Genomic DNA, 63,940 nt, shown 5'->3' with positions numbered 1-63,940 from the left:
AGGGGAGGAAGGAAAGGAGGGAAGGAGGAAGGAAAGGAGGGAGAGGAAAGAAGAAAGGAGGGAGGAAAGAAAGAGAGAAGGAGGGAATTAAGGAAGGAAAGGAGGGAAGGACGAAGGAAAGAAGCAAGAAGGAGGGAGGAAGGAAGGAAGGAAGGAAAGGAGGAGGAAGGAAAGCAGGGAGGAAAGGAGGGAGGAAAGAAAGAGAGAGGAAGGAGGGAAGGAAAGGAGAGAGGAAAGAAGATAGGAAGGAGGACAGAAAGAGAAGGAGGAAAGAAAGAGAAGGAGGGAAGAAAGAAGAAGGAAGGAAAGGAGGGAAGGAAAGGAGGGAGGGTGGAAGGAAAGGAGAGAGGAAAGAAGAAAGGAGGGAGGAAAGAAAGAGAGAAGGAGGGAATTAAGGAAAGGAGGGAAGGAGGGAAGGAAAGGAGGGAGGAAGGAAGAACGAGGGAGGGAGGAAGGAAAGGAGAGAGGAAAGAAGAAAGGAGGGAGGAAAGAAGAAAGGAGGAGGGAGGAAGGAAAGGAGAGAGGAAAGAAGAAAGGAGGGAGGAAGGAAGGAGGGAAGGAGGAAGGAAAGGAGAGAGGAAAGAAGAAAGCAGGGAGGAAAGAAAGAGAGAAGGAGAGAATTAAGGAAGGAAAGGAGGAAGGACGAAGGAAAGAAGCAAGAAGGAGGGAGGAAGGAAGGAAGGAAGGAAAGGAGGGAGGAAGGAAAGCAGGGAGGAAGGAGGGAGGAAAGAAAGAGAGAAGGAGGGAAGGAAGGAAAGGAGGGAAGGACGAAGGAAAGAAGCAAGAAGGAGGGAGGAAGGAAAGGAGGGGGGAAAGAAGGAAGGAAAGGAGGGAGGGAGGGAGGAAGGAAGGAAAGGAAAGTTTGGCATGATCTTACATTATAGGGGGGGGGGGGGGGTTAAGGGAAGCAAACCGAGCCCCTTCAGAGACTCACACTTTAATTTCAAGACGACCAACTGGAATCAACATTTCTTACAGTGACTCTCCACCACCGAAACCCCCGGCAGCCGAAGCATTAGCAATGCTCCACTGAAATGTTTGTCTGGCTGAGGCCTTCATTTGGGGGCGGGGGGGGGGCGGGGGCGGGGGGGGGGGGTGTGCTGTTCCTCTTCTTCCAGCACAGATACCAGGTCGAGACGACACAATAGAGCAGAGAGCAGGAGGCACTTAAAACTCCACGACTGACTGACTGATTTTAAAATACAATAAATTAAAATAGATAATTAATTAGAAGTTTGCACTAATTCAATGGTTATCAGACTGGAACTGAATATTTTCATCGTTGGACTGATCAGAAAATGCTGTAAAGTGGACATTTGGTTCATTATTGCTGCATTATTTAAAGCAGGGGTGTCAAACATGAGGCCCGTGGGCCAGAACCGGCCGGCCAAGGCGTCCAATCCGGCCCACTTTCCTTCCTGTCTTTCTTACTTCTTTCCTTCTTTGTTTCCTTCCCTCTGTCCGTCCTTCCTTCCTTCCATCGTTCCCTAATTTTCTTTTCCTTTGGAGTTGTGTTAAGAATGAGAAAACTGTGTGGTCTCATTCTAGTATTTCCATAAAACACCCAATAAATAAACTGCTCTGTCAGAACATGAGCGTCTATGTCTCCTGTAGCATTAAACCAGTGTTACCAGTTAATCAGACTTCACCTGTATAGTCCAGCACAGGGATATCAAACATGTGACCCGTGGGCCAGAACTGGTTCGCCAAGGCGTCCAATCTGGCCCACTTTCCTTCCTGTCTTCTTTTCCTTCCTATACCCTCCTGTCATCTGTCCTTCTTTCCTTCCTCCCTTTCTTACTTCTTTCCTTCTTTGTTTCCTTCCCTCTGTCCGTCCTTCCTTCCTTCCTTCCTTCCTTCCTTCAATCGTTCCCTAATTTTCTTTTCCTTTGGAGTTGTGTTAAGAATGAGAAAACTGTGTGGTCTCATTCTAGTATTTCCATAAAACACCCAATAAATAAACTACTCTGTCAGAACATGAGCGTCTGTGTCTCCTGTAGCATTAAACCAGTGTTACCAGTAAATCAAACTTCACCTGTATAGTCCAGCACAGGGATATCAAACATGTGACCCGTGGGCCAGAACTGGTTCGCCAAGGCGTCCAATCTGGCCCACTTTCCTTCCTGTCTTCTTTTCCTTCCTATACCCTCCTGTCATCTGTCCTTCTTTCCTTCCTCCCTTTCTTACTTCTTTCCTTCTTTGTTTCCTTCCCTCTGTCCGTCCTTCCTTCCTTCCTTCAATCGTTCCCTAATTTTCTTTTCCTTTGGAGTTGTGTTAAGAATGAGAAAACTGTGTGGTCTCATTCTAGTATTTCCATAAAACACCCAAAAAATAAACTACTCTGTCAGAACATAAGTGTCTATGTCTCCTGTAGCATTAAACCAGTGTTACCAGTTAATCAGACTTCACCTGTATAGTCCAGCACAGGGATATCAAACATGTGACCCGTGGGCCAGAACTGGTTCGCCAAGGCGTCCAATCTGGCCCACTTTCCTTCCTGTCTTCTTTTCCTTCCTATACCCTCCTGTCATCTGTCCTTCTTTCCTTCCTCCCTTTCTTACTTCTTTCCTTCTTTGTTTCCTTCCCTCTGTCCGTCCTTCCTTCCTTCCTTCCTTCCTTCCTTCCTTCCTTCAATCGTTCCCTAATTTTCTTTTCCTTTGGAGTTGTGTTAAGAATGAGAAAACTGTGTGGTCTCATTCTAGTATTTCCATAAAACACCCAATAAATAAACTACTCTGTCAGAACATGAGCGTCTGTGTCTCCTGTAGCATTAAACCAGTGTTACCAGTAAATCAAACTTCACCTGTATAGTCCAGCACAGGGATATCAAACATGTGACCCGTGGGCCAGAACTGGTTCGCCAAGGCGTCCAATCCGGCCCACTTTCCTTCCTGTCTTCTTTTCCTTCCTAAACCCTCCTGTCATCTGTCCTTCTTTCCTTCCTCTCTTTCTTACTTCTTTCCTTCTTTGTTTCCTTCCCTCTGTCCGTCCTTCCTTCCTTCCTTCCTTCCATCGTTCCCTAATTTTCTTTTCCTTTGGAGTTGTGTTAAGATTGAGAAAACTGTGTGGTCTCATTCTAGTATTTCCATAAAACACCCAATAAATAAACTACTGTCAGAACATGAGCGTCTGTGTCTCCTGTAGCATTAAACCAGTGTTACCAGTAAATCAAACTTCACCTGTATAGTCCAGCACAGGGATATCAAACATGTGACCCGTGGGCCAGAACTGGTTCGCCAAGGCGTCCAATCCGACCCACTTTCCTTCCTGTCTTCTTTTCCTTCCTATACCCTCCTGTCATCTGTCCTTCTTTCCTTCCTCCCTTCCATACTTCTGTCCTTCCTTCCTTGACTCAAGGACTACAGGAGGGTTAAAACATTAAAAAAGAATTTTAAAGATGCAACATGTTAAAAAATGGTCATGTAAACGTATCATGTGGTCTACTTACAAGAAGGACTGTAGTTTGGAGCCAATACTAGTGTAATATTCAGCTTATACAGTGTGATGTGGGCTTTTTTAACATGATAATTGTGCATAGTTTTTTTTTTTTTGGTGGAAAAATCACATTAGACACACATTATTGTTCCAAATACCTGTTTTGGATGTTATCAGCTCATTAAATGGCTGTTATCAGTTGTTATCACTACCATTATAATGCTTCTGGCTGATAACATCTAAAGCAAATGTAGAAGAAGTTCTTGTACTAAAAGTTTCTCTGAAGAAAGGTACAGACGATGGAGTGATGAATCTTTCTCTTTCACTCAGTTACATGCCAGCATGGAGAAGGACACACAATCGTTCTCCCAAGCAACAACCAGTTTCAGCTTTTATCCAGTACAATACCTCCCAGTGGAAGTTGAATAAGACACGGTGATAAAGTAATAAAGTACAACAAATGAAGTCGTAAAGTAACAGATGACAGAAACTCTTCAAAGACTACTGATACCATGTCCTGACCCCCTACTAGGTCAAAAGATGGTCAGCTTGCTTTTGATGTCTTATCTAGTATAACAAAAGACTTAGATGTTAACAGTTTTTATGGCCCACCTGACACAATGAGTCCCTCATGACACAAAAATCCCTCACACAAGGTAGAGTATATTTTATATGAGTAGTCACTATTAAATTAAAAGCAATTATTGAAGCTTTATTCAGATGCGTACGGATGCGTATAAGATGAATACGGGATAATGGGACACTTGTGATTGAGTTTCCATGTTATGTAATTGCATGTTTAATTTATTCCTTCACTGGAAACTTCCCTCTCTCACGACAGCTGTGTATCGGTACTCAATGCCTTTTAAGTTATTGACCAAAATAAACCGTCAAACAATACCTGCAATAGATCCTTTTTGCAACCAGAGCTAGAAAATATGATGATTTGTATGGACTTCCTCAAAGTGTTTTTAATGAATAAATATTTATCATTTGAAAAACTTAGATATAAAGATATAGATTTAAAAACTATAGATTATATATACAGTAGTAGCCACTTCAAAGTTCCCCTCCAAGCTGAAAGCCAGCTGAATAGCAGCCGACTCCCAGCCAAGTTCCAGCAGCTGGAGCGACCCCCTCCCCCTCCTTCTCCTGGATGTCAATCAATCAATCAATCAATCTTTATTTGTATAGCGCCAAATCACAACAATGTTATCTCAAGGCACTTTACACATAGAGCAGGTTCTAAACCGAACTCCTCAGGATTTAACTTGAAAGAGACCCAACATTCCCACATGAGCAACAGTGGCGAGAAAAAACTCCCTTTTAACAGGAAGAAACCTCAGGCAGAACCAGACAGAAGTGGGCGGACATCTGCCTCGACCGGTTGGGTTGAGAGGAGAGAAAGGAAGGATAGAGGAACGAGAGAGAGGAAGGAGAGGAGAGAGAGAGGAAGAGGAGAGAGAGAGGAAGGATAGAGGAGAGAAGCACAATGAAAATCAACAATGAAGCTAGAAGGTCCGGGACTGGAATCTGTCATCCGGACGTCTACAGGCCCAGATTACCTGTGAGACCAGAACAAGTTTAACTTATTGAATGCATTAATAGTACATGAATGTTAATGGATATAGATGGATGGATAGAGAGAGAGAGGGAGGAGGAGAGAGGAGCTGAGTGCATCATAGGAGTCCCCCGGCAGTCTAAGCCTATAGCAGCATAAACTAAGAACTCAAAGAGCCCGAAGTATAAGCTTTACCAAAAAGGAAAGTTTGAAGCCTACTCTTAAATGTAGGGAGGGTGTCTGCCCCCCGGACCAAATCTGGAAGATGGTTCCACAGGAGAGGAGCCTGATAGCTGAAGGCTCTGCCTCCTGTTCTACTTTTAGAGATACTAGGAACCACAAGTAGTCCTGCGTGTCTATCTTTTCCTGTCAACTTACTTATTTATTGTAACCGGGTTTGACCAGGAAATGGCGCTTCTGTCACAAAGTAGCCCACATTCTGATGTTTTATGAATTTTTACTGAGGTCTTCCGAAATTCATCGAATCAATTCAAAAAATTAAATAACTTACTGACTACTGATTATTGTGTTATTTGTTTTGAATCTAACACAAAAAACGAAAATATTGTATTTTAATTTTAGGCTCAGATAAATAATACGAAATGGCAAAAACGGGACTGTATTTGATGATGTGCAATTATACAGCACATTTGTGCCAGCCAACCCTGGTCTATTCAGTGCTTTAAGCCAGGTAAGCCCAGCCACCTTATTAGCATTATCATTGCTCAACTTTTTGTTTGGGCTTAATGAGCCATTTGGTTCCATTGTCACACAAATCACGCACAGAGATTCACAACCAGAATAGTGTTCATGGACGTCGGAGCTATTTTCTGAGAGGGGTCACTGTGAGCTTTCATAATGGCCAAATATCTCCTGCGTCATGGTGCTGAGCAGCCAGGTTTTCAGCCTGTGCAAGGCTGAGAAAGAGCGCTCAGATGCCGCGACAGATATGGGCCAGAGTTGAATAAGCATTAATTATATGAAAAAGATAAATATAAGTCAGACAAATTTAGTTTAAATTCAGATTTGTTATTATTATTACTGTAACTAACTAGTTAATTAACTATTGGTGTAAAACTGAAAACTCAACCACACATACGTGCTGGACGGAGTGGGGGCACTACACACATCTACAACTACACACCTCACTCACTTAGAAAATATGTAAAACTGAAAACTCAACCACACATACAGTAGCATTTGTGCTGGATACAGTGGGAGCACAAACAGTGTCTTGATCTTGATTTTTGGTGGGGGAGGTGTCCAGCTCGAAGGTGATGGGTTGAGGGGGATGGTTACAGTGCTGTCCCATTGTCTTTCAAAGCAAATGTCCCCCCCGTCCCTACCGTCCCCCGCTGGCCCGCACTTACATTACCTCAAAACCCAAGTGTACTCAATCACAGTTGCCTCCGACACGTTGCGCAAAAACATAACGCGTGCTGCGCCGGTAACACACAACACAGCCGATCAATCAACACATCGCACTATGATTAAGAAGTACAAGCATATTCTTCTGAGTCTTGCCTGAGTCATGCAGTACTACAGATACTTGTGTAAAAAGACACACTCATTTGATTCACGCTCGCAGCCTTTCCAGCAGCAGCTGAACAGACTTAGTTTAACTGAATGAAGAAGTCGCCAAATGACTTGCTTGAATCAACGTTGAATCAACGCTTGATACTCCTCCCTCTTCTTCCTGCTCTCAAACACAACAAGCTCTGATTGGTCCACATATTTCCTTGTTCCCTCCCCTTCAGATCTACAGTTTGAAGATGGGTGTAACCAACATGTGGTGAGCTGCCAGCCTACATTTACTGAAGCAGCACATACTGTTTAGATCAGAGCTCAAACTAGTTTCACTTCTCAGAAAGTGAAACTCAGACAGTCATTGTTACTGAGAGGTGAAATGGCGCAGCAAGGAGCTCAGCTGGACGGAGATAAATTCTGCTGTTCCATCTGTTTGGATCTACTGAAGGATCCGGTGACTATTCCCTGTGGACACAGCTACTGCATGAGCTGTATTAACAACTTCTGGGATGGAGAGGGTAAGAAGAAAATCTACAGCTGTCCTCAGTGCAGGCAGACCTTCAAACCGAGGCCTGTCCTGGTAAAAAACACCATGTTAGCAGATTTAGTGGAGGAGCTGAAGAAGACTGGACTCCAAGCTGCTGCTGCTGATCTCTGCTATGCTGGACCTGAAGATGTGTCCTGTGATTTCTGCTCTGGGAGGACGCTGAAAGCCTTCAAGTCCTGTCTGGTGTGTCTGGCTTCTTACTGTGAGAATCACCTCCAGTCTCATTATGATGCACCTCCACTAAAGAAACACAAGCTGGTCAACCCCTCCAAGAATCTCCAGGAGAACATCTGCTCTCGTCATGATGAGGTGATGAAGATGTTCTGCCGTACAGATAAGAAGTGTATCTGTTATCTGTGCACTATGGATGAACATAAAGGCCACGACACAGTCCCAGCTGCAGCAGAAAGGACTGAGAGGCAGAGAGAGCTCGAGGTGAGTCGACTAAACATCCAGCAGAGAATCCAGGACAGAGAGAAAGATGTGAAGCTGCTTCAACAGGAGGTGGAGGCCATCAGTCTCTCTGCTGATAAAGAGGTGGAGGACAGTGAGAAGATCTTCACTCAGCTGATCCGTCTCCTCCAGAAAAGAAGCTCTGATGTGAAGCAGCAGATCAGATCCCAGCAGGAAACTGAAGTGAATCGAGTCAAAGAGCTTCAGGAGAAGCTGCAGCAGGAGATCACTGAGCTGAAGAGGAAAGACGCTGAACTGAAGCAGCTCTCACACACAGAGGATCACAACCAGTTTCTACACAACTACCCCTCAGTGTCACAACTCAGTGAACCTACAGACTCATCCAGCATCAATATCCGTCCTCTGGGATACTTTGAGGATGTGACAGCAGCTGTGTCAGAGCTCAGAGATAAACTACAGGACATCCTGAAGGAGAAATGGACATCAGAGCCCAAGACCAGAGCTGAATTCTTAAAATATTCACGTGAAATCACTCTGGATCCAAACACAGCATACACAAAGCTGTTATTATCTGATGGGAACAGAAAAGCAGAACTAACAAAACAACAACAGTCTTATTCTAGTCACCCAGACAGATTCACTTATTATGATCAGGTCCTGAGTAGAGAGAGTCTGACTGGACGTTGTTACTGGGAGGTGGAGTGGAGCGAAGGAGGAGTTTGTGTAGCAGTTGCATACAAGAATATCAGCAGAGCAGGAAGTTCAAATGAATGTAGATTTGGATTCAATGACAAATCTTGGGCTTTACATTGTTACAATAACAGTTATGAGTTCTGGTTCAACAGCATCTCAACTCCCGTCTCAGGTCCTGTTTCCTCCAGAGTCGGAGTGTACCTGGATCACAGAGCAGGTATTCTGTCCTTCTACAGCGTCTCTGAAACCATGACTCTCCTCCACAGAGTCCAGACCACATTCACTCAGCCTCTCTATGCTGGACTTTGGTTTGGTTATTATGGAGACACAGCTGAGTTGTGTAAAGTGAAATAGTCAGAAGTCATTTGAGGGACAGTCAGTTATTTAGTCTCTGTCATTGTTGCTGAGAGCTCTTTGCTGAGGTGTTTCTGTGCTGCACAGAGATCAGCTGTCAATCAAGTTTGATGGACAACTTTAACATCTTCTCATCTGTTGTTATGTTATGTAAATATTTGAGTTTCTTTATGTGATGCTCTTTCTTGCTTGTGTGTTTCAGCAGAGAGGCTATCACTGCTCATGATGATTTTCTTCATATATAGAAACACAAACTTGCTTTTCTCAACATGGAAACTGAAACTTTGTGCTCTTGTTTCTTTTCCATCTCATCGGTCTTAACAGAGAAAAATCAGACCTTCCTTTATCAAACATATTTTGCTCTCATGACTTTGTGAATGAAACAATAATAATCATGATAATAATCAATAAGTAGATCATTTATGAAGTTCTTGTACATAGCTGACATTCTGTGATTGATTGTGTGGTTGAAATGAATCTGAACATGAAATCATTGAACAAGAGTCATTTAACAGACTTTACTGATTGGATGTGTGAACAAACTGAAGCTTTACACAATAAATAAAGTTTAATAATTCAATATTTTCTTCTGTCTTCATTTCAGGATCTCATTCAGAGTGCAAAGTTCATATTTTTACATTAATTTTCAGTATTTATCTTCTTTTAACTCACATTTAAAACAGTTTTTAGTGTTTCTGACAGCTGTGATTGATTTATTGAACCATCACAGTTAAAGTTTCTCCACCTTTTCTAGTACAGATGTAATTTACTATCATTTTATCATAATGTGAACACACACATATGAAAAACTACATTCAGTCTAATCAGAATAAACATCAGAAGAAGTTGAAATGTTTATTCTAGTTTTAAACCATTAATAGTTTATAATAAATATTTGATAAAGATTCATGTTGCTTCTAAGTTTTCTTAGTTGTCACTCAAACTCAGTCTTAAAGAAAACTATAATATTTAACATTAACAACAGCAAATGAAACATATTTAAACTCTATCAGGCCCAGTCATGAAATTATTAAATTATAAACTGAATAAAATCCTTCTTTTCATCTGGTTTCAAGTAGAGAGGTTTACTATCTTATCACTATCTTTACTTTATGGCACCATTTCCAAAAACAAGCTAAGATAACCACCGTCTTCTGGAGTGAAGGAACATGTGACTTTAGACTTTAGACACACACACACACACACACACACACACACACACACACACACAGACACACACACATGATGATGAAAATTCTAGGGAAATTTTGAGTGCCACGGGGCTACTGCTGGGACGAGTACACCATTTATTTCCAGTGTTCAAAAGTCACCATGATCATATAACACTAAGTAACTGTTACTGTGGCATTATGTTGTTTGTACATAAGTATGTCTATCTATGTTTGTTTGTGTACATGTGTGGATGTGTATGTAAATATGGGGATGTGTATATATGTGTATGTTTGTGGCTATTTTTGGTGGAGGAGGTTGAGAAATGTGGCAATGATTTATGGTGTTGATAACAGTGGGTATGGATGTGAATGTTGACATTGCATATGGTGTTGGTGGGAAATTGTAGGATTTTGTGAATTGGTGATTGGATTGGGAGCTGGCAAGCACTGATTTGAGAGGTGGTGGTGGGATTCAATAAGTTTTGACTTCTTCCCACTCCCTTTCGAATGTGGTTGACAGTGCAGTATATTTTCTGTCGGGTGTAGGTTCGCTATTTTAGGTGAGAACACTGTGCTTTCATTTTTTATGTGCTGTTTTTGTTTTGTTTTTTGTTTCTTCTTCTGTGACGCATTCAAAATAAAAATAATCTAATCTAATCTAAAAAAGTATTAAGTATATCTTACTAGTCAGTATCAAGTGTAACAGTAGATGTAAGCAGAGAGTAGCACACAGAGCACAAGGCAGTAGCAACATGCGCTAACTCTAACCACTACACTACAGCACTTCACGCTTCACTTGTACCCTGTTAGCACACAACACAGTGTGTACAAACACTCTCACACACACACACACACACACACACACACACACACACACACACACACACACACACACCAGCCTGCATTTGAGCAGTTAGTGTCAATATAATTCATATGTATATATATAGATAAAGAGTATCAATACTAGCTCGGCCGCTACCTCGGTTAACTGGCAAAACAGACAGACAGGAAGAATTAGCCAATCATAAAAAGGTAGGTCGGTTTCTGCCCAGCGACAGGTTGCTAAGGGCAGCTAAGGCCCTACGGTTGCTAAGGGGCAGTTAAGGCCCTACGGTTGCTACGGCGATTTGAGAATCTGCTTGGAAAATATTCTCAACATTCTGAAGAATTTGGCTTCTGACAAGGTCCCGAACAATTTCAAACTGTGAGAAAACCGTAACTCCTGTCCAAAAACCGAAAACACCGTGAGAGACACAGAAGCTGGCAGATTCTGACAGTGTTTATTTTATTCAGATATTCCTTAAAATGAGCGAGTAAGCTCAGTGTGAACACAGAGTGAGATTCTTTTTTTTAAAAAAGACGATTACATTAGAGTCAATAGGGAGCGAGACAGGTATTGACACCGGTCTCAGCCCCCCCGTTTAAATTTAGTGTAGACCCCGCCTGTAAACGTCACATTTTATGATTCCCAACACCTATGTCTACATTTTGACAAAAAATTATTTGTCTCCTTTTCACGGTTTGGTCGTGAGCTCGAGTTAAAAATGAGTTATTTTTTACTACTTCTCACACTCAAGCTAACTGACGCTTCCACTCTAACTTTGTAGAAAAGTGATTTCCACTCCTCGTTTGACTGCTCATCGTTTGAAAAGTTTACATGTTATGTAAAAACAGTTTGGTATTTTTCGAGAGAGCACAAATTTTCCTCCGTTTTAAAGTTTGAATCACGTTTCTACCTGCAAGTATGAGAGAGCTAGGTGACTCTGAAAAAAGGTGTAAAAAGGTGAAAATTTGTACGTTTTTCAAAAAATTCCCATTCATTTCCAAATGGAGAAATCTCCCAGGTTTTTTGGGAATAACTTTGGGAAAAATTGGAATTTCAACACCAAAGGTCATAGCACCTCTTGCCCCGAGGCACTAATTCATGATTTATCCACACAACGGTAGAGCGCTTCATGACTTCAAAGTGCCATAAATGACACAAATCTGTTGTCCACAAATCAACAAAATGACGTCATTATCAAACTAATCATCTGCTCAATATATAAGATATTAACAAGTCATATCTATTGGGATTTATATGAGCTTGAGTGTTTACATCATTATCTAGTGATGTCATCTATGAGGGGGGAAAACCTCAGCTTTAGTTACAACGCCATTTTTTTTATGGGGTGCCACATTTGGTCCATGAACCACTGTTTGGCTACCGCTGCCTAAGACTGCATGTTGGGTTTGAGTCTCAACATGAACAGCTGATGAACTGTAATATATCCTAGAATTGCTGCTGTAAAAGATATTAATATAAGAAGAGAATAGTTTTATTTTCTGGTGTTTTATTCAGATTTTTAGTCCTGTTTCAACTTTGATTTGAATCTTATTTAGACTCTTTCCTTTACGTCTGCTGCATTGACCCGCTTTCTCTTCATGGATCAATAAAGTTCATTTTATGGTATCTTATGTTAGATCTGACTGAGTATCAGCCGTGCTGTGAGTGTTGTGTGTTTATGTTGGGCTACGTGTCGTCTGATCTGTGTTGTAAAGGCGTGTTGGGACGGATCAGATGAGCTGAACCTGTTTCCTCAGACCGCTCCTCTTCCTGGAATGAATCAACGCTTGATAACTCCTCCCTCTTCTTCCTGCTCTCAAACACAACGTGCTGTGATTGGTCCACATATTTCCTTGTTCCCTCCCCTTCAGATCTACAGTTTGAAGATGGGTGTAACCAACATGTGGTGAGCTGCCATCCTACATTTACTGAAGCAGCATATGCTGTTTAGATCAGAGCTCAAACTAGTATCACTTCTCAGAAGGTGAAACTCAGACAGTCATTGTTACTGAGAGGTGAAATGGCGCAGCAAGGAGCTCAGCTGGACGGAGATAAATTCTGCTGTTCCATCTGTTTGGATCTACTGAAGGATCCGGTGACTATTCCCTGTGGACACAGCTACTGCATGAGCTGTATCAACAACTTCTGGGATGAAGAGGATAAGAAGGAAATCTACAGCTGTCCTCAGTGCAGACAGACCTTCAAACCGAGACCTGTCCTGGTAAAAAACACCATGTTAGCAGATTTAGTGGAGGAGCTGAAGAAGACTGGACTCCAAGCTGCTGCTGCTGATCACTGCTATGCTGGACCTGAAGATGTGGCCTGTGATGTCTGCACTGGGAGGAAGCTGAAAGCCTTCAAGTCTTGTCTGGTATGTCTGGCTTGTTACTGTGAGAATCACCTCCAGTCTCATTATGAATCACCTACATTTAAGAAACATAAGTTGGTCGAGCCCTCGGAGACGCTCCAGGAGAACATCTGCTCTCGTCATGATGAAGTGATGAAGATATTCTGCCGTACTGATCAGCAGATTATCTGTTATCTCTGCTCTGTGGATGAACATAAAGGCCATGACACAGTCTCAGCTGCAGCAGAAAGGACTGAGAGGCGGAGAGAGCTCGAGGTGAGTCGACTAAACATCCAGCAGAGAATCCAGGACAGAGAGAAAGATGTGAAGCTGCTTCAACAGGAGGTGGAGGCCGTCAGTCGCTCTGCTGATAAAGCAGTGGAGGACAGTGAGAAGATCTTCACTCAGCTGATCCGTCTCCTCCAGAAAAGAAGCTCTGATGTGAAGCAGCAGATCAGATCCAAGCAGGAAACTGAAGTGAGTCAAGTCAAAGAGCTTCAGGAGAAGCTGCAGCAGGAGATCACTGAGCTGAAGAGGAAAGACGCTGAACTGAAGCAGCTCTCACACACAGAGGATCACAACCAGTTTCTACACAACTACCCCTCAGTGTCACAACTCAGTGAACCTACCGACTCATCCAGCATCGATATCCGTCCTCTCAGATACTTTGAGGATGTGACAGCAGCTGTGTCAGAGCTCAGAGACAAACTACAGGACATCATGAGGGAGGAATGGACAAACATCTCACTGATAGTGACTAATGTGGACGTTTTACTGTCAGAGCCCAAGACCAGAGCTGAGTTCTTAAGATATTCACATGAAATCACTCTGGATCCAAACACAGCATACAAAAAGCTGTTACTATCTGATGGGAACAGAAAAGCAACATACACGAGTCAACAACAGTCTTATTCTAGTCATCCAGACAGATTCACTAATCAGTGGCAGGTCCTGAGTAGAGAGAGTCTGACTGGACGTTGTTACTGGGAGGTGGAGTGGAACTGGCACGAAGTTCGTGTAGCAGTCGCATACAAGAATATCAGCAGAGCAGGAAGTTCAAATGAATGTGCATTTGGACTCAATGACAAATCTTGGGCTTTATATTATTACAATGGCCGTTATGTATTCCAGTTCAACAACATTAAAACTCGTGTCTCAGGTCCTTATTCCTCCAGAGTCGGAGTGTACCTGGATCACAGAGCAGGTATTCTGTCCTTCTACAGCGTCTCTGAAACCATGACTCTCCTCCACAGAGTCCAGACCACATTCACTCAGCCTCTCTATGCTGGAGTTAGACTTTATGCTTATGGAAACACAGTTGAGTTGTGTAAAGTGAAATAGTCAGAAGTCATTTGAGGGACAGTCAGTTATTTAGTCTCTGTCATTGTTGCTGAGAGCTCTTTGCTGAGGTGTTTCTGTGCTGCACAGAGATCAGCTGTCAATCAAGTTTGATGGACAACTTTAACATCTTCTCATCTGTTGTTATGTTATGTAAATATTTGAGTTTCTTTATGTGATGCTCTTTCTTGCTTGTGTGTTTCAGCAGAGAGGCTATCACTGCTCATGATGATTTTCTTCATATATAGAAACACAAACTTGCTTTTCTCAACATGGAAACTGAAACTTTGTGCTCTTGTTTCTTTTCCATCTCATCGGTCTTAACAGAGAAAAATCAGACCTTCCTTTATCAAACATATTTTGCTCTCATGACTTTGTGAATCAGTAAAGAAATGTATTGTTGCATTTACATTCATAGTTATGCATGTTGTCCAATGTCACATATAAATCAGGTGTTATTAAGTGTTATAAAACAATAATAATCATGATACTAATCAATAAGTAGATCATTTATTAAGTTGTTGTACATAGCTGACATTCTGTGATTGATTGTGTGGTTGAAATGAATCTGAACATGAAATCATTGAACAAGAGTCATTTAACAGACTTTACTGATTGGATGTGTGAACAAACTGAAGCTTTACACAATAAATAAAGTTTAATCATTCAAAATTTTCTTCTGTCTTCATTTCAGGATCTCATTCAAAGTGCAAAGTTCATGTTTGTCAGTCAGTCTCTGAACTTTCAGCTTTAATCATTAAAACAGCTTCATCACAGAGAAATGAGCAGAGCTTTCTATCACTTGTTGCTTTTAACTAACTCAGATTTTATTTGTACATTCAGTCAATAAAGAGGATTTCTAACACAGGCCTAAAAAAACTGGAAAAATAGTTTTAAACATTAAATTTGGTCAAGTTTGGATGTGAAGATGTTTTGTTCAGTCATGATGAAGGTAAAACAACAGCATGGTATTGTCAATTTCAGGTAATTCCTTTTATATTTACATTAATTTTCAGTATTTATCTTCTTTTAACTCACATTTAAAACAGTTTTTAGTGTTTCTGACAGCTGTGATTGATTTATTTGAACCATCACAGTTAGTTTCTCCACCTTTTCTAGTACAGATGTAATTTACTTTCATTTTATCATAATGTGAACACACACATATGAAAAACTACATTCAGTCTAATCAGAATAAACATCAGAAGAAGTTGACCAAGTTTTATTAGTTGTCACTCAAACTCAGTCTTAAAGAAAACTATAATATTTAACATTAACAACAGCAAATGAAACATATTTAAACTCTATCAGGCCCAGTCATGAAATTATTAAATTATAAACTGAATAAAATCCTTCTTTTCATCTGGTTTCAAGTAGAGCGGTTTACTATCTTATCACTATCTTTACTTTATGGCACCATTTCCAAAAACAAGCTAAGATAACCACCGTCTTCTGGAGTGAAGGAACATGTGACTTTAGACACCCACACACACACACACACACACACACACACACACACACACACACACACACACACACACACACACACACTCATACTCATACTCATACTCATACTCATACTCATACTCGCACACACACACACACACATACTCACTCACACACACACTCACACACACACACACATTCACAGACACACATACACACTCACAGACACACACACACAGACACACACACACACATTCACAGACACACATACACACTCACAGACACACACACACATTTGTTGGTTTTGGCTCCAAACATGATGTCATGACGATGAAAATTCTAGGGAAATGTTGAGTGCCACGGGGCTACTGCCGGGACGAATACACCATTTATTTCCAGTGTTCAAAAGTCACCATGATCATATAACACTAAGTAACTGTTACTGTGGCATTATGTTGTTTGTACATAAGTATGTCTATCTATGTTTGTTTGTGTACATGTGTGGATGTGTATGTATATATGGGGATGTGTATATATGTGTATATATGTATGTATGTATGTGGCTATTTTTGGTGGAGGAGGTTGAGAAATGTGGCAATGATTTATGGTGTTGATAACAGTGGGTATGGATGTGAATGTTGACATTGCCTATGGTGTTGGTAGGAAATTGTAGGATTTTGTGAATTGGTGATTGGATTGGGAGCTGGCAAGCACTGATTTGAGAGGTGGGGGTGGGATTCAATAAGTTTTGACTTCTTCCCACTCCCTTTCGAATGTGGTTGACAGTTCTGTCGGGTGTAGGTTGGTTATTTTCGGTGAGAACACTGTGCTTTCATTTTTTATGTGCTGTTTTTGTTTTGTTTTTTGTTTCTTCATCTGTCATGCATTCGAAATAAAAATAATCTAATCTAATCTAAAAAAGTATTAAGTATATTTTACTAGTCAATATCAAGTGTAACAGTAGATATAAGCAGAGAGTAGCACACAGAGCACAAGGCAGTAGCAACATGCACTAACTCTAAGACTACACTACAACACTTTACACTTCACATGTACCCTGTTAGCACACAACACAGTGTGTACAAACACACACACACACACACACACACACACACACACACACACCAGCCTGCATTTGAGCAGTTAGAGTGTCAATATAATTCATATGTGTATATATATAGAGAGAGTATCAATACTAGCTCGGCCGCTAGCTCAGTTAACTGGCAAAACAGACAGACAGATAGAATTAGCCAATCACAAAAAGTTAGCTCAGTTTCTGCCCAGCGACAGGTTGCTAAGGGAAGTTAAGGCCCTACGGTTGCTACGGCGATTTGCGAATCTGCTTGGAAAATATTCTCAACATTCTGAAGAATTTGGCTTCTGACAAGGTCCCGAACAATTGCAAACTGTGAGAAAACCGTAACTCCTGTCCAAAAACCGAAAACACCGTGAGAGACACAGAAGCCGGCAGATTCTGACAGTGTTTATTTTATTCAGATATTCCTTAAAATGAGTGAGTAAGCTCAGTGTGAACACAGAGTGAGATTCTTTTTTTTTTTAAAAGACGATTACATTAGAGTCAGTGAGGAGTGAGACATGTATTGCCACCGGTCTCGGGCCCCCGTTTAAATTTAGTGTAGACCCCGCCTGTAAACGTCACATTTTATGATTCCCAACACCTATGTCTACAATTTGACAAAAAATTATTTGTCTCCTTTTCACGGTTTGGCCTTGAGCTCGAGTTAAAAATGAAAATGAAGGTTATTTTTTACTACTTCTCACACTCAAGCTAACTGACGCTTCCACTCTAACTTTGTAGAAAAGTGATTTCCACTCCTCGTTTGACTGCTCATCGTTTGAAAAGTTTACATGTTATGTAAAAACAGTTTGGTATTTTTCCAGAGCACAAGTTTTCCTCCGTCTTAAAGTTTGAATCACGTTTCTACCTGCAAGTATGAGAGAGCGAGGTGACTCTGAAAAATGGTGTAAAAAGGTGAAAATTTGTACGTTTTTCAAAAAATTCCCATTCATTTCCAAATGGAGAAATCTCCCGGTTTTTTTGGGAATAACTTTGGGAAAAATTGGAATTTCAACACCAAAAGTCATAGCACGTCTTGCCCCGAGGCACTAATTCATGATTTATCCACACAACGGTAGAGCGCTTCATGACTTCAAAGTGCCATAAATGACACAAATCTGTTGTCCACAAATCAGCAAAATGACGTCATTATCAAACTAATCATCTGCTCAATATATAAGATATTAACAAGTCATATCTATTGGGATTCATATGAGCCTGAGTGATTACATCATTATCTAGTGATGTCATCTATGAGGGGGGGGAAAACTCAGCTTTAGTTACAATGCCAAATATCTTTATTGGGCGGCCACATTTGGCCCATGAACCACTGTTTGGCTACTACTGCCTAAGACTGCATGTTGGGTTTGAGTCTCAACATGAACAACTGATGAACTGTAATATATCCTAGAATTGCTGCTGTAAAAGATATTAATATAAGAAGAGAATAGTTTTATTTTCTGGTGTTTTATTCAGATTTTTAGTCCTGTTTCAACTTTGATTTGAATCTTATTTAGACTCTTTCCTTCACGTCTGCTGCATTGACCCTCTTTCTCTTCATGGATCAATAAAGTTCATTTTATGGTATCTTATGGTAGATCTGACTGAGTATCAGCCGTGCTGTGAGTGCTGTGTGTTTATGTCGGGCTAAGTGTCGTCTGATCTGTGTTGTAAAGGCGTGTTGGGACGGATCAGACGAGCTGAACCTGTTTCCTCAGATGCCGGACTGTCAGGAGGTTCAGGGCTTGGATGGCTGCCTTTTAATGAAAGCTGACTAAAGTAGTTTTCTGACTGTGTTTTTATCTGTGAACCTGAATCTGTTACAGCTACAGGAAGTTTCTGTGAAGCTTTATGTGAATGACAAGATGAACAAATGTCTTTAAACCAAAATCAACCAGCTCTGCAGCAACAGACTGTTTTATAGGCTGATATTTATTCTGATGTCACTGTGATTAATGGAATAAATACTTCTGTCATCCTGCAATGATCATGAACAATGGAGAAGTGCTGAGTTGGAAATATATTCCACTGTTCACCATTAAAATAAATTAATAAATATAAAAATTTGTATATCACCATTCACAACAAATGTTACAAAAAGTTTCACGTAGCATATAAATACAAGAAAATAAAAGTCAAAAAGAGAAGCAACAAGAAATAACATCACTCAGAGACCAAGTACACAGTTATAAAATGACTAAATGAAACAAATATATAATTGCAGGCAAATATATAAAAATATAATGTCTCATTTACAGCAACACTGTAGAAAGATGCTGTAGAAACAATAATTAAACCATCATCCAGTAATCAAAGTTTCTGCTTAACTGCTTTATGGGGACAAAACAATAAATGTAGTGGTGACACATAAAATATACAGTAACATTTCTAATAAGGGTTCATAACACATATTTAAGTAAATCACAGTTAATGCATGATGATTTAATGCAGGATGTTCCATGAATTCCTGTTGTTCACCATTAACAAATGATCAAGTAACTATAGATTATATATACATATCACTGCAGACAATAGATTCATTAATGTTAATTCTTTAGATCACTCACAAACTCCCAACATTACTTTGCCACCAGAAAGCAGGTGAGCAGTGTTTTTAAATAAGATATGAGCTTCATTGTATAAAAAGGGTTAAACACTCAGTATCTCTCTCAGACCGCTCCTCTTCCTGGAATGAATCAACGCTTGATAACTCCTCCGTCTTCTTCCTGCTCTCAAACACAACAAGCTCTGATTGGTCCACATATTTCCTTGTTCCCTCCCCTTCAGATCTACAGTTTGAAGATGGGTGTAACCAACATGTGGTGAGCTGCCAGCCTACATTTACTGAAGCAGCACATGCTGTTTAGATCAGAGCTCAAACTAGTTTCACTTCTCAGAAAGTGAAACTCAGACAGTCATTGTTACTGAGAGGTGAAATGGCGCAGCAAGGAGCTCAGCTGGACGGAGCTAAATTCTGCTGTTCCATCTGTTTGGATCTACTGAAGGATCCGGTGACTATTCCCTGTGGACACAGCTACTGCATGAGCTGTATTAACAACTTCTGGGATGAAGAGGATAAGAAGGAAATCTACAGCTGTCCTCAGTGCAGACAGACCTTCACACCAAGGCCTGTCCTGGTAAAAAACACCATGTTAGCAGATATAGTGGAGGAGCTGAAGAAGACTGGACTCCAAGCTGCTGCTGCTGATCTCTGCTATGCTGGACCTGAAGATGTGGCCTGTGATGTCTGCACTGGGAGGAAGCTGAAAGCCTTCAAGTCCTGTCTGGTGTGTCTCGTCTCTTACTGTGAGAATCACCTCCAGCCTCATTATGAATCACCTTCATTTAAGAAACACAAGCTGGTCGACCCCTCCAAGAAGCTCCAGGAGAACATCTGCTCTCGTCATGATGAGGTGATGAAGATATTCTGCCGTACAGATAAGAAGTGTATCTGTTATCTCTGCACTATGGATGAACATAAAGGCCACGACACAGTCCCAGCTGCAGCAGAAAGGACTGAGAGGCAGAGAGAGCTCGAGGTGAGTCGACTAAACATCCAGCAGAGAATCCAGGACAGAGAGAAAGATGTGAAGCTGCTTCAACAGGAAGTGAAGGCCGTCAGTCGCTCTGCTGATAAAGCAGTGGAGGACAGTGAGAAGATCTTCACTGAGCTGATCCGTCTCCTCCAGAAAAGAAGCTCTGATGTGAAGCAGCAGATCAGATCCCAGCAGGAAACTGAAGTGAGTGGAGTCAAAGAGCTTCAGGAGAAGCTGCAGCAGGAGATCACTGAGCTGAAGAGGAAAGACGCTGAACTGAAGCAGCTCTCACACACAGAGGATCACAACCAGTTTCTACACAACTACCCCTCAGTGTCACAACTCAGTGAACCTACAGACTCATCCAGCATCAATATCCGTCCTCTCAGATACTTTGAGGATGTGACAGCAGCTGTGTCAGAGCTCAGAGATAAACTACAGGACATCCTGAGGGAGGAATGGACAAACATCTCACTGACAGTGACTGAAGTGGACGTTTTACTGTCAGGACCAGAGCCCAAGACCAGAGCTGGGTTCTTGAGATATTCACATGAAATCACTCTGGATCCAAACACAGCATACACATGGCTGTTATTATCTGATGGGAACAGAAAAGCAACATACACGAGTCAACAACAGTCTTATTCTAGTCATCCAGACAGATTCGCTGGATGGTATCAGGTCCTGAGTAGAGAGAGTCTGACTGGACGTTGTTACTGGGAGGTGGAGTGGAGCGGAGGAGGAGTTCGTGTAGCAGTTGCATACAAGAATATCAAGAGAGCAGCAAGTACAAATGAAGGTGGATTTGGTCTCAATGACAAATCTTGGGCTTTAAGATGTGACAACAGTTATGAATTCTGGTTCAACAACATTAAAACTCCCTTCTCAGGTCCTCGTTCCTCCAGAGTCGGAGTGTACCTGGATCACAGAGCAGGTATTCTGTCCTTCTACAGCGTCTCTGAAACCATGACTCTCCTCCACAGAGTCCAGACCACATTCACTCAGCCTCTCTATGCTGGAGTTAGACTTTTAAATTATGGAGACACAGCTGAGTTGTGTAAAGTGAAATAGTCAGAAGTCATTTGAGGGACAGTCAGTTATTTAGTCTCTGTCATTGTTGCTGAGAGCTCTTTGCTGAGGTGTTTCTGTGCTGCACAGAGATCAGCTGTCAATCAAGTTTGATGGACAACTTTAACATCTTCTCATCTGTTGTTATGTTATGTAAATATTTGAGTTTCTTTATGTGATGCTCTTTCTTGCTTGTGTGTTTCAGCAGAGAGGCTATCACTGCTCATGATGATTTTCTTCATATATAGAAACACAAACTTGCTTTTCTCAACATGGAAACTGAAACTTTGTGCTCTTGTTTCTTTTCCATCTCATCGGTCTTAACAGAGAAAAATCAGACCTTCCTTTATCAAACATATTTTGCTCTCATGACTTTGTGAATCAGTAAAGAAATGTATTGTTGCATTTACATTCATAGTTATGCATGTTGTCCAATGTCACATATAAATCAGGTGTTATTAAGTGTTATAAAACAATAATAATCATGATACTAATCAATAAGTAGATCATTTATTAAGTTCTTGTACATAGCTGACATTCTGTGATTGATTGTGTGGTTGAAATGAATCTGAACATGAAATCATTGAACAAGAGTCATTTAACAGACTTTACTGATTGGATGTGTGAACAAACTGAAGCTTTACACAATAAATAAAGTTTAATAATTCAATATTTTCTTCTGTCTTCATTTCAGGATCTCATTCAAAGTGCAAAGTTCATGTTTTTACAATTTTCAGTATTTATCTTCTTTTAACTCACATTTAAAACAGTTTTTATTGTTTCTGACAGCTGTGATTGATTTATTGAACCATCACAGTTAAAGTTTCTCCACCTTTTCTAGTACAGATGTAATTTACTATCATTTTATCATAATGTGAACACACACATATGAAAAACTACATTCAGTCTAATCAGAATAAACATCAGAAGAAGTTGAAATGTTTATTCTAGTTTTAAACCATTAATAGTTTATAATAAATATTTAATAAAGATTCATGTTGCTTCTAAGTTTTCTTAGTTGTCACCCAAACTCAGTCTTAAAGAAAACTATAATATTTAACATTAACAACAGCAAATGAAACATATTTAAACTCTATCAGGCCCAGTCATGAAATTATTAAATTATAAACTGAATAAAATCCTTCTTTTCATCTGGTTTCAAGTAGAGAGGTTTACTATCTTATCACTATCTTTACTTTATGGCACCATTTCCAAAAACAAGCTAAGATAACCACCGTCTTCTGGAGTGAAGGAACATGTGACTTTAGACTTTAGACACACACACACACACACACACACACACACACACACACACACACACACACACACACACACTCATACTCATACTCATACTCATACTCATACTCATACTCATACTCACACAAACACACAAACACACACACACATACACACACACACACAGACACACACAGACACACTCACAGACACACATACACACTCACACACAGACACACACACACATTCGTTGGTTTTGGCTCCAAACATGATGTCATGACGATGAAAATTCCAGGGAAATGTTGAGTGCCACGGGGCTACTGCCGGGACGAATACACCATTTATTTCCAGTGTTCAAAAGTCACCATGATCATATAACACTAAGTAACTATTACTGTGGCATTATGTTGTTTGTACATAAGTATGTCTATCTATGTTTGTTTGTGTACATGTGTGGATGTGTATGTATATATGGGGATGTGTATATATGCGTGTATGTATGTATGTATGTATGTATGTATGTTTGTGGCTATTTTTGGTGGAGGAGGTTGAGAAATATGGCAATGATTTATGGTGTTGATAACAGTGGGTATGGATGTGAATGTTGACATTGCATATGGTGTTGGTAGGAAATTGTAGGATTTTGTGAATTGTTGATTGGATTGGGAGCTGGCAAGCACTGATTTGAGAGGTGGGGGTGGGATTCAATAAGTTTTGACTTCTTCCCACTCCCTTTCCAATGTGGTTGACAGTGCAGTATATTTTCTGTCGGGTGTAGGTTCGCTATTTTAGGTGAGAACACTGTGCTTTTATTTTTTATGTGCTGTTTTTTTGTTTCTTCTTCTGTCACGCATTCGAAATAAAAATAATCTAATCTAAAAAAGTATTAAGTACATCTTACTAGTCAATATCAAGTGTAACAGTAGATGTAAGCAGAGAGCAGCACACAGAGCACAAGGCAGTAGCAACATGCGCTAACTCTAAGCATTACACTACAGCACTTTACGCTTCACATGTACCCTGTTAGCACACAACACAGTATGTACAAAACACATACACACACACACACACACACACACACACACACACACACACACACACACACACACACACACACACACCAGCCTGCATTTGAACAGTTAGAGTGCCAATATAATTCATATATATATAGACAGAGAGTATCAATACTAGCTCGGCCGCTACCTCAGTTAACTGGCAAAACAGACAGACAGGTAGAATTAGCCAATCACAAAAAGTGAGCTCAGTTTCTGCCCAGCGACAGGTTGCTAAGGGCAGCTAAGGCCCTACGGTTGCTAAGGGGCAGTTAAGGCCCTACGGTTGCTACGGCGATTTGCGAATCTGCTTGGAAAATATTCTCAACATTCTGAAGAATTTGGCTTCTGACAAGGTCCTGAACAATTGCAAACAGTGAGAAAACCGTAACTCCTGTCCAAAAACCGAAAACACCGTGAGAGACACAGAAGCCGGCAGATTCTGACAGTGTTTATTTTATTCAGATATTCCTTAAAATGAGCGAGTAAGCTCAGTGTGAACACAGAGTGAGATTCTTTTTTTTTAGAAAGACGATTTCATTAGAGTTAATAGGGAGCGAGACAGGTATTGCCACCGGTCTCGGCCCCCCGTTTAAATTTAGTGTAGACCCCGCCTGTCAACGTCACATTTTATGAATCTCAACACCTATGTCTACATTTTGACAAAAAATTATTTTTCTACTTTTCACGGTTTGGCTGTGAGCTCGAGTTAAAAATGAAAATGAAGGTTATTTTTTACTACTTCTCACACTCAAGCTAACTGACGCTTCCACTCTAACTTTGTAGAAAAAGTGATTTCCACTCCTCGTTTGACTGCTCATAGTTTGAAAAGTTTACATGTTATGTAAGAATAGTTTGGTATTCTTCGAGAGAGCACAAGTTGTCCTCCGTTTTAAAGTTTGAATCACGTTTCTACCTGCAAGTATGAGAGAGCTAGGTGACTCTGAAAAAAGGTGAAAATTTGTAAGTTTTTCAAAAAATTCCCATTCATTTCCAATGGAGAAATCTCCCATTTTTTTGGGAATAACTTTGGGAAAAATTGGAATTTCAACACCAAAAGTCAAAGCACCTCTTGCCCCGAGGCACTAATTCATGATTTATCCACACAACGGTAGAGCGCTTCATGACTTCAAAGTGCCATAAATGACACAAATCTGTTGTCCACAAATCAGCAAAATGACGTCATTATCACACTAATCACCTGCTCAATATATAAGATATTAACAAGTCATATCTATTGGGATTTATATGAGCCTGAGTGTTTACATCATTATCTAGTGATGCCATCTATGAGGGGGGGGGGAAACCTCAGCTTTAGTTACGACAACAAATATCTTTATTGGGCGGCCACATTTGGTCCATGAACCACTGTTTGGCTACTACTGCCTAAGACTGCATGTTGGGTTTGAGTCTCAACATGAACAGCTGATGAACTGTAATATATCCTAGAATTGCTGCTGTAAAAGATATTAATATAAGAAGAGAATAGTTTTATTTTCTGGTGTTTTATTCAGATTTTTAGTCCTGTTTCAACTTTGATTTGAATCTTATTTAGACTCTTTCCTTCACGTCTGCTGCATTGACCCGCTTTCTCTTCATGGATCAATAGAGTTCATTTTATGGTATCTTATGGTAGATCTGACTGAGTATCAGCCGTGCTGTGAGTGCTGTGTGTTTATGTCGGGCTACGTGTCGTCTGATCTGTGTTGTAAAGGCGTGTTGGGACGGATCAGACGAGCTGAACCTGTTTCCTCAGATGCCGGACTGTCAGGAGGTTCAGGGCTTGGATGGCTGCCTTTTAATGAAAGCTGACTAAAGTAGTTTTCTGACTGTGTTTTTATCTGTGAACCTGAATCTGTTACAGCTACAGGAAGTTTCTGTGAATCTTTATGTGAATGACAAGATGAACAAATGTCTTTAAACCAAAATCAACCAGCTCTGCAGCAACAGACTGTTTTATAGGCTGATATTTATTCTGATGTCACTGTGATTAATGGAATAAATACTTCTGTCATCCTGCAATGATCATGAACAATGGAGAAGTGCTGAGTTGGAAATATATTCCACTGTTAAGCAATAAAATAAATTAATAAATATAAAAATTTGTATCGCACCATTCACAACAAATGTTACAAAAAGTTTCACGTAGCATATAAATACAAGAAAATAAAAGACAAAATGAGAAGCAACAAGAAATAACATCACTCAGAGACCAAGTACACAGTTATAAAATGACTAAATGAAACAAATATATAATTGCAGGCAAATATATAAAATATAATGTCTCATTTACAGTAACACTGTAGAAAGATGCTGTAGAAACAATAATTAAACCATCATCCAGTAATCAAAGTTTCTGCTTAACTGCTTTATGGGGACAAAACAATAAATGTAGTGGTGACACATAAAATATACAGTAACATTTCTAATAAGGCTTCATAACACATATTTAAGTAAATCACAGTTAATGCATGATGATTTAATGCAGGATGTTCCATGAATTCCTGTTGTTCACCATTAACACATGATCCAGTAACTATAGATTATATATATACATATCACTGTAGACAATAGATTCATTAATGTTAATTCTTTAGATCACTCTCAAATTCCCAACATTACTTTGCCACCAGAAAGCAGGTGAGCAGTGCTTTTAAATAAGATATGAGCTTCATTGTATAAAAAGGGTTAAACACTCAGTATCTCTCTGACGGCTCCTCTTCCTGGAATGAATCAACGCTTGATAACTCCTCCCTCTTCTTCCTGCTCTCAAACATAACAAGCTCTGATTGGTTCACATATTTCCTTGTTCACTCCCCTTCAGATCTACAGTTTGAAGATGGGTGTAACCAACATGTGGTGAGCTGTCAGCTGACATTTACTGAAGCAGCACATACTGTTTAGATCAGAGCTCAGACTAGTTTCACTTCTCAGAAAGTGAAACTCAGACAGTCATTGTTACTGAGAGGTGAAATGGCGCAGCAAGGAGCTCAGCTGGACGGAGCTAAATTCTGCTGTTCAATCTGTTTGGATCTACTGAAGGATCCGGTGACTATTCCCTGTGGACACAGCTACTGCATGAGCTGTATTAACAACTTCTGGGATGAAGAGGATAAGAAGGAAATCTACAGCTGTCCTCAGTGCAGACAGACCTTCACACCGAGGCCTGTCCTGGTAAAAAACACCATGTTAGCAGAATTAGTGGAGGAGCTGAAGAAGACTGGACTCCAAGCTGCTGCTGCTGATCTCTGCTATGCTGGACCTGAAGATGTGTCCTGTGATTTCTGCACTGGGAGGAAGCTGAAAGCCCTCAAGTCCTGTCTGGTGTGTCTCGTCTCTTACTGTGAGAAACACCTCCAGCCTCATTATGAATCAACAAAATTTAAGAAACACAAGTTGGTCGACCCCTCGGAGACGTTCCAGGAGAACATCTGCTCTCGTCATGATGAGGTGATGAAGATATTCTGCCGTACAGATAAGAAGTGTATCTGTTATCTGTGCACTATGGATGAACATAAAGGCCATGACACAGTCCCAGCTGCAGCAGAAAGGACTGAGAGGCAGAGAGAGCTCGAGGTGAGTCGACTAAACATCCAGCAGAGAATCCAGGACAGAGAGAAAGATGTGAAGCTGCTTCAACAGGAGGTGGAGGCCGTCAGTCGCTCTGCTGATAAAGCAGTGGAGGACAGTGAGAAGATCTTCACTGAGCTGATCCGTCTCCTCCAGAAAAGAAGCTCTGATGTGAAGCAGCAGATCAGATCCCAGCAGGAAACTGAAGTGAGTGGAGTCAAAGAGCTTCAGGAGAAGCTGCAGCAGGAGATCACTGAGCTGAAGAGGAAAGACGCTGAACTGAAGCAGCTCTCACACACAGAGGATCACAACCAGTTTCTACACAACTACCCCTCAGTGTCACAACTCAGTGAACCTACCGACTCATCCAGCATCAATATCCGTCCTCTGAGATACTTTGAGGATGTGACAGCAGCTGTGTCAGAGCTCAGAGATAAACTACAGGACATCCTGAAGGAGGAATGGACAAACATCTCACTGACAGTGACTGAAGTGGACGTTTTACTGTCAGAACCAAAATTAGAGCCCAAGACCAGAGCTGAGTTCTTAAAATATTCACATGAAATCACTCTGGATCCATACACAGCATACACAGAGCTGTTATTATCTGAGGGGAACAGAAAAGCAGAACTAACAAGACAACAACAGTCTTATTCTAGTCATCCAGACAGATTCACTGGATGGCATCAGGTCCTGAGTAGAGAGAGTCTGACTGGACGTTGTTACTGGGAGGTGGAGTGGAGCGGGTACGGAGTTCGTGTAGCAGTCGCATACAAGAATATCAGCAGAGCAGGAGAATCAAATGAATGTACATTTGGACTCAATGAAAAATCTTGGGCTTTACATTATTTCAATAAAAAATATGAATTCTGGTTCAACAACATTAAAACTATCGTCTCAGGTCCTGTTTCCTCCAGAGTCGGAGTGTACCTGGATCACAGAGCAGGTATTCTGTCCTTCTACAGCGTCTCTGAAACCATGACTCTACTCCACAGAGTCCAGACCACATTCACTCATCCTCTCTATGCTGGAGTTAGGTTTGGTTTTTATGGAGACACAGCTGAGTTGTATAAAGTGAAATAGTCAGAAGTCATTTGAGGGACAGTCAGTTATTTAGTCTCTGTCATTGTTGCTGAGAGCTCTTTGCTGAGGTGTTTCTGTGCTGCACAGAGATCAGCTGTCAATCAAGTTTGATGGACAACTTTAACATCTTCTCATCTGTTGTTATGTTATGTAAATATTTGAGTTTCTTTATGTGATGCTCTTTCTTGCTTGTGTGTTTCAGCAGAGAGGCTATCACTGCTCATGATGATTTTCTTCATATATAGAAACACAAACTTGCTTTTCTCAACATGGAAACTGAAACTTTGTGCTCTTGTTTCTTTTCCATCTCATCGGTCTTAACAGAGAAAAATCAGACCTTCCTTTATCAAACATATTTTGCTCTCATGACTTTGTGAATCAGTAAAGAAATGTATTGTTGCATTTACATTCATAGTTATGCATGTTGTCCAATGTCACATATAAATCAGGTGTTATTAAGTGTTATAAAACTATAATAATCATGATACTAATCAATAAGTAGATCATTTATTAAGTTGTTGTACATAGCTGACATTCTGTGATTGATTGTGTGGTTGAAATGAATCTGAACATGAAATCATTGAACAAGAGTCATTTAACAGACTTTACTGATTGGATGTGTGAACAAACTGAAGCTTTACACAATAAATAAAGTTTAATCATTCAATATTTTCTTCTGTCTTCATTTCAGGATCTCATTCAAAGTGCAAAGTTCATGTTTGTCAGTCAGTCTCTGAACTTTCTGGTTAATCATTAAAACAGCTTCATCACAGAGAAATGAGCAGAGCTTTCTATCACTCGTTGCTTTTAACTAACGCAGATTTTATTTGTACATTCAGTCAATAAAGAGGATTTCTAACACAGGCCTAAAAAAACTGGAAAAGTAGTTTTAAACATTAAATTTGGTCAAGTTTGGATGTGAAGATGTTTTGTTCAGTCATGATGAAGGTAAAACAACAGCATGTTATTGTCAATTTCAGGTAATTACTTTTATATTTACATTAATTTTCAGTATTTATCTTCTTTTAACTCACATTTAAAACAGTTTTTAGTGTTTCTGACAGCTGTGATTGATTTATTGAACCATCACAGTTAAAGTTTCTCCACCTTTTCTAGTACAGATGTAATTTACTATCATTTTATCATAATGTGAACACACACATATGAAAAACTACATTCAGTCTAATCAGAATAAACATCAGAAGAAGTTGAAATGTTTATTCTAGTTTTAAACCATTAATAGTTTATAATAAATATTTGATAAAGATTCATGTTGCTTCTAAGTTTTCTTAGTTGTCACTCAAACTCAGTCTTAAAGAAAACTATAATATTTAACATTAACAACAGCAAATGAAACATATTTAAACTCTATCAGGCCCAGTCATGAAATTATTAAATTATAAACTGAATAAAATCCTTCTTTTCATCTGGTTTCAAGTAGAGAGGTTTACTATCTTATCACTATCTTTACTTTATGGCACCATTTCCAAAAACAAGCTAAGATAACCACCGTCTTCTGGAGTGAAGGAACATGTGACTTTAGACTTTAGACACACACACACACACACACACACACACACACACACACACACACACACACACACACACACACACACACACACACACACACATTCATTGGTTTTTGGCTCCAAACATGAGATTTGATGACAGTCACTCTGCAAGAATAGAAATAGTAATTCATTCAAAGCAGGTGAGCAGTATTTTTAAATAAGATATGAGCTTCATTGTATAAAAAGGGTTAAACACTCAGTATCTCTCTCAGACCGCTCCTCTTCCTGGAATGAATCAACGCTTGATACTCCTCCCTCTTCTTCCTGCTCTCAAACACAACAAGCTCTGATTGGTCCACATATTTCCTTGTTGCCTCCCCTTCAGATCTACAGTTTGAAGATGGGTGTAACCAACATGTGGTGAGCTGCCAGCCTACATTTACTGAAGCAGCACATGCTGTTTAGATCAGAGCTCAAACTAGTTTCACTTCTCAGAAGGTGAAACTCAGACAGTCATTGTTACTGAGAGGTGAAATGGCGCAGCAAGGAGCTCAGCTGGACGGAGATAAATTCTGCTGTTCCATCTGTTTGGATCTACTGAAGGATCCGGTGACTATTCCCTGTGGACACAGCTACTGCATGAGCTGTATTAACAACTTCTGGGATGAAGAGGATAAGAAGGAAATCTACAGCTGTCCTCAGTGCAGACAGACCTTCACACCGAGGCCTGTCCTGGTAAAAAACACCATGTTAGCAGATTTAGTGGAGGAGCTGAAGAAGACTGGATTCCAATCTGCTGATGCTGGTCTCTGCTATGCTGGACCTGAAGATGTGGCCTGTGATGTCTGCACTGGGAGGAAGCTGAAAGCCCTCAAGTCCTGTCTGACGTGTCTGATGTCTTACTGTGAGAATCACCTCCAGTCTCACTTTGAATCAACCAAATTAAAGAAACACAAGCTGGTCGAGCCCTCGGAGAAGCTCCAGGAGAACATCTGCTCTCGTCATGATGAGGTGATGAAGATATTCTGTCGTACAGATAAGAAGTGTATCTGTTATCTGTGCACTATGGATGAACATAAAGGCCACGACACAGTCCCAGCTGCAGCAGAAAGGACTGAGAGGCAGAGAGAGCTCGAGGTGAGTCGACTAAACATCCAGCAGAGAATCCAGGACAGAGAGAAAGATGTGAAGCTGCTTCAACAGGAGGTGGAGGCCGTCAGTCGCTCTGCTGATAAAGCAGTGGAGGACAGTGAGAAGACCTTCGCTGAGCTGATCCGTCTCCTCCAGAAAAGAAGCTCTGATGTGAAGCAGCAGATCAGATCCCAGCAGGAAACTGAAGTGAATCGAGTCAAAGAGCTTCAGGAGAAGCTGCAGCAGGAGATCACTGAGCTGAAGAGGAAAGACGCTGAACTGAAGCAGCTCTCACACACAGAGGATCACAACCAGTTTCTACACAACTACCCCTCAGTGTCACAACTCAGTGAACCTACAGACTCATCCAGCATCAATATCCGTCCTCTGAGATACTTTGAGGATGTGACAGCAGCTGTGTCAGAGCTCAGAGATAAACTACAGGACGTCCTGAAGGAGAAATGGACAAACATCTCACTGACAGTGACTGAAGTGGACGTTTTACTGTCAGAATCAAAATCAGAGCCCAAGACCAGAGCTGGATTCTTAAGATATTCACATGAAATCACTCTGGATCCAAACACAGCACACACACAGCTGTTATTATCTGATGGGAACAGAAAAGCAGAACGAGTGAGTCGACAACAGTCTTATTCTAGTCATCCAGACAGATTCACTGTATATCAACAGGTTCTGAGTAGAGAGAGTCTGACTGGACGTTGTTACTGGGAGGTGGAGTTGAGAGGAGCAGTTCGTGTAGCAGTCGCATACAAGAATATCAGCAGAGCAGGAAACTCAAATGAATGTAAATTTGGACGCAATGACAAATCTTGGGCTTTTTATTGTGACAATTACAAATATGAATTGTGGTTCAACAACATCTCAACTCCCGTCTCAGGTCCTCGTTCCTCCAGAGTCGGAGTGTACCTGGATCACAGAGCAGGTATTCTGTCCTTCTACAGAGTCTCTGAAACCATGACTCTCCTCCACAGAGTCCAGACCACATTCACTCAGCCTCTCTATGCTGGACTTAAGATTTATTCTTTTGGAGACACAGCTGAGTTGTGTAAAGTGAAATAGTCATAAGTCATTTGAGGGACAGACAGTTATTTTGTCTCTGTCATTGTTGCTGAGAGCTCTTTGCTGAGGTGTTTCTGTGCTGCACAGAGATCAGCTGTCAATCAAGTTTGATGGACAACTTTAACATCTTCTCATCTGTTGTTATGTTATGTAAATATTTGAGTTTCTTTATGTGATGCTCTTTCTTGCTTGTGTGTTTCAGCAGAGAGGCTATCACTGCTCATGATGATTTTCTTCATATATAGAAACACAAACTTGCTTTTCTCAACATGGAAACTGAAACTTTGTGCTCTTGTTTCTTTTCCATCTCATCGGTCTTAACAGAGAAAAATCAGACCTTCCTTTATCAAACATATTTTGCTCTCATGACTTTGTGAATCAGTAAAGAAATGTATTGTTGCATTTACATTCATAGTTATACATGTTGTCCAATATCACATATAAATCAGGTGTTATTAAGTGTTATAAAACAATAATAATCATGATACTAATCAATAAGTAGATCATTTATTAAGTTCTTGTACATAGCTGACATTCTGTGATTGATTGTGTGGTTGAAATGAATCTGAACATGAAATCATTGAACAAGAGTCATTTAACAGACTTTACTGATTGGATGTGTGAACAAACTGAAGCTTTACACAATAAATAAAGTTTAATAATTCAATATTTTCTTCTGTCTTCATTTCAGGATCTCATTCAAAGTGCAAAGTTCATGTTTGTCAGTCAGTCTCTGAACTTTCTAGTTAATCATTAAAACAGCTTCATCACAGAGAAATGAGCAGAGCTTTCTATCACTTGTTGCTTTTAACTAACTCAGATTTTATTTGTACATTCAGTCAATAAAGAGGATTTCTAACACAGGCCTAAAAAAAGTGAAAAAATAGTTTTAAACATTAAATTTGGTCAAGTTTGGATGTGAAGATGTTTTGTTCAGTCATGATGAAGGTAAAACAACAGCATGGTATTGTCGGTGTATTTTGTTGGTTGGGTGGTTGGTGGGTTGGTTGGTGGGTTGGGTGGTTGGTTGGTTGGTTGGGTGGTTGGTGGGTTGGGTGGTTGGTTGGGTGGTTGAGTGGTTGGTTGTTTGGTTGGTTGGTTGGGTGGTTGGTGGGTTGGTTGGTTGGGGGGTTGGTTGATTGGTTGTGTGGTTGGTTGGTTGGTTGGTTGGGTGGTTGGTTTGTTGGTTGGGTGGTCGGTTGGGTGGTCGGTTGGTTGGGTGGTTGGTTGGTGGGTTGGTGGGTTGGTTGGTTGGTTGGTTGGTTGTTGGGTGGTTGGTGGGTTGGTTGGTTGGGTGGTCGGTTGGTTGGGTGGGTGGTTGGTTGGTGGGTTGGGTGGTTGATGGGTTGGTTGGGTGGTTGGTTGGGTGGTTGGTTGGTTGGTGGGTTGGTTGGTGGGTTGGTTGGTGGGTGGGATGGTGGGTGGGTGGGTTGGTTGTTTGGTTGGTTGTGTTAGGGTTAGGGTTAGGGTTAGTCTATGACCTGTTGGGGTCAGAAACACTTTTTAAACCTCTTATAACACGCCTGACAAACTACATGAAGTCATTTAATGGACTATCTTTGTTTGTGAGACCGTTTAAAGCTTCTATAATCTGTGTTTTTATAGAAACACGGTCTGATCTGTCTCATAGTGATGAACCTACAGAGAATTATCAAACTCGTCTCGATTTCACGGAGTTTTATAGTGAATTTCAGCTCATTGTTTAGCTGTCCGGCTGCAACTTTACTGTTTATTTTATTTTTACTTTATTTTTATATTTTGTCAGAGAGAGACAATGTCGCTCGACTGTTTTTCTGTCTCTCTCCCTGCCTCTCTCTCTCTCTCTCCTCCCCTCTCTCTCTCTCCCCTCTCTCTCTCTCTCCCCCTCTCCCTCTCTCTCTCTTTCTCTCCCTCCCTCTCTCTCCCTATCTCTATCTCTCTCTCTCTCTCTCTCTCTCTCTCTCTCTCTCTCTCTCTCTCTCTCTCTCTCTCTCCTTCTCCCCCCCTCTTTCTCTCCCACCCTCCCCCTCCCTCTGTCTCTCTCTCTCTCTTCCTCTCTTTCTCCCCCTCTCTCCCCCTTCTCTCTCTCTCTCTCTCTCTCCCACCCCCCTTCCTCTCTCTCTCCCTCTCTCTCTCTACTTGTGCTGGAGGTTTTTGAAGAGTCTCTCCAGAGCTCTCAGACAGTGTCATGGTTGGGTGGTTGGTTGGGTGGTTGGTTGGTTGGTGGGTTGGTTGGTGGGTTGGTTGGTGGGTGGGATGGTGGGTGGGTGGGTTGGTTGTTTGGTTGGTTGTGTTAGGGTTAGGGTTAGGGTTAGTCTATGACCTGTTGGGGTCAGAAACACTTTTTAAACCTCTTATAACACGCCTGACAAACTACATGAAGTCATTTAATGGACTATCTTTGTTTGTGAGACCGTTTAAAGCTTCTATAATCTGTGTTTTTATAGAAACACGGTCTGATCTGTCTCATAGTGATGAACCTACAGAGAATTATCAAACTCGTCTCGATTTCACGGAGTTTTATAGTGAATTTCAGCTCATTGTTTAGCTGTCCGGCTGCAACTTTACTGTTTATTTTATTTTTACTTTATTTTTATATTTTGTCAGAGAGAGACAATGTCGCTCGACTGTTTTTCTGTCTCTCTCCCTGCCTCTCTCTCTCTCTCTCCTCCCCTCTCTCTCTCTCCCCTCTCTCTCTCTCTCCCCCTCTCCCTCTCTCTCTCTTTCTCTCCCTCCCTCTCTCTCCCTATCTCTATCTCTCTCTCTCTCTCTCTCTCTCTCTCTCTCTCTCTCTCTCTCTCTCTCTCTCTCTCTCTCCTTCTCCCCCCCTCTTTCTCTCCCACCCTCCCCCTCCCTCTGTCTCTCTCTCTCTCTTCCTCTCTTTCTCCCCCTCTCTCCCCCTTCTCTCTCTCTCTCTCTCTCTCCCACCCCCCTTCCTCTCTCTCTCCCTCTCTCTCTCTACTTGTGCTGGAGGTTTTTGAAGAGTCTCTCCAGAGCTCTCAGACAGTGTCATGCAGCTTCTCCTGAGTTGGCGGGAGGTTACTGTGAAAACGATCCAAACACAGTGCGGATCTCAGCGTTGCTGTTCTGTACAAATCTCCTCTCCTAGAAACAGGCTTTGAGTCAGCGGAGGATGTTTAGCTTCACATCATCCTGTTTTTATTCATATGGAGTTTTTATTTTTGATGTTTCTTTCCAATCAAAACACAGTCGCTGTCTTTCAGTCTTTCAGAGTCTAAACAGGGATCTAAACTAATCCTTCTTTCCTTCCTTCCTTCCTTCCTTCCGTCTTTCCATCTGTCCTTCTCACTTTCTTTCTTTCCTCTCTCTTTCCTCCCTTCCTTCCTCTATCCTCCTTTCTTCCTTCCTTCTGTGCTTCCTTCCTACCTACCTTCCTTCTTTCCCCCTCCTTCTCTCTTTCTTTCCTCCCCCTACCTTCTTTCCAACCTTCTTGCTTTCCTCTTTTCCTTTCTCCCTCTTTCTTTCTTTCCTTCCTTCCTTCTTCCTCCCTTCCTTCCTCCTTCCTCTCTCCCTTCCTTCCTACCTTCCTTCCTTCCTTCCTTCCGTTTCTTTCTCTCTTCCTTCCTTCTTTCTCCCTGTCTTACATGATTTCTGTGGAGTGAAACTTTGGATTGTAAGTGTTCAGCATGTGAATGAGGCAGCAGTTTGGCGTTGGTTCAGATCCCCGAGGCCGGAAAAAAACAACAACAACAAATATATTTTTAAAAAAAAGAAAAAAAAAGAAAGAGGGACGTTGGATCGCTCCCACTCCAAATCTGTCTCTGCTTTTTGCCAAGCGCCACGTCAGCGCCGAAAACCACGAGACAGATTCAGATGTTTGTGTGTGTGAAGGCTTTGGGAGGATCCAGCTTAGACAGGCCTTCATGTAATTAGTTTTTTTTTTTTCCAGTTGTATTTGACTGTTTAATACTCGACCCGTGTCTCACTTTAATTCCTCTTTCGTCTTAATCTTCATGTTTTATTTCTCACTGTAAAGCAGGGGTGTCAAACATGAGGCCCGTGGGCCAGAACCGGCCCGCCAAGGGGTTCAATCCGGCCCACTTTCCTTCCCTCCTTCCTTCCATCTGTCCTTCCTCCCTTTCTTCATTCTGTCCTTTCTCCCATCTGTCCTTCTTCCCTTTCTTCCTTCTGTCCTTCCTTCCATCTGTCCTTCCTCCCTTTCTTCATTCTGTCCTTCTTCCCATCTGTCCTTCCTACTTCCTTTTATCCTTTCTTTGTTCCTTCCTCCCTTTCTTCATTCTGTCCTTTCTCCCATCTGTCCTTCTTCCCTTTCTTCCTTCTGTCCTTCCTTCCATCTGTCCTTCTTCCCTTTCTTCCTCCTGTCCTTCCTTCCATCTGTCCTTCCTCCTATCTCTCTTTCCTCCCTTTCGTCTTTCTGTCCTTCCTCCCATCTGTCCTTCCTCCCTTTCTTCCTTCTGTCTTTCCTTCCATCTGTCCTTCCTCCCTTTCTTCCTTCTGTCCTTCCTCCCTTTCTTCCTTCTGTCCTTCCTTCCATCTGTCCTTCCTCCCTTTCTTCCTTCTGTCCTTCCTCCCATCTGTCCTTCTTCCCTTTCTTCCTTCTGTCCTTCCTTCCATCTGTCCTTCTTCCCTTTCTTCCTTCTGTCCTTCCTCCCATCTGTCCTTCCTACTTCCTTTTATCCTTTCTTTGTTCCTTCCCTCCTTTCTTCCTTCCATCTGTCCTTCCTCCCTTACTTCCTTCTGTCCTTCTTCCTATCTGTCCTTCCTACCTTTCTTCCTTCTGTCCTTCCTTCCATCTGTCCTTCCTACTTCCTTTTATCCTTTCTTTGTTCCTTCCTTCCATCTGTCCTTCCTCCCTTTCTTCCTTCCATCTGTCCTTCCTCCCTTTCTTCCTTCTGTCCTTCCTCCCTTTCTTCCTTCTGTCCTTCCTTCCATCTGTCCTTCATCCCTTTCTTCCTTCCATCTGTCCTTCTTCCCTTTCTTACCCCGTCCTTCCTTCCATCTGTCCTTCTTCCCTTTCTTCCTTCTGTCCTTCCTTCCATCTGTCCTTCCTCCCTTTCTTCCTTCTGTCCTTCCTCCCATCTGTCCTTCCTACTTCCTTTTATCCTTTCTTTGTTCCTTCCCTCCTTTCTTCCTTCCATCTGTCCTTCCTCCCTTTCTTCCTTCTGTCCTTCCTTCCATCTGTCCTTCTTCCCTTTCTTCCTTCTGTCCTTCCTTCCATCTGTCCTTCCTACCTTTCTTCCTTCCTTCTGTCCTTCCTCCCATCTGTCCTTCCTCCCTTTCTTTCCTTCTGTCCTTCCTCCTTTTCTTTCTTCCTTCTGTCCTTCCTCTCATCTGTCCTTCTTCCCTTTCTTCCTACTGTCCTTCCTTCCATCTGTCCTTCCTGCTTCCTTTGATCCTTTCTTTCTTCCTTCCTTCCTTCTGTCCTTCCTACTTCCTTTTATCCTTTCTTTCTTTCTTCCTTCCTCCATTTCTTCCTTCTGTCCTTCCTCCCATCTGTCCTTCCTACCTTTCTTCCCTCCTTCCCTTTGCCTCTCTTTCCTTCCTTCCCTTCTTATTTCCTTCCTTTCTACCTTCTTTCCCCTCCATCTTTTTAATGATCCGGCCCACATGAGATCAAATTGGTTGATTTTTCAATGCAAACAGAGAAAACATGACTGAATAAGATCTGTTTTTTGTTTGTTCCTGATCTCTAATACGATTCATTTCTCTTCTTCCCCTGCAGGAGAGACTGGTATTATCAGTCCTGCCACGTTTTGTAGTTTTGGAAATGATCAACGACATGACAAATGTAGAGGACGAACACCTCCAGCATCAGTTCCACAGAATTTACATCCACCGCTACGAGAATGTCAGGTGAGGCTGGACTTTTCTCTCTGCTGTAACTTAAAGGCTGATAATCATAAAACAACTCTCATATGTACAGTCAAACCAACTGAGGGTTGATTCCTCTTGTCTGAATCTACTCTGTAAAGTTTAACAGTTTACTTAGAAACATTTACGAAGTCGTCAAAATTACGATGACACCTGTAGCAGCCAATATTAAGACCGATAACGTAATAATTTAAAATGTAATGTAATAAAGCCAATGACGTAAATAGTTTGCCCATTTCAAATGTAATAAAGCCAGTAATGTAATAACGTCTGATTACGCAATAATTTTGCCCGTATTTTAATGAAGTAAAGATGATAATGTAATAATTTGCCAATAACGTTATAATTTAAAAATGTAATGTAATAAAGCCAATAACATAATAACGTCTGATTACGTAATAACGACGATAATGTAATCATTTTGTCCGTTTATAACGTAATAAAAACCAATAACGTAATAATTTTGCTCGTATTGTAATGAAGTAAAAATGATAATGTAATAACTTTCCAAAAATGTAAAAATGACTGATTACGTAATAACGACCAATAACGTAATCATTTAAAATGTAATGTAATAAAGCCAATTACGTAAAAACTGCTGAATACATAATAACGACCGATAATTTCAATGCCCATTTCAAATGCAATAAAAACCAATAACTCCATTTTGACGATAATGTAATAACGATCAATAATGTAATAATTTAAAATGTAATGTAATAAAGCCAATAACGTAATAACTTGCTAATAATGTACTAACGGCCGATAATGTAATCATTTTGACCATTTCAAATGTAATAAAAACCAACAACTCCATGATGGCCGATAACATTGTTTAATGTAATAAAGACGATAACGTAATAAAAACTGATTACGTAATAATGACAGATAACATAATAAATTAAAATGTAATGTAATAAAACTGATAAGATAATAATTTTGCCCATTACAAATGTCATAAAGCCAGTAATGTAATAACGGCTGATTACGTAATAATGGCCGATAACGTAATAACTTTGCCCGTATTTTAATGAATTAAAGATGATAATGTAATAATTTGCCAATAACATTATTATGGACAATTTTGCCAGTTGTTTAATGTAATAAAGACGGTAACGTAATAAAAACCGATTGCGTAATAATTTAAAATGTAATGTAATAAAGACGGTAACGTAATAAAAAACGATTGCGTAATAATTTAAAATGTAATGTAATAAAGCCAATGACGTAAAAACATGCCAATAACATAATAAGTCGCCAATAATGTAATAACGGCTGATTACGTAATAACAACCAATAATGTAATAATTTAAAAATGTAATGTAATAAAGTCAATACTATAGTAAGTTTGACCATTTCAAATGTAACAAAAACCAATAACTCCATTATGGCCGATTTTCGCCAGTTGTTTAATGTAATAAAGACGATAACGTAATAAAAACTGATTACGTAATAATGGTCAATAACGTAATAATGACCAATAACATAATAATTTCGCCAGTTGTTTAATGTAATAAAGACGATAACTTTATAAAAACTGATTACGTAATAATGGCCAATAACGTAATAATGACCGATAACATAATAATTTCGCCAGTTGTTTAATGTAATAAAGAAGATAACGTAATAAAAACTGATTACGTAATAATGGTCAATAACGAAATAATGACCAATAACATAATAATTTCGCCAGTTGTTTAATGTAATAAAGACGATAACGTTATAAAAACTGATTACGTAATAATGGCCAATAACGTAATAATGACCAATAACATAATAAATTAAAATGTAATGTAATAAAACTGATAACATAATAATTTTGCCCATTACAAATGTAATAAAGCCAGTAATGTAATAACGGCTGATTACGTAATAACTTTGCCCGTATTTTAATGAATTAAAGATGATAATGTAATAATTTGCCAATAACATCATTATGGACAATTTTGCCAGTTGTAATAAAGACGGTAATGTAATAAAAACCGATTGCGTAATAATTTAAAATGTAATGTAGTAAAACCAATGACGTAAAAACATGCCAATAACATAATAAGTCGCCAATAATGTAATAACGGCTGATTACGTAATAACAACCAATAATGTAATAATTTAAAAATGTAACGTAATAGAACCAATAACATAATAAATTTGACCATTTCAAATGTAATAAAGCCAATAACGTAATAACGACCGATAATTTAATAATTTTGCATATTTTAAATGTAATAAAGCCAATAACGTAATAAAACCCGATAACACAATAATGACTAATATCGTCTTCGTAATGAAGCAAACAAACACAATAATAGCTGATAACGTAATAAAACCCGATAACACAATAATAGCCGATAACGTAATACGTGACCAAACTCTTCGTAATGAAGCAAGGCGTCACCCAGTGCAATAACAAAGATTTATAACAGAAGAATTTAAATATTTATCAGACTTTGTTACACACACAATAATTATTAGTAGACCAGTTTATTGTTGGTTTGACTCCAAACATGAGATTTATGGATGATTGTTGAAGGATGTAGAATATCTGAATAAACCACTAATGAGCCAAAACACACTGTTCTTTATACTGTAAGAGAGTTGCAGGAGTGTTGATGCTCCAACTTCTGCTTTAACTGATTTAAAAGCAGATATACGTCATGCCTCTTATTGCAGATCGCTTTTATTGTTCTGTATTTTTGGGTTTTCTCACTTTTTGTTGCATTGTGTCAATCCGACATTATAACGACTAAAACAAACATGAAGAGGTCTAATCTGCTCAGCCTGCAGCCTTCAGTAATCATCTTTATTTCACTGTGCTTTTTGCTGCTTTTGCCAAACTAAGACATCTATTATGAGACGGTTTATCTCTGAATCATGTGGAGGTTTCAACATTTCCCACATATGTTAAAACTAGGGCTGTCAAACGATTAATTTTTTTAATCGAGATTAATCGCAGAATTTCCATAGTTAATCGCGATTAATGGCGTTTTGAATGGCATGTTTAAAATCCTGTTATTTTCCATTTGAAGGCAGTTTTAAGCCCATAATGTAAAGCATTTCTTACCAGAGTGTCTTAACTGGGAATCAATCACGGCTCTGCTGCGACTCCCACACTCCAAAATGGTCCTTTGGTGGAGCTGAGGCTCGCTTGGCTGCACCTGGGTGTTTAGCGTGGAGGTGCTAACTCAAACTCCACGTACTCCGGTGGTAGTTAAACTCCGTTTGACACAGGTTGCATTTTACTTTTGACTTGTCAACTGAAGCGTCTGGAAGTGTTTTAAAGTTAAACAAGCCGTTCAAAAGTCCAGTAGCTCTCTTACTTTCCATCAGCGCGGTAGGTTTACTGCAGGAGGCCACTTCAAAGCATAGCGCTACAGCTAGAGGAGCCGTCTACGGGGGAGGAGAAGGGACAAAAAGGCTTGCAACATTAAAATGCGATTTTAAAAAATTAACGCGTTATGGATTGCATTAATCTAATCGACAGCCCTAGTTAAAACCCAACTAAATCCTAATTCCAGCCTTTAATCTAATCTCTACTTCCTTCTCACCAAAGCCTCAACATAGCATGATGTAATCTACATTTCAGACTCAATCGGCCATTCGCTGTCCAATAAACGTCCAATAAAATCTAAAATCTCCCCTTTAACATCCAAGCCTGGTTTCAAGGAAATCTAATCTGGGTATTGTTAATGTTTCAGGTTCGATTTCAGTCACAGTAGAGCTTGAACTTTATCAAACGGAGTCTCGTAATGTGTCAAGAGGCCTGCGGATGTGTTTCTAATTGTTGGTCTCTGAGGGCCGCTTTAAATATATTGGAATAAATTGGAATTAATATCGTCACCAACTAATTAAGACTCTTCATTTTCACAGATGTTTGGTGCCAGTTTGTGCAGAGAAAGCAACACATCACACATACAATCCATTAGCAGTTTAAATGCTTGTGCACTGCTTTATATTTTAAATGTTTTTTTTAACCCTTAAACAGGCAACATGCACCAGGAGAGACAGACTCTTTAATTAATACCCTGTTAGGAGCATGATTAGTTAAAGTGGTCCTTGTCATCTTTCTAATTAGTTGAAAAATTGAGCTGGTTTGGTAGAATTGAAGCTTGTTGGTAGAGCTATACTTTGATAAAAACGATTAAATGTGTGGTATTAATGATCAAGGAAAACACTTCTATTGATCAAATAAAACATTAAAGTCCGTGTAAAGTTAGAATAAATATGTGTTCTGAGTTTGACATACCACAGAAAAGTGTGTTGTTAACCACCCTGCCAAATTTGAATGATTAAAAAAAATCGCCAAATATATGAAATTAGGCTTCAAAGTTGTGTAAAACTCATCCGCTGAAGCCCCGCCCCCTACCAAGTGTCACCTGTCAATCAAAGTCACCACCTCAACCAGAAACATGGACGCTACGTCTGAGAGCTTTAACTCGGCTGCTAACTCAGCTGCTAGTTCGGCGGCTAGCTCAGCGGCTAACTCAGCTGCTAGCTCAACGGCTAACTCGGCTGCTAACTCGGCTACTAGCTCGGCGGCTAACTCGGCTGCTAGCTTGGCAGCTAACTCGGCTGCTAGCTCAGTGGCTAACTCAGCTAACTGGCTAACTGCAGACTGTAGTAGTAGTAGTGTGTGCTGAATGTATTTCTACCTCTACAGCAGCAGGGGCGGGTTTATGCTAATCACTAAATCCTGAACACAGAAATCTTGAAACACAGTTTGTGAAGCCTAGCTCCACAATTCAAATCTAAATGGTTGAAATGCTTTTTACACCTTTTTTAGAAATACATTTATGACCTATTTAATGTGTTTAGAAGAAAATGTATAATACCGTATCCTGGTGGAGATACAACTGAAATATATGTGTGGAAATGTTTTACTTGGGTTCAAATGAGATAAATGAATTTTCCACTCCTGCCTGTTTTATGTTTAACCCTTAAACAGACCTTACTAGTTATGTCATTTGCACTTAAAGTAAGAAAGGAAGGAAGGAAGGAAGGAAGGAAGGAAAGGAGGGAAGAAGGAAGGAAAGGAGGGAGGAAGGAAGGAAAGGAGGGAAGAAGGAAGGAAAGGAGGGAGGGAGGAAGGATGGAAGGTAGGAAGGAAAGGAGGGAAGAAGGAAGGAAAGGAGGGAAGAAGGGAAGGAAAGGAGGAAGAAGGAAGGAAAGGAAGGAAAGGAAGGAGGGAGGAAGGAAGGGAGGAAGGACAGATGAAGGAAGAAAGAAAGGAAGGACAGATGAAGGAAGGAAGAAAGGAAAGACAGATGAAGGAAGGAAGAAAGGACAGAAGGAGGGAACATTTACCCTAACAGCTCAACTTAGATCTAAGGAAGGAAGGAAGGAAGGAAGGTAGGAAGGAAAGAAGGGAAGAAGGAAGGAAAGGAGGGAGGGAGGGAGGGAGGAAGGAGGGAAGGAAGAAAGGGAGATGAAGGAAGGAAGGAAAGGAGGAAGGAAGGAAGGAAAGGAGGGAAGAAGGGAAGGAAGGAAAGGAGGAAGGAAGGAAGGAAGAAGAGAGGAAGGAAGAAAGGAAAGGAGGAAGGAAGGAAGGAAAGGAGGAAGGAAGGAAGGAAAGGAGGGAAGAAGGAAGGAAAGGAGGGAGGAAGGGAAGGAAGAGAGGAAGAAGGAAGGAAAGGAAGGAGGGAGGAAGGATGGAAGGTAGGAAGGAAAGGAGGGAAGAAGGGAAGGAAAGGAGGAAGAAGGAAGGAAAGGAAGAAGGGAGGAAGAAGGAGGGAGGAAGGAAGGAAGGAAGGACAGATGAAGGAAGGAAGAAAGGAAGGACAGATGAAGGAAGGAAGAAAGGAAGGATAGATGAAGGAAGGAAGAAAGGACAGAAGGAGGGAACATTTACCCTAACAGCTCAACTTAGATCTAAGGAAGGAAGGAAGGAAGGAAGGAAGGGAGGGAGGGAGGAAGGAAAGGAGGGAAGAAGGGAAGGAAAGGAAGGAAGGGAGGAAGGAAGGAAGAAAGGAAGGACAGATGAAGGAAGAAAGAAAGGAAGGACAGATGAAGGAAGGAAGAAAGGAAGGACAGATGAAGGAAGGAAGAAAGGACAGAAGGATGGAACATTTACCCTAACAGCTCAACTTAGATCTAAGGAAGGAAGGAAGGAAGGAAGGTTAAAGAGTCTGTATCTCCTGGTGCACGTTGTCTGTTTTATGTTTAACCCTCCTGTTGTGTTCGAGTCAAGGAAGGGAGGAAGAAGGAAGAAGGAAGAAGGAAGGAAAGGAGGGAGGGAGGGAGGAAGGAGGGAAGGAAGAAAGGGAGATGAAGGAAGGAAGGAAGGAAAGGAGGAAGGAAGGAAGGAAAGGAGGGAATAAGGGAAGGAAGGAAAGGAGGAAGGAAGGAAGGAAGGAAGAAGAGAGGAAGGAAGAAAGGAAAGGAGGAAGGAAGAAAGGAAAGGAGGAAGGAAGGAAGGAAAGGAGGAAGGAAGGAAGGAAGGAAAGGAGGGAAGAAGGAAGGAAAGGAGGGAAGAAGGGAAGGAAGGAAGGAAGGAAGAAGAAAGGAAGGAAGAAAGGAAAGAAGGAAAGGAGGGAAGAAGGGAAATAAGGAAAGGAGGAAGGAAGGAAGGAAAGGAGGGAAGAAGGGAAATAAGGAAAGGAGGAAGGAAGGAAGGGAAGGAAAGGAGGAAAGAAGGAGGGAAGGAAGGAAGGAAGGTTAAATGTTCTTGGTATTGAAAGGATGGTTTCAACCCGAATATCAAAAGTTGACATTTCCGTATTTTATTCAGCATTCTTTTCGCAGATGTTAAAGGCTTCACAAACCTCTCCACGACGCTGTCGGCTCAGGAGCTGGTGCGAATGTTGAATGAACTCTTTGCACGCTTCGACCGTCTCGCACACGTAAGTTACTTCACGTTTTTTAACCCGGATATATATATTTTTTTTTTAATTTAATTCAGGCCCCTACTGTCGTCCTCCCGTCTGTTTTGACTGTTCCTTCCTTCCTTCCTTCCTTCTCTCCTTCATTCCTTCTGTCTGTCCTTCCTCCCTCCTTCTCTCTTTCTTTCCTTCCTTCCTTCTTTCCTTCTTTCCTCCCTTCCCTCCTTCTTTCCTTCTCTTAATTTCCTCCCCCTACTTTCCCCCCTTCCTTCTTTCCTCCGTCCTACCTTCCCCTTCCTCCCTCCTTTCCTTCTTTCTTCCTACTTTTCTTCTTTCTTCCTTCCTTCTTCCTTCCTTCCTTCCTTCCTTCCTTCCTTCCTTCCTTCCTTCCTTCCTTCCATCTTTCCTTCCTTCTTTCTTTCCTTCCTCCCTCCCTCCTACCTTCCTTCTTTCCTTCCTTCCTTCCTCCCTCCTTTCCTTCTTTCTCCCGTCCTTCTTTCCTCCATCCTTCTTTCCTTCCTTCCTTCCTCCCTCCTTTCCTTCTTTCTCCCGTCCTTCCTCCCTCCTTTCCTTCTTTCTTCCTCCCTTCCATCCTTCCTTTCCTTCTTTCTTCCTCCCTTCCATCTTTCGTCCCTCCCTCTCTCCCTCCTATCTTCTTTCTTTCCTCCGTCCTTCCTTCCTTTCCTTTTTTCCTTTTCTCCCTTCCCTCCTTCCTTCCCTCCCTTCCTTCCTTCCTTCCTTCCTGCCTTCCTTCCATCTTTCCTCCCTTCCTTTGTCCATCCTTTCCTTTTCCCTTCCTTCCTTTCTTCCTTCCTTGCATCTTTCCTGCCTTCCTTCCTCCCTCCTTTCCCTCTTTCTTCCTCCCTTCCATCCTCCCTTCCTCCCTCCCTCCCTCCCTCCCTCCTGCCTTCCTTCTTTCCTTCGTCCTTCCTTGTGTGTGTGTGTGTATGTATATGTGTGTGTGTGTGTGTGTGTATGTGTGTGTGTGTGTGTGTGTGCGTGTGTGTGTGTGTGTGTGTGTGTGTGTGTGTGTGTGTGTGTGTATGTGTGTGTGTGTGTGTGTGATTTAACTGGTTTGACTGGTGTGTGTTTTCCAGGAGCACCACTGTCTCCGGATAAAGATCCTGGGAGACTGTTACTACTGTGTGTCTGGTCTACCTGAACCCAGACAGGATCACGCTCACTGCTGTGTGGAGATGGGACTCAGCATGATCAAAACCATCAGGTACTCATTTATATCATCCATTCATCCCCCCTGACTCATCATGTCTAAGTGGTGTAACCATAAAAACTTTGTACCAAATAATTCAGAAGGAAGGAAGGAAGGAAGAAAGGAAGGAAGGAAGGAAGGAAGGAAAGAAGGGAAGGAAGATTGCAGCATAAAATAATGATTTGCTTTAAAATCATTAAAAGGACATAGAGTGCAAATGAAAGATTAAAATGTAAAGTGCTTTAAAAGAGCTCAATCATAAGCACAGGAGAAGAGAAGTGTTTTTAACCTGGATTTAAAAATGATTTCAGTTCTGCTGGTAGTTTGTTCCAGTTGTGTAAAAGTTGCTTCACCATGTTTAGTTTGAACTCTGGGCTCAACTATCTGACCTGAGTCAGTAGATCTCAGAGCTCTGGGCTCAACTATCTGACCCCAGTCAGTAGATCTCAGAGCTCTGGGCTCAACTATCTGACCTGAGTCAGTAGATCTCAGAGCTCTGGGCTCAACTATCTGACCTGAGTCAGTAGATCTCAGAGCTCTGGGCTCTACTATCTGACCTGAGTCAGTAGATCTCAGAGCTCTACTGGGTTTATATTCTACTAACATGTCATTCATGTATTCTGGACCTAAACCATTCAGTGATTTGTAGACCAGTAGCAGAACTTTAAAATCTATTCTATAGCTGACTGGGAGCCAGCCAAGTAAAGTTTTAAAATATTTGGAATGCTAATTAGGACATCCAGTTTGTTTTTGATGCTTATTCGTGCATCGTTGACATCATTTTATATATTTAAAATCTATTCTATAGCTGACTGGGAGCCAGTGTAAAGACTTTAGAACTGACTGGGAACCAGTGTAAAGACTTTAGAACTGACTGGGAGCCAGTGTAAAGACTTTAGAACTGACTGGGAGCCAGTGTAAAGACTTTAGAACTGACTGGGAGCCAGTGTAAAGACTTTAGAACTGACTGGGAGCCAGTGTAAAGACTTTAGAACTGACTGGGAGCCAGTGTAAAGACTTTAGAACTGACTGGGAGCCAGTGTAAAGACTTTAGAACTGACTGGGAGCCAGTGTAAAGACTTTAGAACTGACTGGGAGCCAGTGTAAAGACTTTAGAACTGACTGGGAGCCAGTGTAAAGACTTTAGAACTGACTGGGAGCCAGTGTAAAGACTTTAGAGCTGACTGGGAGCCAGTGTAAAGACTTTAGAACTGGAGTAATGTGCTCTGATCTCTTTGCTCTGGTTAAAACTCGAGCTGCAGCGAGATATAGTTCTCTCAATTTTATTTTGGCTTTCCTCTTTTGGCTCAACATGTGATAATAAGAATGTATTCCTTACATTTGCTTCTTTTTCTTTAAGTTAAGTTTGTTATTTTACCTCGAGGTGTTGGATAGCAGTGCTGTTAAGTCTTTTTTATCTCCGTCCTCTTGCAGCGCTCGGTGCAGATCTGAAAGCAAGCTGCTCGGGAATATTTGCATTTATAAGAATTTGCCCTGTGGTCGTGTTTCCTCCAGAATATCAGTAACAAATAATGCAGTGTTCATCCATATCACACACCCATGCATCACTGGGAGGGAAGAAGGAATAATGCTGCTGATGCTATCATATATATTTTAAATGATACAACAGTGTAAAGCCTATGAAAGCCCTTCTTCCTCCCTTCCTCATTTCCTTCCTTCTTCTTCTTCCCTCCTTTCCTTCCTTCTTCCTCCCTTCCTTCCTTCTTCTTCCCTTCCTTCTTCCTTCCTCCCTTCCTTCCTCCCTCCCTTCCTCATTTCCTTCCTTCTTCTTACCTCCCTCCCTTCCTCCCTCCTTTCCTTCCTTCTTCCTTCTTCCTCCTTTCCTCATTTCCTTCCTTCTTCTTCCCTCCCTCCCTTCCTCCCTCCCTCCTTCCTTCCTCCTTTCCTTCCTTCTTCTTCCCTTCCTTCTTCCTTCCTCCCTTCCTTCCTCCCTCCTTTCCTTCCTTCTTTCTTCTTCTTCCCTCCCTCCCTTCCTCCCTCCCTCCTTCCTTCCTCCTTTCCTTCCTTCTTCCTCCCTTCCTTCTTTCCCTTCATCCATATCACACACCCATGCATCACTGGGAGGGAGGAAGGAATAATGCTGCTGATGCTATCATATATATTTTAAATGATACAACAGTGTAAAGCCCATGAATCATTGCACATAACCGACTTGTGTGTAATCTAAGCTGGTGTTGGAAAGGAGCTACGAGGCAGAAATAGTCTCCCAACGATCACGGCGTGAAGTCAATCTGCAGATAGTCATGAAACGGCTCACAGACGCTGCAGTTTGTGCTTTTTGAAGCCAGAGGCGTTTTTCATTTCCATTATCTGCTTTGTCGCTGCAGCGTTTTGGCCCCCGTGGCCCCGTGGCATCACTTTCAGCGTGACATTGAGGGAGGAGGGGACTGATTTTTTTTTTTTTTTTTTAGAGGAAAAAGAGGGATTAGTGATGGATAAGCTGTGAGATCTGTGCTGTATATTATTAAGTCAACATGGCGAGCTGCGTTACAGACAGACACTGCTGCACTGTTACTCCAGTAAGCTAAAGAAAATATCTGATAAGCTGAAGAATCGTCCATTTCTTTTTGCCAGAAGCAGTTTTTGGCTGCAGTTTACCATCATGTACTCTCCAGAATATGAGAGAGAGGAGAGGAGAGGAGCCCTGGATAATAGAAACAATAGATTCAATCATCATTTGTTTCATCTCAGACCTGCAGGCTTTTATTCTACATCCTGTATTCACATTTTAAACCTTTATTTTTACTATTGTCTTATGTTTTAATGGTGCAATGGTGATTTTTCTTAGTATTTATATTCTCTTAAGAAAAAATTAGAAATTATTAGAAATGTTGTCTGCAACCCACAGACTGTATAAAAGAAATGGACGTAACATCCGTGACGTCACCCATTGGTTTGTGGACTGCTGCTCGGAAGCCAATAGTTTCTAATCTAGGCAGCGCCATCTTGAAAATTTCAGGTGCATGCTGGGAAAAATAAAAACACGGATTCTACTTATATGGGCATGAGGCGGGCCCATGGGCGGAGCGGGGAGGTTGCTATGGTTGCGAGGGCTGGATCTGGAGGACATTGGTCAATCAACCTGTCAATCAGGACGTAGCCACGCCCTAATGCATACCCTGCTTTATCGTCACATATAAAATCAGGGAGGCCAAAATGTCCCAAATGAACATCATACTGCATTGAAGAAGGCTTTAAACTAGCGATTGAGACCATAAACACATTTTGAAAACGTTTACTGAGGTTAGAAATCAAGTGAGAAGTTGGTGAATTCTCCATTGACTTGTATAGAGACGGTCGCCCCCTGGTGGCCTTTTGATAGAATGCAGCTCTAAGTTACTTCCTGGTTGGCCTCATTTCAGAGGACCGGAACTCCCCGCCTGGATCTAGCATGCAGTTTATACACTTAACATGCTTAACCTGCAGCTGTAATACATATATAATGCTATAATGTTAGCAGTTAGCATCTGGCCAGTTCACTTAAGGAGGACTGGGCCTTTAAGGTGGACTCAGCCTGAAGGGAAACACTGAGGCAGATGGTGGAGAGAGGAAAATTGAATCAAATTACCAGAAACGTTGTCTTAATCTGTGAGAGACTCTGGTAATAAATCACACCAGGAACTTCTTAATTTAACCTGAGAAGGTGGAAGGGATATTTTTATTTAATTATTTGAGCTTGTTAACGTCGGAGACAGAGAGGAAGAAAGGTTGTAATAATACGAGAGGCAGAGTTTCTCCGTGTTGTCAGATTCAATCAAACTTCACCTGAACACAATTTATTCCACTTCCAGAAACAAAATCAAACCTGAGAGTAAAAACAAAAAGGATTGTATTTTTCATGCAGCTCGTGTGCTGATCCTTTCCTTCCTTCTTCCTCCCTTCCTTCCTTCTTCCTCCCTTCCTTCTTCCTTCCTCCCTTCCTTCCTCATTTCCTTCCTTCTTTTTCCCTTCCTCCCTCCCTCTTTACTTACTCCTTTCCTTCCTTCTTCATCCCTTCCTTCCTCCTTTTCTTCCTTCTTCCTCCCTTCCTTCCTTCTTACTCCCTTCCTTCTTCCTTCCTCCCTTCTTTCCTCCGTCCCTTCCTCATTTCCTTCCTTTTCTTCCTTTTTCCTCCATTCCTTCCTTCTTACTCCCTTCCTTCTTCCTTCCTCCCTTCTTTCCTCCCTCCCTTCCTCATTTCCTTCCTTCTTCTTCCCTCCCTCCCTCCCTTCCTCCCTTCCTTCCTTTTCTTCCTTTTTCCTCCATTCCTTCCTACTTACTCCCTTCCTTCTTCCTTCCTCCCTTCTTTCCTCCGTCCCTTCCTCATTTCCTTCCTTTTCTTCCTTTTTCCTCCATTCCTTCCTTCTTACTCCCTTCCTTCTTCCTTCCTCCCTTCTTTCCTCCCTCCCTTCCTCATTTCCTTCCTTCTTCTTCCCTCCCTCCCTCCCTTCCTCCCTTCCTTCCTTTTCTTCCTTTTTCCTCCATTCCTTCCTACTTACTCCCTTCCTTCTTCCTTCCTCCCTTCTTTCCTCCCTCCCTTCCTCATTTCCTTCCTTTTCTTCCTTCTTCCTCCCTTCCTTCCTTCTTCCTCCCTTCCTTCTTCCTTCCTCCCTTCCTTCCTCCCTCTCTTCCTCATTTCTTTCCTTCTTCTTCCCTCCCTCCCTCCCTTCCTCCCTCCCTCTTTCCTTTCTCCTTTCCTTCCTTCTTACTCCCTTCCTTCTTCCTTCCTCCCTTCTTTCCTACCTTCCTTCCTCATTTCCTTCCAGTAATGCATCATCACTGAGTCCCTGATACTTATTTTATTGCTTGTGTACTTATATTTTTATCCACTTGCTGCAATGCTGTACATTTCCCCTCTTTGGGACTAATGAAGGAATAATTGACCAAATTAAAGGTGTAATATTTCATTTTTTTCTAATAATCAGATGATGAGATGTGGTGCATAATAGCCAAACATATGCAAAATAATTCAGTCCTATGTAATACTCTATATCAGAGGTGTCAAACTCATCTTCATTCAAGAGCCACATACAGCCCAATGTGATCTTATGAAGGAAGGAAGACAGATGGAAGGAAGGAAGAGAAGATGGAAGGAAGGGAGGAAGGAAGGAAGGAAGAGGAGAGAAGATGGTAAGGAAAGATGGAAGGAAGGGAAGACAGGAAGAAAAGATGGAAGGGAAGACAGATATTGAAGGAAGCAAGGGAGGAAGGACAGATGGAAGGAAGAGGAGAGATGATGGTAAGGAAAGATGGAAGGAAGGAAGGAAGGAAGGAAGGAGAGATTGAAGGAAGCAAGGGAGAAAGGACAGATGGAAGGAAGAGGAGAGATGATGGTAAGGAAAGATGGAAGGAAGGAAGGAAGGAAGGAAGACAGATGGAAGGATGGAAGGGAAGATCGAAGGAAGGGAGGAAGGATGGAAGGGAAAGGGAGGATCTAAATGGAAGAGAATAAGATGAAAAGAGCAGGATTTATACATTTATTATTATTATTAAAGATAATAATTGAAGTTTAGGTTATGCAACATGTCAGGTCAGCGATCACAGATGTGCAAATATCAGGGTTTTTTCTTCTACTTCAAACCTGCAGAGCCTGAAGAGACATCATCATCATCATCATCATCATCATCATCATTACATGATTCTCTATTTTCTCCTGGTTAACACTTCTATTCATACATGGAGAGTCTCCTGAGTCGAGATTGCATCATCGCTGAGTCCCTCATACTCATTTTATTGCTTGTGTACTTATATGTACACGGAAAGTATGGAAAGAAGGAAGGACAGAAGGAAGGAAAGAGGGAAGGAAGAAAGGAAGGACAGAAGGAAGGAAGGAAGGAAAAAAGGAAAGAAGGAAGGAGGGACAGATGGAAGAAAGGAAGGAATGAAAGAGGGAAGGAAGGAAAAAAGGAAAGAAGGTAGGAGGGACAGATGGAAGAAAGGAAGGAATGAAAGAGGGAAGGAAGGACAGATGGAAGGAAGGAAGGAAGGAAGGAAAGAAGGAAAAAAGGAAAGAAGGAAGGAGGGACAGATGGAAGGAAGGAAAGAAGGAAAGAAAGAAGGAAAAAAGGAAAGAAGTAAGGAGGGACAGATGGAAGGAAGGAAGGAATGAAAGAGGGAAGGAAGGACAGATGGAAGGACGGAAGGAAGGAAAGAAGGAAGGAAGGAAGGAAGGAAAAAAGGATAGAAGGAAGGAGGGACAGATGGAAGAAAGGAAGGAATGAAAGAGGGAAGGAAGGAAAAAAGGAAAGAAGGTAGGAGGGACAGATGGAAGAAAGGAAGGAATGAAAGAGGGAAGGAAGGACAGATGGAAGGAAGGAAGGAAGGAAGGAAAGAAGGAAAAAAGGAAAGAAGGAAGGAGGGACAGATGGAAGGAAGGAAAGAAGGAAAGAAAGAAGGAAAAAAGGAAAGAAGTAAGGAGGGACAGATGGAAGGAAGGAAGGAATGAAAGAGGGAAGGAAGGACAGATGGAAGGACGGAAGGAAGGAAAGAAGGAAGGAAGGAAGGAAGGAAAAAAGGATAGAAGGAAGGTTTTCTTCTTCTACTTGAAACCTGCAGAGCCTGAACAGACATCATCATCATCATCATCATCATCATCATCATAATCATCATCATTATTACATGAGTCTCTATTTTCTCCTGTTTAACATGCAGGCTACTTCTAGTTCTTGTCTTTGTGCACATTTAATAAACCTGCATTTAATAACTGCTCATGTACTTTTATTTTATTATATATCTCTCGTATATATATCTCATTTTTTATTCCTTTGATGATGATGATGATGATGATAGTTGTGTTTGCAGGAGAGAGAGAGAGAGAGATAATTGCATCTATTAAGCTCAGCGTTGTTCAGTGTAGTGGCTCGGTCATCAGCGGGGGGGCCGAGGCTCAGCTGGGAGAGCAGATCGGCCACATGTCCACGAGTCCTCGGGGCGAGACATGAACCGACGGACAGCCGAGCACCTAGGAGGAAGGAAGGACAGGAGGAAGGAAGGAAGGAATGAAAGAGGGAAGGAAGGAAGGAATGAAAGAGGGAAGGAAGGAAGGAAGAAAGGAAGGACAGAAGGAAGGACAGATGGAAAGAAGGAAGGAGGGACAGATGGAAGGAAGGAAGGAAGGAAGGAATGAAAGAGGGAAGGAAAGAAGGAAAGACAGATGGAAAGAAGGAAGGAAGGAAGGAAGAACAGATGGAAGGAAGGAAGGAAGGAATGATGGACAGAAGGAAAGAAGGAAGGAAAAAAGGAATGAAGGAAGGAGGGACAGATGGAAGGAAGGAAGGAATGAAAGAGGGAAGGAAGGAAGGACAGAAGGAAGGAAGGAAGGAAAAAAGGAAAAAAGGAAGGAGGGACAGATGGAAGGAAGGAAGGAATGAAAGAGGGAAGGGAGGAAGGAAGGACAGAAGGAAGGAAGGAAGGAAGGAATAAAAAAAGGAAAGAAGGAAGGAAGGAAGGAAGGAAGGGCAGATGGAAAGAAGGAAGGAAGGACAGAAGGAAGGAAGGAAGAACAGATGGAAGGAAGGAGAAATGGAATCATCATCATCATGACTAACTTGAGTTTTAGTTTACAGCCTCGGGTGTCGCTCGGCAACACCTGTCACAAAACTCCCAGCATGCCTTTCACCTCACATTCATCAGCGCTTGTTATGAAGCGTGAAATGAGTCCGTGAGGCAGCGGCGGCCGTGACGGAGCCGTCTGCTCTTCACTCGCTTTTATCTCACGCTCTTTGTGTTTGGGAATAATATGAAGTATGAAATGAGACACACATTTATTACGGAGCGTGTGAGGACGGATGGAAGAAAGGAAGGAATGAAGGAAGGACAGATGGAAGGAAGGACAGAAGGAAGGAAGGACAGATGGAAGGATGGACAGAAGGAAGGAACGAAGGAAGGACAGAAGGAAGGACGGAAGGAATGAAGGAAAGAGGGACAGTTGGAAGAAAGGAAGGAAGAAAAAAGGAAAGAAGGAAGGAGGGACAGATGGACGGAAGGAATGAATGAAAGAGGGAGGGAAGGAAGGAAGGAATGATGGAATGATGGAAAGACAGAAGGAAGGAAGGAAGGAAGGACAGATGGAAGGAAGGAAAAAAGGAAAGAAGGAAGGAGGGACAGATAGAAGGAAGGAGGGAAAGACAGATGGAAAAAAGGAAGGAAGGAATGAAGGACAAATGGAAGGAAGGACAGAAGGAAGGAAGGAAGGAAGGAAAGAAGGAAGGACAGATGGAAGGAAGGACAGAAGGAAGGAACGAAGGAAGGACAGAAGGAATGAAGGAAAGAGGGACAGTTGGAAGAAAGGAAGGAAGAAAAAAAGGAAAGAAGGAAGGAAGGACAGATGGAAGAAAGGATGTAAGGAAAAAAGGAAAGAAGGAAGGAGGGACAGATGGAAGGAAGGAATGAATGAAAGAGGGAAGGAAGGAAGGAATGATGGAATGATGGAAAGACAGAAGGAAGGAAGGAAGGAAGGACAGATGGAAGGAAGGAAAGAAGGAAGGAGGGACAGATGGGAGGAAGGAAGGAAGGAATGACAGATGGAAGGAAGGAAAAAGGAAAGAAGGAAGGAAGGACAGATAGAAGGAAGGAGGGAAGGACAGATGGAAGGAAGGAATGAAAGACGGAAGGAAGGAAGGAATGAAGGAAAGAAGGAAGGAAGGAAAGAAGGACAGTTGGAAGAAAGGAAATGATGGAAAGAAGGAAGGAAGGAAGGAATGAAAGAGGGAAGGAAGGAAGGAAAAAGGAAAGGAAGGAAGGAGGGACAGAAGGAAGGAGGGAAAGACAGATGGAAAGAACGAAGGAAGGAGGAGCGTGTGATGCTCACGCCCGTTGCCCGTGCTCGTGCCCGTGCTCGTGCTCGTGCCCCGTGCTCGTGCCCGTGCTCGTGCCCGTGCTCGTGCCCGTGCCCGTGCCCGTGCCCGTGGCCTCGTGCCCGTGCTCGTGCCCGTGCTCGTGCCCGTGCCCGTGCTCGTGCCCGTGCTCGTGCTCGTGCTCGTGCCCGTGCCCGTGCTCGTGCTTGTGCTCGTGCCCGTGCCCGTGCCCGTGCCCGTGCCCTTGCCCGTGCTCGTGCCCGTGCTCGTGCCCGTGCTCGTGCCCGTGCTCGTTGCTCGTGCCCGTGCTCGTGCCCGTGCTCGTGCCCGTGCTCGTGCCGTGCCCGTGCCCGTGCCCGTGCTCGTGCCCGTGCTCGTGCCCGTGCTCGTGCCCGTGCCCGTGCTCGTGCCCGTGCTCGTGCTCGTGCTCGTGCCCGTGCCCGTGCTCGTGCTTGTGCTCGTGCCCGTGCCCGTGCCCGTGCCCGTGCCCTTGCCCGTGCCCGTGCCCGTGCTCGTGTTTTTGTTTTGTTTCATTTCCTGTTGGATTTCTGAATAATGTTAGTTTGGAGTTATCTCTGTTCTGTTGCACCAAAGCTCAGTTTCATGTTTATTAGTGCTCACAGACACAGTAAACATCCCCCCCCACTCACCCCATCCTCCTCACCCCCCCCCAAGCTCCTCAACCCCCCCCCGCACCACCCCTTCTGTCCATCATTCCTCCCTTCCTCCCTTCTGTCCTTCCTTCTCTTCCTTCCTTCCTTCTTTCTTTCCTTTTTTCCTTCCTTCCTTCCTTCTGTTCTTCCTTCCTTCCTTCATTCCATCTGTCTTTCCTTCCTTCCATCTGTCCTTCCTTCCTTCCTTCTGTCCTTCCTCCCTTCCTCCCTTCCTCCCTCCATCCTTCCTTCCTTCCTTCCTTCCTTCTGTCCTTCCTTCCATCCTTCTGTCCCTCATATCTCCCTTCCTTCCATCTCTGTCCTTCTTTCCTTCCTGCTGTTCTTCCTTCTGTCCTATTTCTTCTGTTTTTCACACAGACACAGTAAACACCCCCCCCACCCCCCCCCACCCCCCCACCCCCTTATCCCCCCTCCTCAGCCCCCCCCCTCTGAACATTTGCCCTTAAAGTGAAGAGCACAGAACTTTAATAGATATAATAAACATGAATAAATCTTTATTTCCACCGACAGCCATTATTACTGTTATCAATTTAAAGATTCATTATATTACAAACTGTTATCCAGTGTTCCTTCCTTCCTTGCTTCTTCCCTCTTTCATTCCTTCCTTCCTTCCTTCTGTTCTTCCTTCCTTCTGTCCTTCCTTCCTTCTGTTCTTCCTTCCTTCTGTTCTTCCTTCCTTCTGTCCTTCCTTCCATCCTTCCTGCCTTCTGGTCTTCCTTCCTTCCTTCTGTTCTTCCTTCCTTCCTTCCTTCCTTCCTTCCTTCCTTCCTTCCTTCCTTCCTTCTGTCCTTCCTTCCTTCCTTCCTTCTGTTCTTCCTTCCTTCTGTCCTTCCTTCCTTCTGTCCTTCCTTCTGTTCTTCCTTCCTTCTGTTCTTCCTTCTGTTCTTTCTTCTTCCTTCCTTCCTTCTGTTCTTCCTTCCTTCTGTTCTTCCTTCATTCTGTCCTTCCTTCCATCCTTCCTTCCTTCTGTTCTTCCTTCTGTTCTTCCTTCCTTCCTTCCTTCTTTCCTTCTGTCCTTCCTTCCCTCTTTTATTCCTTCCTCCTTTCCATCTGTCCTCCCTTCCTTCTTTCCTTCCTTCCTTCCTTCCTTCCTTCCTTCCTTCCTTCCACCTGTCCTTCCTTCATTCCTTTTTTCTTCCTTCCATCTGTCCTTCCTTGCTTCCTTCCTTCTGTCCTTCTGTCCTTCCTTCCTTCCTTCCTTCTTTCCTTCTGTCCTTCCTTCCTTCTTTCCTTCCCTTCCTTCCTTCCTTCATTCCATTTGTCCTTCCTTCCTTCCTTCTTTCCTTCTGTCCATCAATCCTTCTTTCTTTCCTTCTTTCCTTCTGTCCATCATTCCGTCCTTCCTTCCTTCCTTATTTCCTTTTGTCCATCAATCCTTCCTTCCTTCCTTATTTCCTTCTGTCCATCATTGCTTCTTTCCTTCCTTCCTTCCTTCTTTCCTTCCTTCCCTTCCTTCTTCCTCAGCTCTACTTGTCAAATGATCCTTTTTTTTTATAATAGAGAAGAAATAAAACAGCTCCAATGTATTAAAGTATGTTTCCAACTTTAACACATCTTGTCCTCTTCCTTCCTTCCTTTCTTTCTTTCTTCCTTCCTCTCTTTCTTCCTCTCTTTCTTTCTTTCTTCCTCTCTTCCTTCAGATATGTAAGATCACGTACGAAACACGACATCGACATGCGTATTGGGATCCACTCGGGCTCGGTGCTGTGTGGCGTGTTGGGACTCAGGAAGTGGCAGTTCGACGTTTGGTCCTGGGACGTCGACATCGCTAACAAGCTGGAGTCTGGAGGAATCCCTGGGTCAGTACACCCAAAGAGTCCAAGAGTCAAGGAAGGAAGGGAGGAAGGGAAGAAGGGAGGAAGGAAGGAAGGGAGGGAGGAAGAGAGGGAGGGAGGAAGGGAGGGAGGAAGAGAGGAAGGGAGGAAAGGAGGGAGGAAGACAGGAAGGGAGGAAAGGAGGGAGGAAGGAAGGGAGGAAGGAAGGGAGGGAGGAAGAAAGGAAGGGAGGGAGGGAGGAAGGAAGGAAGGAAAGGAGGGAGGAAGGGAGGGAGGGGAGGAAGGAGGGAGGAAGGTATGGAGGAAGGGAGGAAGGAAAGGAGGGAGGGAGGGAGGAAGGAAAGGAAGGGAAGAAGGGAGGGAGGAAGGGAGGGAGGGAGGAAGGAAGGAAAGGAGGGAGGAAGGGAGGGAGGAGGAAGGAAGGGAGGGAGGAAGGAAGGAAAGGAGGGAGGAAGGGAGGAAGGGAGGGAGGGAGGAAGGGAGGAAGAGAGGAAGGGAGGAAAGGAGGGAGGAAGGTAGGGAGGAAGGAAGGAAAGTATGGAGGAAGGGAGGAAGGAAAGGAGGGAGGGAGGAAGGGAGGGAGGAGGAATGGGAGGGAGGAAGGGAGGAAGGGGAGGAAAGGAGGGAGGAAGGGAGGGAGGAAGGAAAGGAGGGAGGAAGGGAGGGAGGAAGAAAGGAAGGAAAGGAGGGAGGAAGAGAGGAAGGGAGGAAAGGAGAGAGGAAGGGAGGGAGGAAGGGAGGGAGGAGGAAGGAAGGGAGGGAGGAAGGAAGGGAGGAAAGGAGGGAGGAAGGGAGGGAGGAAGGGGAGGGAGGAGGAAGGAAGGGAGGGAGGAAGGAAGGAAAGGAGGGAGGAAGGGAGGGAGGAGGAAGGAAGGGAGGGAGGAAGGAAGGAAAGGAGGGAGGAAGGGAGGGAGGAAGAAAGGAAGGAAAGGAGGGAGGAAGGGAGGGAGGGAGGAAGGGAGGAAGAGAGGAAAGGAGGGAGGAAGGTAGGGAGGAAGGAAGGAAAGTATGGAGGAAGGGAGGAAGGAAAGGAGGGAGGGGAGGAAGGGAGGGAGGAGGAAGGGAGGGAGGAAGGGAGGAAGGGAGGAAAGGAGGGAGGAAGGGAGGAGGAGAGTTGTTTAGACTTTATTAGATTCTAACTAGTGCTGGGTATCTTTTAACCCTCCTGTTGTCCTTCCTTCCTTCCTTCCTTCCTTCCTTCCTTCCTTCCTCCTTCCTTCCTTCCTTCCTTCCTTCCTTCCTTCCTTCCTCCCTTCCTCCCTTCCTTCTTTCTTTCCTTCTTCCATCCTTCCATCCTTCCTTTCCTTCCTTTCCTTCCATCCTTCCTTCCTTCCTTCCTTCTTCCTTGAGGACAACAGGAGAGTTTAAAAGACAAAAAGACAAATAGAATAAAAACACTATAAACATTTCAGTTCTCATTTGTTCCCCTCTCTCTCTCTCTCTCTCTTTCTCTCTCTCTCTCTCTCTCTCTCTCTCTCTCTCTCTCTCTCTCTCCATCTTCTTTCTCCCTACCAGGCGGATCCACATCTCCAAAGCGGCGCTGGACTGCCTGAACGGCGACTACGAGGTGGAGGAGGGCCACGGCAAGGACCGCAACGACTTCCTGCGGCGCCACAACATCAAGACGTACCTGATCAAGCAGCCGGAGGAGAGTCTGCTCACGCTGCCCGAGGACATCATGAAGGAGGCGGCCAGCTCGGCGGACCGGCGGGCCAGCAGCACCACCTTCAACGAGGCGTCATGGAGCCCCGAGCTTCCCTTCGACAACATCGTGGGGAAGCAGAACGTAAGTCCCGCCTCCGCTCCGATGTTCGTGTCGTTGGTCACACTGTGAAGGAAACGGCCGTCTGAACAGCAGGAGGAAACATCGAGGGGTTAAAAATATGAAATAATGAGAGACCCTGACATACTGTTCATTACCTGGCTCATTATTAGTTTCTATTAGAGCTTCCTCCTTCCTTCCTTCCTTCCTTCCTTCCTTCCTCCCTTCATCACTTCCTTCTGTTCAACTTTCCTCCCACCCTCCTTCTTTCTTTCCCCCCCTTACCTCTTTCCTCTGTCCTTCTTTCCTTCTTCCATCCTTCCTTCCTTCCTCCCTACTTTCCTCCTTCCTTCTCTCTTTCCTTCCTTCCTACTTTCCTCCTTCCTTCTCTCTTTTTTCCTTGCTCTCTCCTTCCTCCATCCCCCTTTCTTCCTTCCTTCTGTCCACCCTTCCTCCATCCCTCCTTCTTTCCTTCCCCCTTCCCTCTTTCTTCTGTCCTTCTTTCCTTCCTTCCTCTCTCTTTCCTCCCTCCCTTCTTTCTTCTTTCCTCCCTCCCTCCCTCCTACCTTCCTTACTTCCTTCTTTCCTCCCTCCCTCTTACCTTCCTTACTTCCTTCTTTCCTTTTCTTCCTTTTCCTTTCTTCCTTCCATCCTTCCTGCATATAAATAAATAAATATGAATAGGTGGAGACGTTTTCCATTTCTTCTAAACTGTGGTTCACATGAGGAAGAGAAGTAAAGCTCTCTGAACAGTATTTAAGGGTTTAAAAAGTTTTAAGGGGGAAATTGATTGAAGTGAAAGTCTGCAGCAGATTTCCTGTTTGCTGCAGGACGAGGCGGTTAAGACGGCCGTTTCTTTTCTTTTCTTCTTCTTCTCTCTTTTCTTTATTTTCCTTGCAGTGCATGAGCCTGTTTGTTTGTTTGTCCCTTTTTTTTATTTTCTGGCGGAGAGATTGTGTTACCGCGGCGATGCGTCAGCCTGCCTGTGCCTGTTTTCTTTTTTTTTTGTGAGGATGACGAGCTTCTGATTGTGTGTGTGTGTGTGTGTGTGTGTGTGTGTGTGTGTGTGTGTGTGTGTGTGTGTGTGTGTGTGTGTGTGTGTGTGTGTGTGTGTGATTTAAACATCCTCTCCCTCCCCTCCTTCATCTGTCTGCTGTTCTCTTGTCAACAACAAATCAGCCCTCGAGGTGTCACGTGGCGTTTCGTCTTTGTCTCAGATGATTGTTTAACCCTCCTGTTGTCCTCGAGTCAAGGAAGGAAGGAAGGATGGAAGGAAGGGAGGATGGAAGGAAGGAAGGAAGAAGGAAAGTAGGGAGGAGGGAAAGGAAGGAACAAAGGAGAAAGGAAGAAGGAAGGAAAGGAGAAAGGAAGAAGGAAGGAAAGCAGGAAGGAAAGAGGGAAGGAAGGAGGAAAGTAGGGAGGAAGGAAGGGTGGAAGGAAAGAAGGACAGAGGAAAGAGGGAAGGGGGAAGGAAAGAAGGAGGGAGGGGAGAAAAAGTGGACAGAAGGAACGAAGATAAGGAAATTGACCCCGTCTGTTTTGACTGTTCCTTCCTTCCTTCCTTCCTTCCTTCCTTCCTTCCTTCCTCTTTTCCTTCCTACCTTCCTTCCTTCCTTCCTTCTGTCCGCCCTTCCTCCCTCCCTCCTTCTTCCTTCTTCCTTCCCCTTCCCTCTTTCCTCTGTCCTTCTTTCCTTCCTTCCTTCTTTTCTCTGTCCTTCCTTTCCTTCTGCCCTTCCTTCCTCCCTGCTTTCTTTCTTCCTTCCCTCCTTCCCTTCCTTCCTTCCTTCCTTCCTTCCTCATCCTTCCTTCCTTGACTCGAGGACAGCAGGGTTTAAGGGGACGAGCTGCTGCTGCCTTGTTTCTGGCCGGGACTCAATGTTCCTCACTCCAGCCTGTTCAGCTCCACCGTCACCACATAGGGAACATTTCAGGTTTCAGAGAGGGAGGGGAGGGGGGGAGGGGAGGGGGAGGGGAGGGGGGAGGGGGGGGTCAATTAGCTTCATATTTCATGTGGTGTCAGATATGTTGGCAGCTCGTCCCGAAAGGCCTGGACGGACATACTGGAGATGTTGATTTAGATGTGACGCATGGTGCTGAATGGAGAGCAGCCAGTACACACTTAGAAAACATGATGAAGTATTACAGTAAAAGTACTGCAGTATTATAGTAAAAGTACTGAAGTATTACAGTAAAAGTACTGCAGTATTATGAGTGATGTAGTATGCAGTATTACAGTAAAAGTACTGCAGTATTATAGTGATGTAGTATGCAGTATTACAGTAAAAGTACTGCAGTATTATAGTGATGTAGTATGCAGTATTACAGTAAAAGTACTGCAGTATTATAGTGATGTAGTATGCAGTATTACAGTAAAAGTACTGCAGTATTATAGTGATGTAGTATGCAGTATTACAGTAAAAGTACTGCAGTATTACAGTGATGTAGTATGCAGTATTACAGTAAAAGTACTGCAGTATTATAGTGATGTAGTATGCAGTATTACAGTAAAAGTACTGCAGTATTATAGTGATGTAGTATGCAGTATTACAGTAAAAGTACTGCAGTATTATAGTGATGTAGTATGCAGTATTACAGTAAAAGTACTGCAGTATTATAGTGATGTAGTATGCAGTATTACAGTAAAAGTACTGCAGTATTATAGTGATGTAGTATGCAGTATTACAGTAAAAGTACTGCAGTATTATAGTGATGTAGTATGCAGTATTACAGTAAAAGTACTGCAGTATTATAGTGATGTAGTATGCAGTATTACAGTAAAAGTACTGCAGTATTATAGTGATGTAGTATGCAGTATTACAGTAAAAGTACTGCAGTATTACAGTGATGTAGTATGCAGTATTACAGTAAAAGTACTGCAGTATTATAGTGATGTAGTATGCAGTATTACAGTAAAAGTACTGCAGTATTACAGTAAAAGTACTGCAGTATTATGAGTGATGTAGTATGCAGTATTACAGTAAAAGTACTGCAGTATTATAGTGATGTAGTATGCAGTATTACAGTAAAAGTACTGCAGTATTACAGTGATGTAGTATGCAGTATTACAGTAAAAGTACTGCAGTATTATGAGTGATGTAGTATGCAGTATTATAGTAAAAGTACTGCAGTATTATGAGTGATGTAGTATGCAGTATTACAGTAAAAGTACTGCAGTATTATAGTGATGTAGTATGCAGTATTACAGTAAAAGTACTGCAGTATTACAGTAAAAGTACTGCAGTATTATGAGTGATGTAGTATGCAGTATTACAGTAAAAGTACTGCAGTATTACAGTGATGTAGTATGCAGTATTACAGTAAAAGTACTGCAGTATTATGAGTGATGTAGTATGTAGTATTACAGTAAAAGTACTGCAGTATTATAGTGATGTAGTATGCAGTATTACAGTAAAAGTACTGCAGTATTATAGTGATGTAGTATGCAGTATTACAGTAAAAGTACTGCAGTATTATGAGTGATGTAGTATGCAGTATTACAGTAAAAGTACTGCAGTATTATAGTGATGTAGTATGCAGTATTACAGTAAAAGTACTGCAGTATTATAGTGATGTAGTATGCAGTATTACAGTAAAAGTACTGCAGTATTATAGTGATGTAGTATGCAGTATTACAGTAAAAGTACTGCAGTACTTAAAAGTACTTCCTTCCTCCCTTCCCTCCTTCCTCCCTTCCCTCCTTCCTTATTCCCTCCTTTCCTTTCGTCCTTCCAGCCCTCCATCCTTCCTTCTTTCCTTCCTCCCTCCCTCCTCCCCCCCTCCCCCCTTTCCATTCTTCCTTCCCACCCTCCTTCCTTCTTACCCCCCCCCTCCTTGCTTCCTTCCTCCCTTCCCTACTTCCTCCATCCCTCCTTTCCCTCCTTCCTCCCTCCCTTCCTCCCTCCCTCCTAGCTTCCTTCCTCCCTTCCTCCCTCCCTCCCTCTCTCCCTCCCTCCCTCCTTTCCTTCCTTCCTTCCTTGACTCCATCCTTTACCTACATATTTCTTGTCTTCCCTCTCTCTGCTTGTAACAAAGGTTCAGAGCCACAATTTATCCTTCCTTACCTTCCTCCCTTCCTTCCTTCCTTCCTTCCCTCCCTCCTCTTTCCTTTCCTTCCTTCCTTGACTCGAGGACACCATATTTTCCATCCTTTGTCCACACATTTTCCTCCCTCCGTCTCTCTGGTTGTAACAAAGGTTTGGAGCCACAGTTTATCTGAGTGTCCTGCAGTCATGAGCTCACAGTGAACTCTGTTGTGTTGCGTCTTGTGTGTGTTAATGAGGACGTGTGCAGCTTTTGTTCGGGAGCTTATATCATCTGATGTAACCGTGTTTCCTTCCTTCTTTCCTTCCTCCCTCCCTCCTTCCTTCTTCCTCCCTACCTTCCCTCCCTCCCTCCTAGCTTCCTTCCTCCCTTCCTTCCGTGTTTGGATTCGGAGGAATGTTATTTTATGAAAAAGTGCCACTTCTTTGTTTTCGGGCACAATTGAAAGCCTGTCAGGACTTTCCTTCCTTCCTTCCTTCCCTCCTTCCTTCCTTCCTTCCTGCCCTCCATCCATCCTTCTTTCCTTCCTCACCCTCCTAACTTCCTTCCCTCCTTCCTCCCTCCCTCCTTTCCTTCCTTCCCTCCCTCCATCCTATCCTTCCTACCTTCCTCTTTTCCTTCCTTCCTTTCTTTCCCTCCTCCCGCCCTCCAAGCTTCCTTCCTCCCTTCCCTCCTTCCTCCATCCCTCCTTTCCCTCCTCCCTCCCTCCCTCCCTCCCTCCCTCCCTCCCTCCCTTCTTTCCCTCCTTCCTCCCTCCCTCCCTCCCTCCCTCCTTTCCTTCCTTCCTTCCTTCCTTGACTCCATCCTTTATCCACATGTTATTTCTCTTCCCTCTCTCTGGTTGTAACAAAGGTTTGGAGCCACAGTTTATCTGAGTGTCCTGCAGTCATGAGCTCACAGTGAACTCTGTTGTGTTGCGTCTTGTGTGTGTTAATGAGGACGTGTGCAGCTTTTGTTCGGGAGCTTATATCATCTGATGTAACCGTGTTTGGATTCGGAGGAATGTTATTTTATGAAAAAGTGCCACTTCT

At 42.3% G+C, this 63,940-nt stretch overlaps 5 protein-coding genes across 6 annotated transcripts; all 5 read left to right on the top strand.

Annotated features, from left to right (window-relative positions):
- The first annotated feature begins 6,902 nt into the window (after positions 1-6,902).
- On the top strand, positions 6,903-8,542 carry LOC128368652 (tripartite motif-containing protein 16-like). The gene has a single exon (XM_053329509.1). It carries the CDS (start codon positions 6,903-6,905, stop codon positions 8,529-8,531), a length of 1,629 nt encoding a protein of 542 aa, XP_053185484.1. The 3' UTR covers positions 8,532-8,542.
- Positions 8,543-12,546: 4,004 nt separating this feature from the next.
- On the top strand, positions 12,547-14,217 carry LOC128368672 (tripartite motif-containing protein 16-like). The gene has a single exon (XM_053329532.1). It carries the CDS (start codon positions 12,550-12,552, stop codon positions 14,215-14,217), a length of 1,668 nt encoding a protein of 555 aa, XP_053185507.1. The 5' UTR covers positions 12,547-12,549.
- Positions 14,218-19,674: 5,457 nt separating this feature from the next.
- On the top strand, positions 19,675-21,381 carry LOC128368647 (tripartite motif-containing protein 16-like). 2 transcript variants are annotated; one of them, XM_053329504.1, is made up of 2 exons: positions 19,675-20,754; positions 20,797-21,381. In XM_053329504.1, the coding sequence occupies exons 1-2, from the start codon at positions 19,675-19,677 to the stop codon at positions 21,343-21,345; spliced, it is 1,629 nt and encodes a 542-aa protein (XP_053185479.1). In that variant the 3' UTR covers positions 21,346-21,381. The 2 variants fall into 2 exon arrangements, with proteins under 2 accessions (XP_053185479.1, XP_053185478.1); XM_053329503.1 differs by having other exon boundaries at positions 19,675-21,381.
- A 5,222-nt stretch (positions 21,382-26,603) lies between these two features.
- On the top strand, positions 26,604-32,015 carry LOC128369786 (E3 ubiquitin/ISG15 ligase TRIM25-like). Its single transcript, XM_053330863.1, has 2 exons — positions 26,604-28,274; positions 30,293-32,015. Exons 1-2 carry the CDS (start codon positions 26,604-26,606, stop codon positions 32,003-32,005), a joined length of 3,384 nt encoding a protein of 1,127 aa, XP_053186838.1. The 3' UTR covers positions 32,006-32,015.
- A 5,730-nt stretch (positions 32,016-37,745) lies between these two features.
- adcy8 (adenylate cyclase 8 (brain)) lies at positions 37,746-58,940 on the top strand. The gene is made up of 5 exons (XM_053330862.1): positions 37,746-37,819; positions 44,562-44,673; positions 45,750-45,877; positions 56,972-57,130; positions 58,622-58,940. The coding sequence occupies exons 1-5, from the start codon at positions 37,746-37,748 to the stop codon at positions 58,938-58,940; spliced, it is 792 nt and encodes a 263-aa protein (XP_053186837.1).
- The last annotated feature ends 5,000 nt before the right edge of the window (positions 58,941-63,940 follow it).

Source organism: Scomber japonicus, chromosome 12, assembly GCF_027409825.1.
Source record: "Scomber japonicus isolate fScoJap1 chromosome 12, fScoJap1.pri, whole genome shotgun sequence".
Lineage (NCBI taxonomy): Eukaryota > Metazoa > Chordata > Actinopteri > Scombriformes > Scombridae > Scomber > Scomber japonicus.
The sequence above is the reverse complement of the archived record's forward strand: the minus strand, read 5'-3'. Positions and strand labels throughout refer to the sequence as shown.

Excerpts from the sequence above, each read along its gene's own strand:
- adcy8 (XM_053330862.1), top strand. The coding sequence starts at position 37,746 with ATGACAAATGTAGAGGACGAACACCTCCAGCATCAGTTCCACAGAATT. Across the intron at positions 44,674-45,749 it reads GCTTCGACCGTCTCGCACAC|GAGCACCACTGTCTCCGGAT; the intron begins GTAAGTTACTTC and ends TGTGTTTTCCAG. Across the intron at positions 57,131-58,621 it reads GAGTCTGGAGGAATCCCTGG|GCGGATCCACATCTCCAAAG; the intron begins GTCAGTACACCC and ends TCTCCCTACCAG.
- LOC128368672 (XM_053329532.1), top strand. The coding sequence starts at position 12,550 with ATGGCGCAGCAAGGAGCTCAGCTGGACGGAGATAAATTCTGCTGTTCC.
- LOC128368652 (XM_053329509.1), top strand. The coding sequence starts at position 6,903 with ATGGCGCAGCAAGGAGCTCAGCTGGACGGAGATAAATTCTGCTGTTCC.
- LOC128368647 (XM_053329503.1), top strand. The coding sequence starts at position 19,675 with ATGGCGCAGCAAGGAGCTCAGCTGGACGGAGCTAAATTCTGCTGTTCC.
- LOC128369786 (XM_053330863.1), top strand. The coding sequence starts at position 26,604 with ATGGCGCAGCAAGGAGCTCAGCTGGACGGAGCTAAATTCTGCTGTTCA. Across the intron at positions 28,275-30,292 it reads ACACAGCTGAGTTGTATAAA|GTGAAACTCAGACAGTCATT; the intron begins GTGAAATAGTCA and ends ACTTCTCAGAAG.